Raw genomic sequence first — 71,034 nt, 5'->3', positions numbered from 1 at the left:
TTGCTTGAGCGTGTACCCGTAACATCTCCATTGTGAGACTTGTTGTTACTGTTTTTGGCATATCAGATACACCACAGGTAGCTTGCCAGGCTCTGCCAGGCGGGCGGGATACTCTCGGTAGCTTGCCAGGCTCTCTGAGAGGGACGGAGGAATCAAACCCGTGTTGGCTGTGTGCAAGGAAAAGGACCTACCCACTGTGCTATCGCTCCAGCCTTTTGTTGTAATTTTTAAAAATTTGATTTTGTATCTTTCTCATTTCCCTGGTGGATGTGGAGGTGTGAGTTGGGGATCACACACATTCTGTGGAGAAGCATGTAGTTCTCTGCGTGTGGGGTGGTGCTCAGGGTTTTCTGCAGGGCCTCACGCCTGCTCTGGCTTTGAGCCGTTGCTGGGGCCCATGTTGGCTATTTTATGTTGCATTTGCTCTTCTGTTTTCACGCACCTCATGCATTCTTATTTATTTAGTTTATTACCCTGGCTTTCCCTGGCAGAGTGTAGGCTATTTCCTCTTAATAGAAAAGGAAATATGGGGGCTGGAGCGATAGCACAGCGGGTAGGGCATTTGCCTTGCATGCAGCCGACCCGGGTTCGATCCCCAGCTTCTCATATGGTATCGAACACCACCAGGAGTAATTCCTGAGCACAGAGCTAGGAGTAACCCCTGTATGGATGTGACCCAAAAAGCAAAAAAAAAGATGAAAAAAGTAAAGGAAATGAGGCTTGCTGTGGAGCGCATTCCTCAGCCTGGTTTTCACCTCTCCCAGCAGAGCCCCTGCTGCCTGGCCCCATGGAACAATCATGAATGTGACATAGAAAAGCAAAGCCCAGACCTGCCCCACCTTCCCGCAAGGAGAAGCCCTCTGAGCTGTGAGGGCGAAACTGATGCCATGACAGGCTGCAGCTAACATTTAGTTTCAGCTAGGCCTCAGTTTCTGTTTCCCTGGAGCAGGACTGGCAGTTGCTGGTAAACTCCCGGTTGAGTAATTTGCCGAGATAAAGAATTGGGCAGTTGGGTCTGGCCGGTCATGAAGGGTCACTGCACCCTCCTTAGAAACTGTTGCTAACCATTGCCTAGTCGCTGACCACCATTGTAATAGGGCTGATGCTAAAAATAGACCAGTATCTAAATGGCTTCTTAACACTGAGCCCCATGTAAACTGCTTGTGATTTGGAGTCGGGGTCCTTGTCAAGACTCCACTGTGTTGGATGAGACTTGGACCCTAGCTTGGGCTAGTGCTGGCTCGGGCTAGCAATAAAGTTCCTTCGCTTTTGCATTATCATGTGTGGAACTGGGTCTCTCCCTGATTGGGGATCTGAAACTTGGGCACACACAGCCTGCCTTTGAGAGCCCTGTCTGTTTTCGACCCTGGCTCCTCTCCGCGCTGACATACTCTGCTTGGAACCGTGGCAGGAGACAAAATTGGAGGGAAACCCCCGTTTCTGAATGGAGACTTCTGATTGTGGTCTTGCACGAGTGATCATTCTGACGGCCCGGCTGAGATCAGAATGGGATCAGGTCATCTCCTCCCACTAGACGCGCCATCCCCCACCCCCCCAGCGAGGGCGCGCGCGCACACACACACACACGCACACACACACTCACTCAGGCACACACTGGTCTCCAGGTTTGTGCCCTAGGCAAATGCTGCAGTTTTCCCTACCCAGGTGCCCCCCCCACCCCCCATTGCCTGGGCAGCTCTGGAGGGCTCCCTCTGTCCTCTCCACGAGACCCGAATATTCCAGGGCATGAAAAGGCAAGTCAGAAAGGGAGCCCCTGTGGGCGAGCCAACAGGCACAGCTGCACACATCTGCTCAATGACGCACAGTGGATGTTCGCAGTGGGCACACATCTGTTTACTGGGGGAGTGGTGAAGGGCACACTTCTGGTCCGTGGTGGGCAGTGGGTGCTCAGAGCTGGCGCTCATCTGTTCAGTCAGGGGTAGCAGATGCATTCACAAACACACACACGCGTACTCTCACACACACTCAATGGGGCTTGGCCCACCCACAGAGAGGAGAAAGGGACTTTGGGTCTGAAACAACAGTCTCCCTAGCCAGAACGCCCCCACTCAGGGGCCCCGTGGAGCCGTTTGGGCCAAAAGGATCCTGCCGTCAACCACTTGCTTTCAGATCTCAGAACCATGCAGACTGTTTTATTGCAGTCCTTGTATGGGAACAGAGCTAAACAGTCTCTCTCAGTTCTGTGGGTCCAAACAAGAACCTGCTACAGGGATGGACAGGAGTAAGGAAAGGGTGGGGACCTCAGAGCGCAAAGTCCAGCAGGTGAGGAGGGGTCAGCGGTGACCCGCACCCACGAGGGCCGAGAGCCTCCACACTCTTCTGGGGTCCATAAAAAATTTTAGCAGCAAGACCGAACCTCAGGACTCTTAGCCCTGCTGCTGTGTCCTGAGAAAGAAGGCTGAAGGGAGGTGGGTGGCCCCGTGGCTGCAGACGCCCCTGTGGGCCCGCCACAGCCTGTGTGTGACGGTGCCTCCTGCCACTCGCATCCAGCACAGTGGGAGGGGAAGGGGAAGAGTGCTTCCGTGCTGGTGTTTCTTAAACTTAGCTCGTTTATTTAAGGGGTGGCCGGTATCTTCCAAGAGGTGCTCTAGAGACCCAGGGACACCTCCTGGCAATTCTCAGCCAGTTTGTTTGGTGGCATCTGCCACCCCAATTGAACAGATGCGCGCCAGCTCTGAGCAGCCACTGCCCACCAAATGAACAGATGTGTGCCAGCTGTGGGCATCCACCACCTGCCCCTGGACAGATGTGTGCCAGCTGTGGCATCCCCCTCCCCCACCCCCACTGAACTGACTCCGGCCAGCTGTGGGCTTCTGGACAGATTTGTGCTATCCACCATTCTCCAGTAAGCAAATGTGTGCCTGCTGTGGGCATCCACTGTGCATCATTGGACAGATGCGTGCAGCTGTTTGTGAACGTGTGTGTATGTATGAGTGTATGAATGTGGGTGTGTTTTAGAGTGTGAATATGTGAGGGTATTTGTAAGTGTGTATGTGTGTAAATGTATGAGTACATGTTAGTATGAGTGTGTATATGTGTGTCTAGGGGAATATGTAAGTGAATATGAGTATATGTGTGAGTATATCTGTGCGATTGGTCATATGTGTATGTGTGTGAATGCATGTAAGCAGGTGTGTGTGATTGTATGAGTGTGTATGTGTGACTGTGAGTATATGTGTATCTGTATGCATGTGTGTATGTGTGTGATTATGAGTGTGTATGTGTAACTGTGTGAGTATATGTGTGTATCTGTGAATGCACATATATGTATGTGTGTGATTATGAGTGTGTATGTGTGTCTGCGTGTGAGTATATAAGTGTGTTTCTGTGCATGCATGTGTAGGTATATGTGTGCATGTATATGTATGAGTGCATGTGTGTGCATGTGTGTGGACTTTGCTCTATGATGCTGAAGCAGTGCAGCTTGTATGACTTAGGCCGAGGGTGGGAGTGACTTTAAACAGTGAGAGTGTCACACCCACTTCACCCACCCACACCCACCCACCGAGCCTGCCTCCCACATCAGGGAATTGGGGGGCTGTGTTTCCAAGGACCCACTCTGTGGCCTGCTCACCCAGGGGTGCTAAGGGGCCAGTGTGTAGCCCTGGATTCTAGGGGTCCTGGGAGTCCTGAGGCCTAAGGGATTCATCCCTTCAGGGAAGCGCCCGCTGAGAGCACTGGCAGGAAACCCACCCAGTTCAGCCACAGGCAGAGGTTTCGGGCACTTTGGGGAGAAAGTGCTGTTGCCATCAGAAGGGACAGCTCCCAGAAGCCTCTACTAAGTTTTTGGATTTGGGGAGGGGGCTCAGGGTCCTCCAGAGCTTCCTGGCAATGCCCTGAAGCCCCCTCGGTGCCAGGGTCCGAGCCCGGGTTGGCTCCTGCTCTCTGCAGCGGAGCTCCTCGGAGGACTCGCAGCCCTCACCCGTGGGCGTCCGGATGGATGTTCCTCACAGCAGCACGGGTGCTCCTGCAGAGACAGACGGTTCCCAGCAGGGGCCTTCCCCATTCCACTCCCGGAAACAACCTAAGGGCCAGGGCTGGGGCTGAATCCACGCCCTGAGCCTGGACACTGTGGCTCCAGCTGGCTGCAGGACCTGTGCCCAGCTCCCCACCAGGCACTGCTGGACCCCAATGGGCGGGGGAGGGGGGAATCTGCACATCACAGAGAGCCCCGAGTGCCAGCAAGGAGCTAGGAGGTGTGGCAGTGGGGGAGGTTGGCCACTAGCAGCTCCAGGGAGTCCTGGGGAGAGGAGGGTGACCAGGGGGGCAGCTGCAAACACAAAGAGGGATGCAGTGAAGAGTGTTTGTTTCCGTAGAATCCAAACACACGGTGTCTTTCCCCTCCACCACACAACCTGGACTAGAGAAGGCAGAAGGCCGCAGGGGGGGTCATCCATGTCCCCCCACCCCCCAGCGCTGCCGCCTCTGAGAGCACCCACAGAGGGCTGGCTCCGAGGCGCCCCCACCCGAGCTCTCCCGGGGAAGGCTGAGCTGGCAGAGCGGGGGCCTGCTGTGACTCATGCTGCTTTCACAGGCACCCAAGGGTGGGGGCCCCACGTGCCAGCTTGATGGGAATATTAGGGGCTCCCTTCCCCACAAGAGGGGAAATAGAAAAAAAAATCTCCAAATATTACATTTCTTTTAAAACATAGAAAGTCACTCCAGCTCCTCCCGCTAATGCGTCTGGGAGCAACGCCTGGCAGGGTTTGCTGTGAGCCCAGCCCGGCTCAGAGCAGGGGAAGGAGAAGCACCTGAGGCTGGTGTTTGCAGGAGCCAGGGAAGCCTCCCCCTCCCCCCCACCACCTTTCTCTCTCCCTCTCCCTCCCCTCTCCTTCCCTCTCTCCTCTCTCCCTTTGTCTCTCTCTCCCCTCTCCCCTCCCTCTCTATCCCTCTCTCCCTCTCTCTTCCTCTCTCCCCTTCTCCTCTCCCTCGTGCTCCCTCTCTCCATCTCTCTCCCTCTCTCCCTGTCTCTCCCTCTCTCTTCCTCTCTCTCCCTCCCTGTCTCCCTTCTTCTCTCTCTCCCTCTATCCCTCTCTATTCCTCTCTCCCCATCTTTCTCTCTTTCTCTCTCCCCCTTTCCCCCATCTCCCCCTCTCCTCCCTCTCTCCCTCTCTCTCCCTCCCTGTCTCCCTCTCTCTCCCTCTTTGTCTTTTTCTCTCTCCCCCTCTCCTCTCTCTCTCCCCTTTCTCTTCTCTCTCCCGCCCCCTCTTCTCTGCTAGGACAATGGGGAAGGCACTTGCCTTGCATGCAGCCGATCCAGGTTCCATCCCCTAAGCCTCATATGGTCCCCATCAAGTTTCCCCGATCCCTGAGCACAGAACTAGGAGTGAGCTATGAGTGCCACTCAAAAACAAATGAACCTAGAGCCAGTGAGATGGTACAGCAGGGAGGCACTAGCCTTACAAATGCAACTGACCCGGGTTTGAGCCCTTTGCATCACATAGGGTTCCCTGAGCCCCACCAGGCGTGATCCCTGAGCACAGAGCCAAGAGTAATCCCTGAGCACCGCCAGGTATGACCCAACCCTCCCTCACTCCCCCTGCCTCCGGCCCAGGAAACTGGGACGCTGAGCCTTGGGAATGGTCACCTCTTGTGCTCTGTGAAGTGGCCTTTCTCCATCCGTCCAGTTTCCATCTATCCTGCGAGCAAACAGTGGCTCCCTGGCCTGATGAATGGGGCTTTTAATTGACCCTACCTCCATCCTGCCATTCCTGTGAGGATTAAAACAAACAAATTCACTTGCCCAAGCTTCCTGGGGGATAGGGGAGAGAGCAGCCAGTGGGCTGGAAGGAGCGCGCGCTCATGCTTTGCTGGAGGGGTCCGGTCTGATCACCAGAGCCCCGGGATGTATTTCTGAGCACTGCTGAATGTGGCCCCAGCCCCCAGCCAAACCTCCAACCCCCCAAATGCTTATTGGGGTCAATGGTAGAGCACGAAGCTCCGGGGTAGGAGGCGCCCATCTCCATCCCCAGCACCAAAATAAACAGATCAGACAGAAACAAAGAATGACAAGGGGTCTTCTCCAGGACTGGCCAGGGGACCGGCCCCTTCAAGCCATCGCAGGTGGGGGAGATGCTGTCCAGGCGGGATGCTTGCGTGTGTGCAAGGAAGTTCTGTCCGGTTCGTTTTTGGTCCAGAAGGCCGCCCTGGACGGGACGGACATGCCAGCACCCCAGAAGGTTTCTCTGGTTGGCCTGTGGGCACAAATGCATCTGTGCAGAGGCTGATTCTGTGCAGGCGCTCTGCTCCACACCGAGATGGGGCCGCAGAGACAGAAGGGTGGCCACCACTTGGAGGCTGGGGGTGCCCGCTTGTCTCCTGGCTCTCAGGCTTGGGGATGCCGGGGCTCTGGGGAGATGAGAGAGAACTGTGAGGGTATCCTTGACAGAGCAACTCTGTCCCAGGAGTCCCCAGGTGACAGCTACGGGAACCAAACGTCCTTTATGGAGCCATGTTCCAATGCTGCTGGGGGACCCCAGAGCCACACCATGATACTTGTGGCAGGGATTGAACTCAAGTCCTCACTTATACCAGGCATGTGACTATTGCTTTAACTATTTCCCTCGCCTAAAAAAATTCTTTTTTGAAGGCAGGGAGGCTCCCAAGCAGTGTTCATGGGAACACCTCTGGTGACACTGGGACAGATAGGCCAGATAGTTTTGTGCGTTGGCCTGGCCAGGCACCCCAGAGGTACACTTAGGGGTGTTCGGGGGGAGCATGGGATACTAGAGATAGAATTTGGGGCCTCACATTTAAAAGGAAAGCACTTGAGCCCTTGGTGCTAGTTCCCCAGCCCAAATAAAACATTTTATTTGTTTCTTTTAATTTAATATTTTTTGGGGGGGCACACCCAGCAGTGTTCAGGGCTGACTCCTGGCTCTGAGATCAGGGTTTATTCTTAGCAGGGCTCTGGAGACCTTCTGGGGTGCTGGGGATTGAACACAGCTTGGCCGCGTGCAAGGCAAATGTCCTACCCTGCTGTACTATTACTCTTTCCTCTAAAACAAACACTTTTAGGGGCTGGAGTGATAGCACAGCGGGTAGGGCATTTGCCTTGCATGCGGCCCACCCGGCTTCGATTCCCAGCATCCCATATGGTGCCCTGAGCACCGCCAGGAGTAATTCCTGAGTGCAGAGCCAGGAGTAACCCCTGTGCATTGCCGGGTGTGACCGCCCCCCCCCCCAAAAAAAAAAAAGCAAAAAAAAAATTTTAGATGTTGGAGCGATAGCACAGCTGGTAGGGTGTTTGTCTTGCATGTGGCCGACCCGGGCTCGATTCCCAGCGTTTCATATGGTCCCCCCGACCACCACCAGGAGTGATTCCTGAGTGCATGAGCCAGGAGTAACCCCTGTGCATCACTGGACGCAAAAAATAAATAAATAAAAAATTTTCAATGATGAAAATTGAAAAAGAGTTCCTCAGTTTCCCCTTGTCCACTTTAGGAGACACTTCATCCTGACCCCCCTTAACGGCTCCATCGCTCCTTCAAATCTGCAGGTAACGCTGCAGACAGTCATGAGATCATTTTCAATTTTTCCCAGGTCCTGGCAGGGAAAGAGTCAACAATCCTAGTGGGCAAAGACAGTGACAGCAACCATCAAAGCCCCTGGGCCTCTGAGCCTGCTTCCCACGTCTGAACTAGCAAAGTCTGCCCGGAGCCACACAGCCGACCAATGACATGTCAGATGCTTCTCTCAGAAATTCTACTTAGAGATCTCAGGGTTCCCTAACTCAGCTTGTCAACTGAGAGTAAAACAGCGGCGCCACTGGTCCTGGGCAGTGTGGCTCTGTGGTGAAGAGAACCTCTATGCCCTAGTTAGCTGTGGGTTTGCAGGGCTCTCTGGGCCCCCCTCCCATTCCTCCCTGCATCCTCAATAAACTTCTGCTGCTTTGCCGCTGTGGACCTTGCATCAGGCGGACAGCTTCCCAGGCCACGCTTCCATCTGCCTTTACCCTGCAACAGAACCCAAACAGCCTCTATGGAAAAGTCTTGCTACGCGGGAAGGCTGTGTCCGTTTTCGGGGCATCTTCCACTATCCCTCGAGCAAAGCAGTTTCTGAGTCCATGAGTAATTTCATTTTATAGGTGACACCAGGCAACCAGGTTCCCCTCATGCCAGGGCTGGAACATGACGAGGATGAGTTCGAGCGAAAACAATTGCCAGTAACGTTCTACGTCTGCAATTGCCAACAACATTTTATTGTCAGTTGTAGACAACAATTTGTTGTCTACAACTGACAACAACAACATTCTATGTCCTGGGTTTAAGGCCCACCCCCCGCCCCTTCCCCCACTGCATCCAGTCAGACCAAGCCCAGATGGACTTTCAAGCATGTCCACCCCAGGATCCTGCGTGGCCAGCTCCCCAGACACCAGACCTTTTCCTGGGTAATTTCCAGGAAGAGCTGCCTGGCCACCGCTCCTTCTCGCTGCCCTCTGTTGACTGACCTCAGGGAGGCCTGGTTTTCACTGAAGATGAGGCAATTACTTTTGTCTGGCCTGAAGACCAGCAGACAGCTCTGGGCGCCTCCTTTGCACACCGGCTCTCAGAGGAGCAGAGGACACTCTTCCTGGCATCCTCCTTCTCCACTCTCCCTCCGACCTCTCCAGTTAGGGCCACCAAGGCCAGTCCTAAAACGGAAGGCCGTTTTGTTCCTCATGTGTGTGTGTGTGTGTGTGTGTGTGTGTGTGTGTGTGTGTATGGCTGTATAGCTGTGTGGCTGTGTGTGTGTGTATGTATGTGCGCACGTGCATGTAGGGGGGATCTAACCCATGCCAAGCTTCCCCTCTCCCTCTCCCCAGGCGGCCACAATTCTGGTAATCAGCAGGAAGGCCTGGCAGATCTGAGACAGCACCCTGGAGTCACACTGATTGCATTCTTGAGTTATGAAGAGACTAGGAGACCTGGGGCCCAGAGTGATAGCACAGTGGGGAGGGAGGGCACTTGCCTTGCATGCAGCCACTCCAGGTTCATATCCCAGCAATTTATTCAGCACCCTGAGCCCACCAGGAGTGATTCCCTGAGCACAGAGCCAGGAGTGATCTCTGAGTAGAGAGAGCCAGGAGTGAACCCTGAACAATAACAGTTGTGGTCCAAAGATGGGGGGAAGGTGAGAGAGAGAAGATAGAAAACCTCATACATCTCATCCCAAGGGGGAAAAATGTTACTATTGTGTGGTGATAGCATTAAATTTGGTGTGAATATATTCACACCAAATTTAATGCTATCACCACACACACATACACACATAATATATATATATCCTGTGTCATTTTTCTCTTGGTAAAATGAGAACAATAGTTAGGAAAATAAATCTGTGTTTCCCCACGTTGCCTGGGATTTGCTCCGAGTAGGAAGCTAGCAGCTCTGCACAGGCAGATGAGGAAGATGGCCTGGCCCTGGAACAGTTGGCACCGCAGGTTAACTGATCCTGTGAAGAACAAACAAGGAAGTAGTTTCCTTCAGGGAAAGAATCTCAATGGTCTGGCAGGGTCTGTGCTCTCTGGCTCTTATTGAGAACCACAAAGAGTCCCAGAAAGTGTTTCCTCAATGCTCAAGGCTGTGGTCAGAGGTGAGGAGATTCCATCCCACGCCCTGATCTTGCGCCTCAGGGCTCCTGTGTAGAGACATGCGGTAGCTCTTCTGCCTCCCGGAACCTCCTCCCTCAGCTTCAGACCTTTTTGTCCCCGCTTACTTTCTAACAGGGGCTGCCTGTTCTCAACCTGCAGAGCATTCCAGAGGGTTAAAAAGCATCATAAGTGAAGAAGCAGCATATCAAATTCAACACCCAGAGAGTGTCCCACCCTTTCTGGGTGCTTCCACCATACTGGGACTCCGTGCCAGGCTGTTTTCACTTGGGACGCCCCAGAGGGGGGGCGGGTGAGAACCCTCCCTGCCCCAAGGGTCCCAGCCCCAGCATCTGACCTCCACTACCCAACCACTGCCACGCTCCAGGCCAATTTCCGGACACATTATCAAGACACTTCCTACCCATTTTCCATAATTACCACACCATATTTGATGGAGTTCAGACAGTAGGCAACAAATCATAGAGCAATATACATACACACACACACACACACACACACACACACACACACACACACACACACACACACACCTCTTGGAGAGCCCAGCAAGCTACGGAGAGTATCCCACCCGCATGGCAGAGCCTGGCAAGCTACCCGTGGCGTATTCAATATGCCTAAAACAGTAACAATAGGTCTCATTCCCCTTACCCTGAAAGAGCCTCTAATCATTCGGAAATATGAGTAAGGAGAGGTTGCTAAAATCTCAGGGCCGGGAGGAATAGAGAAGTTATTGGTGCCCGCTCGAGTAAATCGACGAACAACAGGATGACAGTGATACAGTGATATTATGGGCCCCCAGAGTCCCTCTCTGCAGCCCAGTTTCTTTTTTTTTAAATAATAATAATTGATAAAATTATATTATTTGTATACAGGTTTGTCTCCCCTAGGCTTCCTTAAGATAACTTGTTTAAAGAACCAAATGTTCAGTATTCCCCGTTGTAGGCATAACGCAGAGTTAATTCACTTTCATTCTGGTATACAATTATGTTTTTCACAATGGATACTTTGATGTTATAAGTTTGCAGCTGAAGAATTTTTAAAAAATCTCTTTTTTTATTTTCTTTTTATTTTTTAATTTTTAATTTTTCTTTTGATAAAGCAGTTCACTATATTTGATTACATTTAATATTTGAACACTAATTCCACCACCATTACACCTTCCCACCACTATATTTCGGGTGTTTCCATCCTGAACCCCAATCCCTGTCCCAAAGCAGAATGGAAATAATTTATTTTGTATTGCTTGTTGTGCAAAACTGCTGAAAATGCCACAAATGCCACAAAAAAAGTTTCCTTAGAGGAAAGGATGTGAAGATTGTTGTATTTCACCCAGCAATCATTAAGCCCTTCTATAAGAGATCACTAACATGTTAAAGGTTGAGACTTGTGTACTTATATATATATGTAAAAAATAATATTTCCCTCTAAGATTGGTTGACTCCTACTTTAACCCCATCAAACGTGGTGCAGTATTCTTGGAGTATGGGTGATGTGAGGTTTGAATTGTCCAGGAATAGATTCACTCATGGGTGAGGCTCAGCCCTAGTGTGTGGAGAGTGGCCGTTGAGTTCGGTAGGTTTTAGGCTGCCGGGGCTGGGTCCCTTGGGGCGGGGAGGGGCCTCTCCCCCTCCGCCCTCCGGGGTGCCCCAAATGAAACAGCCTGGCGCAGCATCTGGCAGCAGTGCAGTTCCTTAAATCCTCCTGCCCACTCAGGCCTTTGGGCACTGCCCCAGATTTCTCTCTCAGGCAGACCCAGCCAGGCAGAGCCACACCTGGGCAGCTGCTGCCTGTACACACCCCCCCCCCCCACCCCCTACACACACCTTCCACACTGGGTCTCCAGCCCGCCTTCCCTTCCTGTGCTCCAGGGACCCGGGCTCCAGGCCTTCTCTATATTGTAGAACACCCTGGCACCTCCCCAAAGGCAGGCTTGCTTCCTGTCTGGACTGTTCTTCTGGCACGAACCCCACTAAGTAGCTGCTTATGAAGACAGCAGGAAGTAGAGAGGCTGAGAAATTAAAGAAATATATTTTTTAATTGAATCACCATGAGATACAAGGTTTCAAAGTTGTTCATGATTGGGGTTCAATCATACAATGTTCCTTCATTAGTCTGTTTCCCAATACCAATGCTCCAAGTTTCCCTCCTGTCACCCTCCCACTCACTTGCCCCCACCCCCACCCCAACCTGAATCTATGGAGGCATCTCTGTCTCTTTGTGTCTCTCTCTGTGTGTCTGTCTGTCTGTCTCTCTCTCTCTCTCCCCCCCTCCCCCCTGGGCATTATGGTTTGCAATGCAGGTACTGAGAGATTATCCCGTATATACCTCTACCTGCTTACTGAGAATTTTTTTTTCTTTTTGGGTCAAACCCAGCAATGCACAGGGGTTACTCCTGGCTCTCCACTCAGAAATTACCCCTGGTGGTGTTCAGGGAACCATATGGGATGCTGGGAATCGAACCCGGGTTGGCCCGTGCAAGGCAAACACCCTCCCCGCTGTGCTATTGCTCCAGCCCCAATGTTGAGAAATTTTTTTAAAAATCCCAGACAGCAGATTTTTCTACAACCAAAATATTCAGAGACCTGAGGGGCCGGAGGCACAAAGCAGCCAAGTTCCAGTGGGCTGGGGAATGCTGGCTTCTATAGTCCTGCTGAATGGTCACCGCTCAGAGCTGCCACCAGGGTAAGGGGGTGCTGGGCCCTACTACGGGGCAGCCAGTGTCAAGGCAGGTTTCTGAGCTCCTTCGCTGGAGGGCTGTGTTTAACCGCAGACCTGGGGACTTCTAACAGCTCTGTGCTCAACTGGATCTTCTGTAGTGAGAGTCATAATCATTCAAGTGAATTGAATGATCACAAAAGGATACTTTATTATTCATTCTGGGGACATTTGTTGAAGGCCTGATCTTGGCTGGCATTGCCCTGGATTCAGCCTTTCTACCAGTGGCTGCAAATTAAATGTGCTAGACAAAGGCTAGCATTTCTGTGGGGGTACAATGAATAATCCAGACAGGGAACCTTCGCTTTTCCAAATTCCTTAGTACCTGCTTTCGTCACCTGAAAGAGAACAGGAGAGGATCTTCTCTTTTACAACACAAGGTGAAAAGGAGTGATGGCATTCAGGGCTTGGGTTTGCAGTCCCCCTCTGTGGGCAGCGGGTACCCCGAGCAGCAGGAGCAGCCCCTCAGCACCCCTTCCCCAGGGGCGACTCCCCCAGGAAGCCCTCCTCTGCTTCTGCTCTGCGAGTGGGATTTGGGGGTTTTATGACTCATTTGGGATGACTCGGTTATTTTGGGGTATCTGGGAGCCCTCACAAAATCTCCCATGTAAGTGGGTAGCAGCAAAAGCTTCTTTGCTCTCTGCCTTTTCGTCTTTAAGGAGGGTTTTGAACATGAGAGGATCAGTCCATTTTTGGAGAGCAGGGGAAATCTGTCTCCTGCAGACATTCAACAGGATGCGGCACCCTGTGTACACGAGATGATTGCGATAGTATATCATTTAAACATTTCTACAGGCAGTGTTTTACCATCAGGAGTGCTCAGTACAGGGACGGGAGAGGGTGTATAGTGGGTCGGGCACTTTGCCTTGCCCAAGGTTGACCTGAGTTCAATCCCCAGTACCCCATATGGTTCCCCTAACAACACCAAGAGTGACTCTTGAGCGCAAAGCCCTGAGCACTGCCAAGTGTGGCCCCAAACAGAGTATTCAGTACAGGGCGAATGGAAGAGAGCTGCGTAATCAGCACCGTGTTCTGGCAAACTGAGACTGGACAACCCCCCACCCCTGGGCGTTCTGCCCTCCCCTTTCCCAGCCCTCTACGGCCTTCTCAGACAGCCTTGGGGTCAACTTGGACCCCATGTTTGAGCTTCAGACAGAGCTGAGTATGCCAGAAAAAGGAAAAAACCAACGGGCTGGGTAGTAGATGGACCCCCAAGATACCAAAGCCCCCTGTGGGTTTGTCATATGCCCTGCTTACCCAACCCCTTCTGCTCTGCGAGTGGGATTTGGGGGTCAGACAATAAAGGTCAGGGAATCCTGAAATCCCAGACCGAGGAGAAAGGGCTTGAGGGTAGCCCAAGTCTCAGAACCCCACCCCGGGCCCCCACGACTGCCCAAATCAGCTCAGACAGACAGACAGAGGTGCCGACTGCCCACGGCCTCTGAGGTGGCTGGAGAGCCGGCTGGGCCCCCGGCCAAGCTCCGGGAAAGCAGGTAGCAGGAAAAACGGAGGGAGGGATGAGGAGGCAGAGGAGCGGGAAAGGAGGAAGGAAGGGAGGATGGAGTGAAGGGAGGAAGGAAGGAGAGAGGGAAGGGGGAGAGGGCAGGACGGAGGATGCAGGGATGCGTGGATGGAAGAGGAAACCCTGAATGGCGGTGGGGGTGGCCTGGTGGCTGCGCAGGACCGGGGCGTACCACCCGGCCCGCGCTCGGGGGCCGCCTTAGCTGTGCTCCGGGCGGGGCGCCGGGCGCGGGGCGCGGGGCGCGGGAGGGGCGCGGGAGGGGCTCGGGGCCGCGCCGGGCTGAGCCGGGCGGCCGGGCGGGAAGGACGATGGGTTGCGGGGGCAGCCGCGCCGATGCCATCGAGCCCCGCTACTACGAGAGCTGGACCCGGGAGACCGAGTCCACCTGGCTCACCTACACCGACTCGGACGCGCTGCCCAGCGCCGCCGCGCCCGACCCCGGCCCCGACGCGGGCGGCCTGCACGCGGGTGAGTGTCGGGGGGCGGGGGGGGGCAGCTCCGAGGGTCGTGGACACATCCCCCAAGGCTGAGCGAGTCCCCGAAACTGGGGCACCCCGACTTGTTTGCATGGGTGAGAGGTCAGGGCACCTGGCCGCAGCCCCCCTCCGGCCCGCCCCTTGGGTACCAAGCCGGGCCACCGGGCCACCCTGGGGTTCCCCGCGGCTCCCCCACCCCCACCGAATTCCTAAGCGGTGTCTGACCCAGTAGGTGGGGCAAGCCTGGCTTGTTCCCTGCTGGACAGGATTCTCCTTCCCACCCCCACCTCCCAACTCTGACCTCTGAGGACCCGATTCCCTGTGCAAGAAAAAACCGAAACCCCATCAATAGTTGGGCACTCAGGCTTACTTGGGGGGGGGGGGCTGCTGTTTCCTGGGGGAAAACAGTCTCCTGCTGAGCCCTGGCAGACTCTATATGTTGGGTGTGTGTGTGTGTGTGTGTGTGTGTGTATGTGTGTGTGTGTGTGTGTTGATGGGGGGGGTGTAGCTGAAATCCAGGGGAGAGAAGGAGTGGAGAAAGTTTTGGGCCCAGTTGCAGATGAGAATTTGGGGTGCAGATGCCAAGAGTTGTAGGTGGGAGAGAAGAACCGACCCCCACCCCACCCCTTAGCCTTCCTTCCAGGTGTTCAAAGGGAAGAAGTGTCCCCTGAGCATGAGGGCGGGAGTGGTCCAGACTGCCTCTCTATTGCTCTCTGTGCTCTCATCCTCCAGCCCTGTGGGGCTTTTGAATGAATGAAATCGGAAATAGGAAATGAGGTTGATTTCAAGCACAGTAGATTGTAAGGAGGAAGGAAAGGATCAATCATCCTGAATCAACCACCCACCCTCCACCCATGGAGCACTCACTCTCATCTTCAGAAGAGCCTTTCTGTCTTTTGGAACCAAAGTTGGATCCTTGTCCCTATGACCTGGTCATTTCTCTTGCTCTGAACCTTGTAATTCTCACACGAGGAGCCACGCCAGGCACCAGCCTGTCCTGCTCTGTAATTTCTCTGACTCCCAGTGGCGATCCTCACGATGATGCTGTGTGGCTGGCGCTTTGGGCAAGTTTCTAAATGATGTGTTGGCTAAATTCTGGAGATGGGAGTAGAGACAGGACAGAAGCCCTCAAAGGGAACCTGCAGGGTGCGGGCGAGGCCTGGAGGCCTGAGGCGGGCGCTTTCCCTGCAGGCTCAGCACCCTGACCTCCCCCAGCACAGCTGGGAGTAGCCCCCTCATCAAACCCCCCAAAACACCCAGCACCAAAAGGGGAACTGACACGTGTTGGTATGCTGCTTTCCCCGCGGAAACATGGTTCTCTCAGAAGACCCAAAGGCCGAACTCCACTCCAAGGAAATTTGGTTTCAAAGACTGAACAGGAAAAGAATAAATTATAGCCTCAGGGCATGGTTGCCTTGGTGACTGGGAGTATGTGGTGAGTGTGTGTGTGTGTGTGTGTGTGTGTACAGTGTGTGTGTGTGTGTGTGTGTGTGTGTGTGTGTGTGTGCTTGCAAGCCTGCGCATGGGTGTGACAGTTATTATGGGATGGCTAGAAGTATCCCTCTTTAGTCCTTTCTGCTGTTAATCAGTTTCCTCAGCAACCTGTCACTCCTTACCACGTTGGCTTCCTGCACAGGTGACAGCTGAGGGACTCTGTTCACCTCAGTGCGTCGTCAGCCCTGCCACCAAGTAGGACCCACCTCCACTGCCAGCATAGCACCCCAAAATGAGCAGGATTCATAGATGAACAGAATCATTTTAGGAGAGGGGTCATTCCTACAGGTCACATGGGCTATCCAGAGAGGAGAGGGGCTGGATTCAAGGGGCGTCCTTGTCATGGGCACTGGTCCTCTTGACTCGAGAATCATCCTAGCAAGCCTCGAATCTGGACTTCAGCCCCTGCTGAGGGTTAGCCAGGACCCTTTATTCTTTATTTCTCCCTGATCCCTCTGTCTGACCCCTCCCCCCAACATACACCTCCCCACACATACACCAGGGCCCACCTATGCATTCAGACACAGCCTCCTTGGGCGCAGCTGGTGGCCCCCACTTATGTGACAGCTCGGCAGCCACTTTTCCTGTTTATATCAATTTTTCTTGATTTTCGTCCCCACTCTTTCTCTTCCCTCTGTTGTTGAGGAATCGCTCCTGTGTTTGGTTGTGGTGTGCCCACGTTTAATTTAGGGGGTGCGTTTGTGCACACTGAGTAGAGTGCTCATGGAGGGTTGCTGTGGGGCTCACAGTGCTTGCACAACGCTGACTCTGCTGGGCCTGGAGATACCGCGAGGTGCTGGGAATCCAGTGAGCAGCAGCGCCAGGCACGGGCGCAGAACTTCCCCTTGGTGCTCCAGAGCAGCGGGGAAAGAACTTATGTCTCACATTGGCAAGGCAATGGCTTTGTCTCTGAACTGTCTCTCAGCCCCTTCCCCGGAGATACATACATGCACGCACGCACGCATGCCCAGAGATACATACGCGTGCGCGAGACACGCACGCACACACACACACACACACACGCACGCAGCTCTTGTTCAAGCAACAGAAAAGGTTGGATTTGGGTCTGTTGGAAAAAAACAACCAAAAATAGTTTCATTTTTGGTTAAATTACAGAGCTGGGAGGGTCTCTGAATGCCACCTGTCCAAGGCAGACAGGACTCAGCTCAATCCCTTCCCAGCTGGAATATTCTAGGTCCCCACTTTCATTCCCCATTCCCCTCTGCTCTTCCACTCTTCTATGACGTCCTCCTCATCTTCTCCCCGGTGCTCCTGCATTTCCTGCTGTCTGAGCCATGGCATCACTTTCAAAGATTCCCCCAGCTTTTCTCTCCTTTTTTGAGTCACAATGCCCTCTTTCTAGCCACCTCCCTCCCCCATTCTCAGGGCTGCGGAAACCCTTTGAGGATTACCTGCTGGTGAACGTTGCTCTCCTGTCTCCTGCTCCATTCTCTCATATTTTTCTGCCAGTCTCACCAAGAGTTTCCGGCTTCCTCCTGACCCCCAGAGGCCAGCTGAGCACTCTGCCTGGTTCCTGCGTTGGGAGCTCGTGGCCACGGGCTGGCAGAGTCACGAAGCCTTTAGGTTCTCTGTATGCATGGCTGGCATTCAACCCTTCACTGAAATCCCCAGTATCTGATATCTCCATGTGGTCTTGTGTCACTGAAGCCCGATTCTTGGCTACAGGACGATGTTCAATGGGGCTGGCATGAGGTCATGTACATAAAGCAGTTACCTGTCTGGTGGGAGGAACCTAAGGAGAAAGGGGACCTGTGAGCTGGCCAAGACCCCTCCTAGCTCAGCCCTTTGTGTCCAGTGCCCCTTCACCTCGCTTTAATCACGCCTTTGTGTGACAGCCTTAAGCACCCTACCTTGGACAGCTAATCCACCCCGCTTCTTAGCCCAATTTCTCAAAACAACAAAACATTTCAAATTCCTCACAAGTGCTTCTGCCTGCCAGATGTCAGTGGCTGTGATGGTCACTTTAATCAAGGCAGGACGGCAGAAGGTTCAAGGCAAAGCGAGTTTCCTAAGTGGAAAAGGACAAGGCGAAAAGAGAAGTTTGATGTCGCATGTGTTCCGCTGATTTCAAGGTCCCCGACATTGGGGTGTGTGTGTTAGTATCCTGATTGAAATCCACCTTGCGGGTGGAACACTTGGACTCGCCTGCTTTGATTCATCGTGATGCCACGGGGAAGGTCTTCCCAGGCTCCTCTGGGTCTGAGTCACAGGCTGGTAAGAGAATTGATCAGGAGAGCGAGAGGGTTTGGGGAAAAGCAAAGTCAGTTTATTAATAGCGAGTGGTCTGGTCAGCTGACACAGCGGAGGCCTCCGAAGAGAGACACCCACTTAGCACCATCTGGGGGAGTCTCTGACGGGTGTCTCGGCCACTGAGGGAGGAAGTTTCTGCTCTCAGTTGATGGGTTAATTCTGGGAGGTGCCGTGTGCAGACAAGAGTGAGAGCAGGTTCTGGAAAGACAGTGAGTCGTGTTTGCACAGAATGTTTTGAGCCCAACCCGAGCATGGAGTGAGATGCAGTGAAATTCATTTGAGCCAATCCTGGGAAGAGCGTGGCTGGGCTGATTCTAGGAACGCAGCCGCAGCGTGGCACGAGAGTGAGGCTGGTGTCTCCTGGACGTGTCCGTGCCTCGGGCACTTCAAATGCAGGAACTGTACTCAGCATCGTCCCAGGGGACTTAGACCAGACTTCTGCATCAAGCGTGGAGGGTCTAGCACAGAGATAGGACACTTCCTTGGCTCTCTGTCACTCGTTGGACACTGGCACAGAGCCAGCACATTGGTCTTTGATGCCAGGAAGTTGGTAGAGGGGAGACAGGCGTGGAGTGGGGGCTGCCTTCAGCTCTCCTGGGAAGGTGCCCAAGGGATGCAGGGAACTGGCCGTGTTGTCCTGAGAGGGGAGGCACAGGGTTAGACCTCTGAGGAACAATGCAGATCTAGAGAAGGTTCTAGATCCTTCCCTATGAGACTTCCTGATAGACTTGCCTCCAGCTCCTTCCTGTTCCATGGAATATTCTTCTCAAGGAGAATACTCAGGAAGGATTGGCCTTCCGTTATAGTTGCATTATCACCGTGGTAATCTATTTTTATCCTTCCTTGCTTCCTTGCTTGCTTGCTTGCTTCCTTCCTTCCTTCCCTCTCTCCCTCCCTCCTCCTTCCCTATGCTCAGGAAACATGTGGCGACACAGATTGAACCCTTCCTTCCTTCCTTCCTTCCTTCCTTCCTTCCTTCCTTCCTTCCTTCCTTCCTTCCTTCCTTCCTTCCTTCCTTCCTTCCTTCCTTCCTTCCTTCCTTCCTTCCTTCCTTCCTTCCTTCTTTCCTTCCTTCCCTCCCTCCCTCCCTCCCTCCCTCCCTCCCTCCATCCCTCCCTCCCTCCCTCCCTCCCTCCTCCTTCCCTATGCTCAGGAAACACATGTGGTGACACAGATTGAACTGTTAGGTCAGTGCATGTAAGGCAAATACCTTACCTGTCCTACTATCTGGCCCTATATTTTCTTCTCTTTTTCAGGGGATGGTGGTTTGGGTGATACCCGGTGATGTTCAGGGGCTACTCCTGGCTCTGCACTCAGAAATCACTCTGGCAGTGCTCAGGGGACTATATGGGATGCTAGGGATCAAACCTGGATCTTCTGTGTGCAAGGCAAATGCCCTACAGTACTATTGTTCTGGCCCCTGGTCCCATATTATTTTTGGGTAATATAATTATTTTTGGGCAATATAATTATTTTTGAGTAATTATTTTCTTTGGGGGAGGGGCACACCTGGTGATGCTCAGAGGTTATTCCTGGCTCTGCACTCAGGATACCTGGAGGTGCATCAGGTATGGGATGCCGGGGATCAAACCCAGGTTGGCTGCATGCAAAACAAGCATCTTATCCACTGCACTATCTCTCCATCCCCTCAAGTAATTAGTTCATAATTAATTTTTTTTATCAAGGTCACATTGATCTACAAGAGTTTAAATGTTACTCGCTTTAGGGGTACAGCATCATTACCCGTCCCCACCACCAGAGTGCCTGTATAGTACCTTCCAAGGCCCCCATGGTGCCCCCAGTTCTGCCCTCAGTGTCTCAGGGTTTTTCTTTGGGGGTAATTTTCCCCCTTGTTTTGTTTCTCTGAATACCACCCATTAGTGCGACCCCTTTGTATCTGTCTTCTTCATCTCTCTGTGCTCTGCTGCCTGGTTTCTGAAGGCTGAGTGTGCTTCACTGGGTGCCTCTGCTCGCCTTCCTCACCCCTATCTCTCGCACCTTCAGCCCCCGTGTTGTTTCTAATGACTGGCAGAGCTCCCCTGTAGGGTTAAAAGCCCCTTAGTCAAGTCTTTGACCATTTAAAAATTTATTATTATTATTATTATTATTATTATTATTATTATTATTTGGCTTTTTGAGTCACACCTGGCGATGCTCAGTGGTTATTCCTGGCTCTACACTTATGAATTACTCCTGGCAGTGTTCAGGGGATCATATGGGATGCCAGAGATTGAACACGGTTGGTCCTGTATAAGGCAAATGCCCTACAAGCTATACAGTTACAAAATTGTTCGTGATTGGGTTTCAGTAGTCCAGTGTTCTAACATCCCATTCCTTCTCCAGTTGCACATTTCTCACCACCACCTGCCAGTGCCCCTCCCCCTCCCCCTGCCCCACCCTTTGCCTACCTCTATAATAGGTATTTTTCTTATTCCTCTCTGTCCCACTCTCTCTCTTTCCTCTGGGTATGATGGTTTGCAAAACAGACACTGAAAGGTTAGTGCTTGTTTGTTTACCTACTCTCAGAACTCAGTTCTTGTCCAGAGGGATTGCTTCCAACTATCATTGTCTCACTGGTCCCTTTTCTACCTAACTATTGGCCCCCACCCTTCCACCTGTGGCAAGCTTTGACCACTTCTTGTTCCCTTTCTGTGTTTCTTGATATCCCCCCTATGAAGATCTCTCATCTGTAGTTTTTTATTGTGTAGGTGGTGGTTCCTACACACATAGAGATGATTACAGCTAAATTCCTGAAATTCCACAAAACTATAAATCAATTATATGTTGATGAAAATAATTTTTTAAGAACAGGGGTGGGGACTGGAGAAATAGTACAGCGGGAAAGGTGCTTACCCTGCTTGCATTTGACCAGGTTCGATCCTCAGCACCCCATATGATCCCTGAGCCACACCTAGAGTAATTACTGAGCTCAGAGCCAGGAGTTAACACTGATCACAGTTGGGTATGCCCCCCGCCCCCAATAAAACCAAGCCAAACATGCTTTGTTTGAACTCTTCAGGGTTGGAGAGATAGTGCAGTAGGCAGGGTGCTTGCCTTACATGCGGCTGAGCTGGGTTCAGCCCTTGCTACCCCATATACTCCCCAGAGCCCCATTAGGGGTGATCCTTGAGCACCACTGGGTGTGGCCCCCAAAACAAAACAACACCAAAGCAAAACAAAAGCCTGTATGTATCTTTCTTTTTACATGAATATATATTAAAAAATAATTGAACTATTCTACACGTATACATTTAAAGATTTGCATGAAGTAGACACATCTTTCATGTTATAAGTAAATCTATAAGTTAGTAAGAGTAAGGAGAGGAAAATCTAAGTAGACAAGTAAAAGTACAAAAGTGTGTTTTATTCTGAAAAGGCAGTCTCGGTTTTATGTTAGAAAATGTGATAGAGGGGCCGGAGCGATAGCACAGCGGGTAGGGCATTTGCCTTGCATGCAGCCAACCCGGGTTCAATCCCCGGCATCCCATATGGTCCCCCAGGCACTGCCAGGAGTAATTCCTGAGTGCAAAGCCAGGAGTAACCCCTGAGCATCGCTGGGTGTGACCCAAAAAGCAAAAAAAAAAGAAAAAAAAAAGAAAATGTGATAGAAACGCGTTTGTTGGACTTCTCGGCATGCCCTCCTGGTGTGCTGTGCTCCTGCAGTGTGGAGGGAGGCGCTCTGGAGCCAGCCCCTCTGGGGGGCCCTGAGGGATCCTCTGGGAATCACTCCTCACCTTCCTGCCTGTCTCCCCCAGCCCCAGGAGATGAAAGCGTGTGCAGCGTGACATGTGATGTGCTGAGCGGTCCAGTAGCCGAGTAGAGCATGGACAGCTCTGCGGTGCCACAAGTGGAATTATGGGAGTGAGGAGTGGATGGTGTCCTGGAGGATGGGGGGGTGGGCAGGGAGAGAGTCTGACGTGTTGAGCCAGGTCCAATGAGTGATGAAGGCCAGGTGTGGAGACTACCGGGATTGCAGAGGGCGGGGGTGGGGGGTGGGGGGGCGGGGAGAAGCCACTTCTGGTTCCAGAAACAGGTAGAGGGGCTGAGATGTGGAGGTGGGCTTGCCGAGACGCCATGCCACAGCTCTGGCATGGGTGGCAGTGATGTGGTGAAGCAGTAACTGTGTCTGTCAAAACCATACACACGGGGGCCAAAGAGATAGCACAGTAGTTAGGGCATTGACTGACCTTGGTCCAAATCCTTGGCATCACATATGGTCCCCCCGGTAGTGCCAGGGGTCACTCTTGAGCATAGAATTAGGGATAACCCCTGAGCACTGGCAGGTGTGGCTCAAAGCTGTCCCCTCTGGCTCCCTTTCCCGGGAGAGCCCCAGTAATTTCCCGACTTCCTGCCTACTGAGAGGTGAGGACACGGAGGGACACAGAGAAAGGTGGCCCTTCAGTAGGGGACACTCAGCCTTGGCCCTTTGCACCCACAGAGCCATGTGCGAATAAAGGTGAGGTCATTTGTCACCTGGCACCATGCTCCTCCCAAACCCAGCCTATCTTTGTTTTTTTTTTTTACCCTAAATCCAGTATTGTTTATTTTATTATTTTTATTTATCTATTTTTTGAAAATTTGAGGTACTATGAGTTACATAGAGCTATTAAGATATAGTTTCAGGCATGCAATATTCCAATACTAAACCCACTACCAGTCTGGCCTCCCTCACCAATCTCAAAAGACTCCCTTCTGCCTTGACCCTGATCCTCTCTTTTTAGCAAAATCATCTTTAAAATCAGTTGTTGAAGTTCGGGTCACAAGCTTAAAAAAGTGTTTGTTCTTACAATTTTGATGTACACTGTTAAGTACACAGTTACCTCACCGTTACACCACCAAAGTATCCATGACCCTCAACCAGTGTTCTTATGTTCTCTCCAGTCTGCCTCATCAGTAATCCCTGTTCTCCACCTGACACATAGATCCCTTTCACCTGCAGTTCAGAGCCTACCTTTGCTTCATGGAGAGTTGCCCCCACTTTGAGATTCCTTTAACTTCTTGTGGCAGAAGAACATCTGTTCTTTTTTTTTTTTTCTTTTTGGGTCACACCCGGCGATGCCCAGGGGTTACTCCTGGCTCTGCACTCAGGAATTACCCCTGGCGGTGCTTAGGGGACCATATGGGATGCTGGGAATTGAACCTGGGTCGGCCGCGTGCAAGGCAAACGCCCTACCTACTGTGCTATTGCGCCAGCCCCAGAACATCTGTTCTTGTGTGGTGACTGTCATGGGAAGCCCCTGGGAAGCAGAAGGTGCACCCACGAGTGACTGACACCCCCAGTGGCCTCACTGAGCAAATGAACCAGGCCCAGCTCCTGGGGTCCAAAGAGCTTGCAAATGCAGGCCACTCCCCTCCCCTTCCCGAGTCTCCCTCCCACCCCGACACCTCCCATACTGTCCTTCGCCCCAGCTACAGGGCATGCTGGCACTTCTTGCTGCCCCTTACCCTGATTTATTTGTTTGTGGGGCCAGAACCTGAACCCAGGGCTTCACATGTGTGAGGTCTGTGCTCTGACTGTGGGCTCACTTCTTTGCCCTTGCCCCCCACCCCCCAATCCTCTTTCTCATGCTGATCTTCATGGCCCATAGCCAGACTCAGCTGAGGACTTTGAGGTCACCTGCACCTTTGGAAATGGGTGTCAAGGGCAGAGGCTTTAATAGTTTGCCCTTCTCTTAACCCTGCTCCACCCCCTCCACCCCCTTGTAGGTAATATCATGCTCTCTCATCAGAGGCAGTTTCTGGGGGTGCTTCATAAGGGACAAGAACCCCTGTCAATAGGTTCATATGGGGGTTGGAGCGATAGTACAGTGGGGAGGGCATTTGCCTTATATGTGGCTGACCTGGATTGATCCCTAACACCCCATAGGGTCCCTCGAGCACCGCCAGGAATAATTCCTGAGTGTAGAGCCATGAGTAACCCCTGAGCACCACTTGGCAAACAAACAAAAACATTCTTATGTGTTTAAATATGTACTGTAGATCTTGGCTTTTGTGAATAGTGCTGCAATGAACATAGGAGTACAGATGGTGTTTCTGCTGTATGTTTTTGGGCCCCCAGAGCATATGCCCCAAAGTGGTATTGCTGGGTCAAATGGGAGCTCAATTTCTAGTTTTTTGAGAACATCCATATTGTTTTTCGAGAAGGCTGGACCAGTCGGCATTCCTACCCATGCCCTTTCTCCGCACATCCATGCCAACACTGGTTGCTTTTGTTCATCTTTGAAGATACCTTTAGCTTCAATGTCGTGGAGTGTTTTGCTGACCTTTTCTTCAACGTACCTTATGGATTCTGGTCTGATATTGAGGTCTTTAATCCTTTTTGATATGAATTTTGTGCATGGTGTTTGGTAGTGGTCTGAGACCTGCGTGCCCGAGAACAGATGAATGGATAAAGAAATTATGGCACATCTTCACAATGAAATACTATGCAGCTGTCAGGGAAAATGAAATCATGAATTTTACCTATAAATGGATGGACATGGAGAGTATCGTGCTGAGTGAAATGAGTCAGAAGAAAAGGGACAGATATAGAATGACTGCACCCATTTGTGGTATATACAAATATTTATAGTAGAAGACTAATATCCATGGCCAGGGAAAACAGGGGTTAGGAATAGTTGGAACTAACCACAAATGTGTGGGGGGCTGATGGTAGGTAAGATAGAGTAGAGACCGCTATGTCAATAATATCTGGGAATGATCACGCTGGACAAGATCTGAGGGTTAAAAGTTGGGTTAAAGATCTGAGGATAAGATCTGAGGGCTAAAAGATAGACTTTCTGTATCGATATTGCAAACCACCATGCCAGAAAGGAGGGAGAGAGAGAGAGAAGAAAAGTGCCTGCCACAGGAGCAGGTGGGGGAGGTGGGTGATGAGAGGGAACCTGGGGACACTGGTGCTGGGAAATGTACACAGATGAAGGGATGGGTGTTGGAATACTGTATGAGTGAAAGTCAACCATAAACAGATTTGTAAATATATATATATATACATAAAAATTAAAAAAAATAAGTGTGTACTCTATAGAGGGGGCTGTTAAGGTGCTGGTGCCAACTGTCAAGTTTCCAATCCAGTGGAAAATGAAAGTGTCTTTTCTCAGTACTAACATGGAAAATGATGGAAAAAGAGCTCAGCGGTATCCCTGTCTTTGTTTAGAAACTACAATTCTAAGAAGAAAAAAAAGTCTTTGTTGGGGTACCAGACAGATGATTCCCAGCCCCACCCCCACCCCTTAGCGGGATGTTCTAGAAGGCTGGGCCAGGTTGAACTTGGGAGGATTTCTGTTAGGAAGCTCTCAACTGCCAGTAACAGAAACCCCAGCTCAAACTAGTTGAAAGGTAAGGCAGTTTGTAATCTCATGTCATCCGGGGCTGGAGTTGGGAGAATGACTTAGTTATGTTCTACCCAGCCACTCTCAGCCAAGAGCCAGGTCCTCAGCCTGACAGTAGTAAACTCAGCATCCCCTGCTTTATGACTGTTCTGAGTAATACTCAGAGGAAGAAGATGGCCATCCCCAGTGCTCAGAAGAAGAAGATGGTCATCCCCAAAGATACTGATGGGGAGAAGATGACCACCCCCAATACCCAGAGGAAGAAGTTGGTCATTTCCAAAGACAAAACTCAGGGGAAGAAGCTGGCCATCCCCAGAGATCCTGATGGGGACAAGATGGTCACCCCCAATAATATCCAGGGAGAGAAGATGGTCATCCCCAGAGATACTGACAGGAAGAAGATGGCCACCCTCAATACCCAGGAGGAAAAGATGGCTGTCCCCAAAGCTGATATGGATGAGGAGAAGATGACCATCCCCATTAATACCCAGAGGAGGAAGGCAAATATCCCCCAAGATATCCAGGAGGCGATGGCCTCCCTGTTATTACTCCGGGAAAAATATAGTCAGCAGTACCCTGGGAAAGAAGATGGCTATCTCCTACCAGACCCAGAAGAGAAGGGAGCCATTCCCCAAAAAATGCAGAAGGGGAAGACAGCAGCCTCCCGTGATACACCAGGAGGGCAGTTGGCCATCCCTAACAGTATTCATAGGAAGAAAGTGTCCACTCCCAACAAAACCCAGAGAAAGAAGATGGTCATTCACCAAAACACCCAGGTGATAATGGCCTCTCTGACAGCACTCAGGGAAGATGGTCAAGAAAATCCTGGGGATAAGGTGGCCATCCCCCCAAAAAAGCATCAGAAGAAGGTGACCATCACTGTCAAACCCAAAAGGAAGAAGATGGTCATTCCCAAGGATACCCTGGGGGAGAAGATGGCTATCCCTGGAGATGCCCAGGATGGGAAAATGGCCACTCCCAGGAATACTCAGGAGGAGAAGATGGCTAACTCTAGAAACTCCCAGGAAGAGAAGATGGCCAGCCCGAGAAATTCCCAGGAGGAAAAGATGGCCACTTCCGGCTCTACCCAGGGGGAGAAGATGGCCACTCCCAGAAAAACCCCAAGAAAGAAGCTGATCATCTCCAACAATACCCTGGGTGAGAAGATGACCATTCCCAACGGTACTCAGAGGAAGAAGCTGACCATTTCCAGAAAAAAACAAAGAAAGAAGGGCACCATCTCCAACAGTACCTTTGGAAAAAGATGGTCATCTCTTCAACACCCAGGGGAGGAAGATGGCCATGCCCAAAATACCCAGCGGAAGAAGATGGCCATTCCCAGTAGTGCCCAACGGAAGAAGATAGCCATAGCCAGTAATGCCCAGTGGAAGAAGATGGCCATCCCCAGTAATGCCCACCAGAAGAAGATAGCTGTCTCCAGCAATGTCCAACGGAAAAAGATGACCGTCTCCAGCAATGCCCAGAAGGGATTGGTCATCTCTTAATAATTCCCCTGGGATGAAGAGAGACTACCTCCTTTGAGGGTTCCAAGAAAGTCAAGGAAATGTTTTCCCAGAACTCTGCTGCTCTCCAAAAAGATTTGCTCTGGACTTCTATGACCAAACTAATCACTGGTATTGGTGCGGTGGGAGATTCCTCTGATGGACAGATACACCCATGAGCCCGGGAATGGTGAATTATTCCTGCATAACATCTGGATTCTGGGAGGAGGCAGGAGTGGGGGTGGATTCAATGTTCTCATATCATCCCTCCTGGAGCATCTACTCAAAAGTTGATATTAAAATATGGACCCCACGTTTGTGGGTATTATAACCATGGTGTAAACGAAGACACATCTCTTCTGTGAGTTAGAAAAACTAGTTTTTCTATCATGAAGCTCCCTTGGGAAAATAGTGACACACTGGTGGGGGTGGCACTGTAGCATTAAGCAATAATATCAACACCATTATGAACCATGATGATTCAGGAGAAAAGATTTTTGGAACAAAAGGAAATTCAAAGACCCTGTTAGGGGAAAGAACATTGCTAGATTAGGTACCCAGGGCCTGCCTTTAGGAAATCAAGCCCACCAAAGAAATGTAGGTACCTTTATCAGAAAAGTGTTAGGTCAATTTTAGTAACTATTTTAGCACAGTTTTGAATGCAAGCATTGTTTTAAAGTGTTGAGAAATTTCAGTATTCAGGGTCAGAGCACACAATGATCTGGGTTTGATCCCTGGCATCGCACATGGTTCTGAAGTCCACTGAGCTCAGAGCTGGGAGTGAGCCCTGAGAACCACTGGGTGTGGCCACCAAAATAATGAAAATGCATTATTATTGCCACTGATAGTATTGTAAATCACAGTATATGAATAAAATAAGAATAAGATGTATACCACAGTTTTTAGGTTTGTTTTGTTTGGGGGCCACACCTTGTGATGCTTAGGGGTTACTCCTGGCTCTGCACTCAGGAATTACTCCTGGAAATGCTTAGGGGACCATATGGGATGCCAGGAATTGAACCTGGGTTGGCTGCATCCAGCCCCTATTTATGCCGTAGGAAGGAAGGAAGGAAGGAAGGAAGGAAGGAAGAAAGGAAGGAAGGAAGGAAGGAAGAAAGGAAGGAATGAAGGAAAAGGAAGGAAGGAAGGAAGGAAGGAAGGAAGGAAGGAAGGAAGGAAGGAAGGAAGGAGGGAGGGAGGGAAGGAAGGAAGGAAGAAAGGAAGGAATGAAGGAAAAGGAAGGAAGGAAGGAAGGAAGGAAGGAGGGAGGGAGGGAAGGAAGGAAGGAAGGAAGGAAGGAAGGAAGGAAGGAAGGAAGGAAGGAAGGAAGGAAGGAAGAAAAGAAGTGAAGGAAAGAAGGAAAGAAGGATGGAGGGAGGGAAGGAGAGAGGAAGGAAGGAAGAAGAAAGGAAGAAAGAAAGGAAGGAAGTTTGGTTTCCATATCTAATGTCCCAAATTTTCAGTGTTCAGTAATTGAGAAAAGTGGATTCAGTACAATTGTGTCCTGATTTTAGTGAATTTCCTCCTCTACTTTGGAAACAGTGAGTGTTACGTGAGATGGTACCCAATGAACCCTAGGCAATGCCTAAGACACTGAGTTTGCTGAGAGGCCATAATCCCCCCTGGGCCTCAGATCCCAAGTCTGGTGGACAGAGCAGAGGCAGTTTCCAATTTCAGATGGGTCCGCTGCAAGCGGGAAATAGAACCAGTGCCGAAGCCTTCCCGAATCATGGCAGCGTTGGCACGGCAAGGCCAGAATCAAGTGCCTCACCCGGCTCCCTGTGCTGTTCCCAGCCTGAGTACAGCGCAGCTACATTGGAAATGCTTGATGGTTGCTGAGTGAACGGAAAGCTTTGTTCACTTTAAGTCAGTTCTTTATTCCTGTAGCTTTTGTTTTATTTTGTTTTGAGGTCCCCTGCGGTGCTCAGGGCTTACTCCTGGTTCTACTGCTCAGGGGTCACTCATGGCAAGGTTCCGTGTGGGGACCATGTGGGATACTGGGAATCAAACCCAGGCTGACAGGGTACAAGGCAAGTAAGTGCCTTATCTGCTATACTCTCTCTCTGGACCAGTAACACTCTTTTCTTTTTCTTTTAAAAAATAAAATAGATTAATGCCAAGAAAGGTAAAGAGTCTGCAAGTACACACGCAGGTTGTGATATGGACAGTAAGAAACATGCTTCGTGTGACCTTTTTTTTTTCTTTTTCTCTTTTTGAGTCACACCCAGCGATGCTCAGGGGCTACTCCTGGCTCTGCACTCAGAATTACTCCTGGCGGTGCTTGGGGGACCATATGGGATGCTGGGGATTGAACCCAGGTCGGCCGTGTGGAAGGCAAATGCCTTACCCATTGTACTATCGCTCTGCCACCCTGTAACTTTCTTAATGCGGTGACACATCTGGTACTTTGGGTTTCTTTTTTGGAGGGAGCGACAAGAGAAAGACCCTCGCCTCCTGCTTATGTTCTAGGTTAGGCATCATCATTTAAAAACAAAGAAGCGGGGCTGAGAGATAATCCAGTGGGTAGGATGTTTGCCCTGCACGCAGCTGACCCTGGGCTCTATCCCTGGCACCCCACATGGCTCCGCTGAGCCTGCCAGGAATGATCTCTGAGCACAGAGCCAGGAAAAAGCTCTGAGTGCCACTGGGTATGGCCCCCAAAGCAATAAAGAAAGAAACAAAAGATATCAGGGGTTGGAGTGATAGCACATCAGGTAGGGTGTTTGCCTTGCATGTGGCCCACCCGGGTTCGAACCCTGAGCACCATCAGGAGTGATTCCTGAGTGCAGAGCCAGGAGTAACCCTTGTGCATCACCGGGTGTGACCCAAAAAGAAAAAAAAAAGAGATGGGGAGAAAGTATGGGGAATTAAGCGCTTGCCTTGGATGCAGCAATCTCTGTTCTATCCCCAGATCGTATATGATCCCCTGAGCCCCAGCAGAAGCGAACCCTGAACAGAGAGCCAGGAAGAAGTCCTGAGCACCACCCGGTGTGGCCCTTGATCCTCTATCACCTCAAAACTCTCAGGGTAAAGGCCGGGGGTGCCCTTGGTGCCTTGGCCTTGTGCTGGAGATGGAATGGCAGGGCCAGGTTGGTGGGTCTGCTGCCTTCTGTCCCCCCATTTGCTCCCTCTGTGGGCACAGGCAGTGTGCGTGCGTGCGTGTGTGTGTCTGTGTCTGTGTGTCTGTGTGTGTGTCTGTGTCTGTGTGTCTGTAGGGGGAGGGACACAAAGAAGTCACCCCGGAACACAAGGCCTGCCCCTTAAAATAGAGGAGAGCCGTCAGCAGATGGGGTGATTCATACTAGGGAGCCCGGGGGCAGCAGGGTGCCAGCTGGTGCCAGCTGGGGTGAGCCATCGGGGGAGAGAGCAGACTTGTACATCCCCCAATTCCTCCCCTCCCCAAGACCTAGGCCTGGGTGCTGAGTCCTGAATAACTGGGGTGAGGGAGGGGGGTCACAGTGACCAGGGCTGTGAGCTCCCCAGGCCCCTGGGCCTGCTCTTCCCCCCACCCCTCCCGTTTTCACTCATCAGCTTCTCCCCTACCGGCTGGCTCTCCTGCAAAACCACAATTCTGTTTGCTAAAAATAATGTGTTTGTTTTGGGCTTGCACACCTGGAAGTGCTCAAGGACAAATGCCAGCTGGGTGGGTGCTCTGAGAGTTGCTCCCAGGGGCTCCGGGGGTGGGGGGAATGGAGGCATTTGATGCCGGCTTCCAACCCGGGCCTCCTGCTTGCAAAGCCTCTGCTGCAGCCCCAAACGGGTTTTAACTGTTGGATCACCTCATTCCTTCTAGATCAGCTTCTCCTGTGCTCCCTTGGGCCCTCAGCCCCTCGCCTCCCCACGGGCCCTTTCTCTCGGGGTGCCCTGTACCTCCAAGTTATGCCAAGAAGGGAAGGTGTGAAATTCTTCTCATGTTTTCCACCCACCCGTCCTGCCCCCCCTTTAAGATTTTTTCCCCCCTGTTTTTTTTACCATCTCAGGTATTGTTTTCCCTGCTGGTTTTTGCCGTGCTAGTCCAGGGCTGGCCTGAGGTTGCATCTCACAGTTGATCAGAAAAACCACCACCCAAGATCCTCCACCCACACCCCCATGAGTTCTGTTCCCTCCTAGAAGCAAGACACTGATTCTTCAGAGGGGCCTGTGGGGCTCAGTGTACCTCGCCCCCATCTTCAGCAACCCCAGGGAACCCCTGACCAGAAATGACTCTGTGAATGGCCTGGGCAGCCATTGGCACAGGGCTGCAGCAGGGCGTGTCTGTGACACCCGTATCCTCCCTCCCAGAAGGCCCTTTTCCCTGGAGGGGTCGCTTCTGCCTGGGCTTCCTACCGGGGCCAACTTGCTCTCCCCCCAGGCTGCGCTGGCCTCTACCCAAATGGGCCTTGAGTCCACCCCACTCTGGAGGCTGGAAATTGGGGCCACGGGGCCCACAGCTCTTGGCTCCTCCCCGGGCTGTGAGGTCACTGCAGCCTCACTCTCACTCCTGTGGGGCTTTACTGTTGCTCTTTGGGGTTGGGGGCCACGCCTGGCTGTGCTCAGGGCTCACCCCTGGTGGTGCTGCGGTTGGTTGCGTGCAAGGCAAAGTGTCTTACTCGCCCCCTGTGCTCTTCCGCGGCCCAACCAAGCTACCTCGCCTTCTGAGTCTTCAGGAAGTGGTGGTGGTGGTGGTAACTGAGCAGGACTTCAGTGCCCACCAGAAGGGGCAGAGATGCCTGGGGGAGGAGTATATGTGCCTGACAAGATGCCAGGGTGTGTGTGTGGGGGTGTAGAGGGGGTAGAGCAGCACGGGCCTCGCTTCTGGATGGGAGATGGTGTGGCATCTCCAGGGGTGCCTGAGTGGAGCCAGCTGGGTTAGGAGTTGGTGTCGGCATTGAGATCAGAGCTTGGGAGGGGCTAGGAAGGGAAATGGACACTCATAGGATTCAGAGGTGATGAAGACTAGGGGGTGACTGGCCACCACAGCCACAGGGACGGGGACTGGAGTGAGGGTCGGGGCAGAGCCCCTGGGACAGAGTGTCCCACATGCCTTGTGAGATGACCAGGGGAAGTATTAGGTTGTCGTTGGGTCTGGAGACCTGTCGTCCCCTTGTCTCCTGAATCACTCCCTCTCCTCATCCTCCTCACTCCATCCTGATCATTGCCCCATGCATGCCCAGAGTCGACATCCCAGATCCCAGCCCCTCTTGCCTTCCATTCATGGACTCAGAGCTGGACCAGTTCTCCTTCCGGTGCATTCTCAGCCCATTCTTCGCTGAGTCTTTCCACGTTTCCACACCTGTAGTTCTGTGTTATCGATGGCTGACCTGAAGTTTGTCTTGGGTTCCTAAAGCATGGCAGTGGATTACGAATGGCGCTGCCTTTGCTCTTCTGCAAGAGCTGGTGAAGGGTCCAGATGGCCTCCCAATGGTGTGAGTGTTAAAGGCTGCTTCCCTATATAGCTGACATGCTTGTTCTGTTTTGGGGGTCACACCCAGTGTTACTCAGGGCTTACTCCTGGCTCTGCACTCAGGGACCACTCCTGGTGGGCCCGAGGGACCGTATGGGATGCTGGGGATTGAACCAGGTTGTCTGCATGCCAGGCAGGCACGCTCCCCTCTGTATGATGAATCCGGCCCACTGCTGGCCTTCTGGGTCTGCCCTGCCTGGCCGCTGCAATCATCTGTGGCAGCCTGAACAGTTTGAGATAGAATCTGGGGGCCAGGAAGAGAGCTCAAAGGATGCGCACATTTGCTTTGCATGCTGAAAACTTGGGTTCAGTCTCTGGCATTGCCTGGTTCCCTGAGCATGGCTGGGAGCTACTCCCAAACGGAGTCAGGATTAGCCTCTGAGCACTGCGGGGGGTGGCCAAAAAGAAAAGGAGGAAGGAGGGAGGGAAAGAAAGAAGGAAGAAATGAAGGAAGGAGAGAGAAAAAGAAGCAAAGAAAGAAGAAGGAAGGAAGGAAGGTAGGAAGGAAGGAAGGAAGGAAGGAAGGAAGGAAGGAAGGAAGGAAGGAAGGAAGGGAGGGAAGAAGGAAGGGAGGGAGGGAGGGGGAAGGAAGGATAGAAGAAGGAGGAAGAAGAAAGGAAGGAAGGAGGAAGAAGGAAGGAAGGACTGGAGGGAGGGAGGAGGAGAGAGAGGAAGGGAGGGAGGAAGAGAGAAGGAGGAGAGAGAGATCCATGCCTCTGGGGTAAGACAAGGTCATGCGTGTAGCTTATTGACTTTACGGATGATGTGTCCAAATCCTTCTGTGCGAAAGGCCTCCTCCTTCCATCAATATGTGCCTGAAAGCAGCCAACTGCACCTACTCCCAGAACCTTGCAGGGACTTGTTGAAAGGGGGTGGGGAGCATGAACTTGACTTCTCAGAAAAACATACACACAAAACAAATCCCCCACGTATCAGCCTGATTCCCGTGATGCCCAGGGAAAGCTGCAGAGACAGAAGTTCGGGATTTGAGTCCTTTGGTTGCATGTCAGAAACGTGAACTCAGAAATTCGAACTCCGCTCAGCCCCATGGGGGTTCTTCCTCGGACATCTCTCAGGGCCCCTGCCTTAGACACGGCTGCAGAAAGGATCTGGGCTACTACCAAGGACCTAGCAGGTCATTTTCAAATTTGATCCTGTTTCTTCTGGCATCTTTTTGAAACGGTTACTGAAAACCATTCTGTCTATACTGTGGTTACAAATAATTAGCTGAATGGATTTTCTCTCCTTTTCTTTCTAAACTATCCAATTGCACTTGTCCTATGTGTACTGGGGGCAAAAAAGCCATTGTCCTGAAAAGGCGAGAACTCTTTCTGCTCTTCTGAATGTGGTTTCCAGTGTTGTGAGTCCAGCTGAGAAGAAAACCACCACAGAAATACCCTCCCGAGAGCAGCGTGGGTAAGGCACTTGCCTTGCACGTTTCCCGTCTTATTTGATTCCCAGCACCTCTCTGGTTCCTGAGCACCCCCAGGAGTGATCCCTGAGTGCAGAGCCAGGAGTCAGCCCTGAGCACAGTCAGGTCTGGCTCCCACCCAAAACCAAAATCAAAAACACATTCAAGGGGCTGGAGAAATAGCTCTACAGGCTGATCACATGCTTTTCTTTTTTAAATTTTTGTATTGAAACAGTGAAATACACAGTTATGAAGTTGTTTTTTTTTTTTTTTTTTTTTGCTTTTTGGGTCACACCTGGCGATGCACAGGGGTTACTCCTGGCTCTGCACTCAGGAATTTCCCCTGGCCGTGCTCAGGGGACCATATGGGATGCTGGGATTTGAACCCGGGTCAGCCGCGTGCAAGGCAAATGCCCTACCCGCTATGCTATTGCTCCAGCCCCAGTTACGAAGTTTTTTATGATTGGATTTCAGTATACAATGTTCCAACACCTGTCCTTTCACCAGTGTGTGTTTTCTACCACCAATGTCCCCAGTTTCCCTCCTGTCACCCTCCCCATTCACTTGCCCCCACCCCTGTCCCAGCTTGCCTCTATGGAGGTATTCCTCTCTCTCTCTCTCTCTCTCTCTCTCTCTCTCTCTCTCTCTCTCTCTCACACACACACACACACACACATCACATGCTTTGCACACAGCAGGTTCAGTTTGATCCTGGCACGGCACGGTCCCCTGAGCGCTGTCAGGAGTCATCTCCAAGCACAGAGCCAGGAGGAGGTCCTGAGCACTACTGGGTGTGGCCTTAAAAAAATTCAGCGGCTGGGATGTGGCTCGATGTGTAGAGCACTTGCTTTGCATGTATGAAGTCCTGGGTTCGACTCCCAGCATGATGTGACCCCTGAACAATACCAGAGCAATTCCTGAGCACAGAGCATGGAGTGTGGCCCCAAAACAACACAAACGAAAACCATATTTTATTGCATAATCATCCCACTTTTTTTTTATATGAAATGTATCACCTGTGAAAAAGCTTATCATAACAGTCACACCCAACGTTTTGGCAAAAAGATTGGCATACAGAATCTGGAAAAAACCCGAATGCCCCAAAACGGATGACTGGTTGAGGAAACTTTGGTACATCTATACAATGGAATACTATGCAGCTGTTAGAAAAAAGGAAGTCAAGAATTTTGTAGTTAAGTGGATGGGCATGAAAAGTTTCATGCTGAGTGAAATGAGTCAGAAAGAGAGAGACAGACATAGAAAGACTGCACTCATCTATGGTATATAGAATATCAGAGTGGGAGACTAATACCCAAGAACCGTAGAAATAAGTACCAGGAGGTTGACCCCATGGCTTCGCGGCTGGCCTCACGTTCCGGGGAAAGGGCAACTCAGAGAAGCGATCACCAACTACATTGTAGTTGAAGGCCATGTGGGGGAAGGGAGTTGCGGGCTGAATGAGGGCTAGAGACTGAGCACAGCGGCCACTCAACACCTTTATTGCAAACCACAACAGCTAATTAGAGAGAGAGAACAGAAGGGAATGCCCTGCCACAGTGGCAGGGTGGGGTGGGGCGGAGATGGGAGTGGGGAGGGTGGGAGGGACGCCGGGTTTACGGGTGGTGGAGAATGGGCACTGGTGAAGGGATGGGTTCCCGAACTTTGTATGAGGGAAGTATAAGCACAAAAGTGTATAAATCTGTAACTGTACCCTCACGGTTATTCTCTAATTAAAAATAAATAAATTATAAAAAAAAAAGATTGGCATACAATCTGATGCAATTATATGGTAAAATATGAAACATTCAGATGACCGCAAGGTGATGAAGCGTCCCAAGGTGCCAGTCTCCCGCTGGATTCCCCAAGGCCGCGCTCGAGCTCTGGCTGTGGATCTGAGCGTATCCCAAGGCTGCTGTTCGCTCCCGAGCCCAGCCCATCTCCTTAAGCAGGTTCCTGCACCCTGTGGCTTGGTCTCCATGACTCTTGGGCCTGGTCCCTTCTTTGCCACCAGTGGTACCTCTGAGACATGGCTCTTCCCTGCCTGACTCCCTTCCCAAATCAGTTCCCAAGGGCCAGAACTAGGTTTCCCAAGTTCTCTGTGCCTCAAGTCCCAGAAGAGAGCGTGGGGGGGCTCAGAGAGGAGAAATTAGTGTTTGCAAGTGCCCCCCCACCCCTCCGCGCCCCATCCCTCTCCTAGACCCCTTGAGGTCAACCACTTCATCTGTTTTCTTTGGCTTCCTTTCCACCAGTTAATTCTCTGGATTCTCCAGCCTCAAAGCAAGTGAGTTGTTCTGGCTAAGAGAACAACCTTTGCTCTTCTGACAGTGTGGGAGATGGAACGCAGGTGTGTGCACGGGTCACCACCAACCCTGGCCTGTGAGGTTTGATCTTGGGCTTGACACATTCCAGGGTGTTTCCAGCATCTGTGGAAAGGAGGGAGCAATGAGGGGGTGGGTCTTCAGCATCTCTGTGGAACCCCAGCAGTGATGCTCTGCTCCCCAGCTCCGGGGTTACTGTGGTAGAGAGAAGGCGGGAAAGCGCAGAAGGATGGCTAAGCCCTGACTCCCAGTGGCGGGGCTCAGGGAGACCTTAAAACTATTGGGAAGTAGTTTTCCCAGAGGGCTGGGACATCCAAGATGCAGAGCTGCTGATCTACTTCCTGCAGCATAAAACACGTCCTTCACTCCAGAGAGCAAACAGGATCTGGGCAGATGGCAGGATGCCTTTGCCTGTTCCCCTGGGATGTAGCCCCCTCCCCCAGCCCCAAGGAGGGGTGACAGACACCCTTCACTGCTTATGTCAGCTCTTCCGGCCCCTCCACACTGCCAGGGACAGTCAGCACATGTCCCAGTTGCACGTGCTGCTTCTCCAACTGGACACAACGGGAGAAAACACCCCCCACACACACCCAATCCCTGCCTCTGATGAAGCGTCTTCCTGCGACAAGGGCATTAGCTCTGGCCGTCTGCTTGCAGGCTCTGTGGAGTGGACGGGGGCTTTTACACAGCCCCCAAACGTCCAGAGGACCCACCGGCAACTCTCCGCCCTCTGGGTTGTTGGTTTGATCTGAGGGCGTAGGGATGCAATGTTGCTTGGGCCCTGCAGTGCCAGGAATGTGGGTGCTGAGGGCTTTCATGGCCACACTGGTGGTGCTAGGAGGTGTCCAGGGCTGCATCCAGCAATTCCAGGAACTGAACCTGGGTTGGGTGCACGTTAGGCATATCCCCTAAGCCCTGTACTGTCTTCCCAGCCCCCCAAGAGACCCTCTACAGATACATCTCAGATGATACGCAAAGACCAGGCATGGAATAAGCCAGACATGGGGTTCCTTGTCTTCAGGGAGCCGGGCTAGGGACGGACAGGCACAAGAGAAACAATCCCAACTCTGATACAGGCTCCAGAGAGGAAATTAAGGGGTGTGTAGGGGGAACAGGAGAGTCCTGGGTGTCAGGGTCAGCATAGGGGGAAATGCATTGGCCTTGCATGTGGCTGCAGTGACTGCAATCCTGATTTAAATCCTGTGAGATCTGGGCTTCTGGACTGTGGAAGTCTCTGGAAGCTTGGTTCAGGCCCAGCTGTAGATATCGTCAGGGGTCAGGGATCTGTGAGGAGTCCTCAGTGGGTGAGAGAGGGTTGAACTTCACTCTCTCAGGCAGAACTTCACTCCCTCAGGGGTGAGAGATAGAAAATATATGCAGATAGTTTAAAGAAACACCGTTCTTGGGCTGGAGCGATAGTACAGCGGGGAGGGCATTTTGCTTGCATGCAGCTGACCCCAGTTTGATCCCCAGCATCTCGTATTGCCCCCTAAGCACCACCAAGAGTGATTTCTGAGTGCAGAGCCAGGAGTAATCTTTGAACTTCACTGGGTGTATGTCGGGGTTCTGGCCAGCCAACCCCAGAACACGAGTATATTTCTCCAGAGTCGCCAGACTTACTCCCTATAGAAGATCTGATGCAATTATATGGTATAATTGGGAGTGGACAGGAGAGAAGTCTCTGCCCTGGTCCTCCACGCACTGTGGACTCCAGTTGCCACCAAGAAAGAGGTACGCAGAGGGGGGAAAGCTGGTGGTTAGTCAGCAATCCTAGCTCTCACACAGGGGTTTTTATACATACATTTCAGGGGGCAATCCACGTGTATCACATTTACCTCATCAGGCTCAGTACAGATGTTAGTTAATGATTTGCATCTCCCACTCTCAGGGCCGGGTGTATCAGCTCAGGCAAATGGTAACTGTTACGTCCCTCATCTTCAACCAGAGTGCCTAGGTGTGTGGAGTGCTGGAGCAAGCCCGTGTGTAAACAGGGCCGGCTTTTGCTTTCAGGAGCAGGGGATAGGGGATTTGGTCCAAGTCTCAGGCTTGCTGCTGAGACCCAACAGGTGTGACCCCCAAAACCAAAAAATAAAAAGCCAACCCCCCAAAAAAAAGTTAAAAAAGAAAAGAAAAATACTGTTCTCCCTGCCTCTCTTAGTCATTTCCTAAACCGTGGGTCGTGGTCCCAGAGGAGTTGAGTAACTGAATGTCGGGGGAGGTGGGATGGGGGAAGCAGGTGGTGAGAAACGTTTGGTGACAGTAAAATGACTCCAAGCCCTCAGCAACCAAAAATTAATTCAAATTCAAACACATCTTGAATATGAGGCGTTTCTGGCACAGCTGACCTTGGTTGCTGGCAGAGCTGGCCCAGGTTGCATTTTTCGGGTGAAAACTGGTCCTGTGTGGGAAAGGTTAAAGCCTTGTGACCTGCTTGATCCTGCCAGCTGGTTACTTGGATTCTAAAACATCCTCAAAATCTGTTCTTCCCAGGAGGGGTAAGGCACTTGCCTTATGAATTAGCTCTAAAGCAAGCAAGTGACTTTCCTTTATTTAGCCGACGCTGCACCGCCTCCTGATTGCCTGGGTCTAGAGAGGGCGACTGTGATTCATTGTGTGTGTGTGTGTGTGTGTGTGTGTGTGTGTGTGTGTGTGTGTGTGCGTGTGTGTAATGATAGAGGAAAACAAAATGAATCTGGAAGCATAGATTTTGGAGCCTGGCTGTGGCTCCAGCTATTGGTCCTCAGGCTGGGAGCAGAACCTCTTCAACTTCAGTGTCCTCCACTGGGAAATCTTGTACAGGGGCTGGCAGAGGTGGTAAAGCCTCCTCGCGGGACTGCATGGCCCGAGGCAGAGCTGGGGTCCCAGACTGCTGTAACACGAGGCAGACCTGAGGCCCCGAACATTGGTCCTTCCTTGCAGAAAAGTCTTTGCATCTTTGTCCTTTGCGCTGAGCAGTGTGTCCCTAAATCCAATAAACTAAAGCAATCACTATAAAAGAAGTTTTGTTTTTCTCTATTTTTTTGGGGGGGTCATTTGTGGCGGTGTTCAGGGATTACTCCTGGCTCTGAACTCAGGAATTACCCCTGGCAGTGTTCAAGGGACCATATGAAATGCTGGGGATTGAACCTGGGTGGGTTACATGCAAGGCAAATGCCCTATCTGCTGTACTATCTCTCAGACCCCAGGAATCCATTCCTGTTACAGTCATTCTTTCTGCTTGTTTGTTTTATGGGGGAGGGGGAACACCTTATGATGCTCAGAGGATACTCCTGGCTTTGCACTCAGGAATCATTCCTGGTGCTGCTTGGAGGCCATATGGGATGCCGGAGATCAAACCTGGGTTGGCCATGTGCAAGGCAAGCTCCCTAACCACTGTACTATCTCTTTGGCCCTTAACAGTCATTCTTATTTGCCCCCAACAGCCTCAACCCTAGTCAAATAGGGTTTGGTAAAAGCCAATAATCTTCTTTTCTGTTCCTGGAGGTGTCTCTGGACATTGGTCTAAAATGGAAACAAACGACCCATGTTCTTCAATACCTGGCTTTTAAAAAAAAGCCTACATCTTGTTTTCAGGGTTCTCCGGATATTAGCCTGTTGTGGTAGTTTATTTTGCTTGTGGCATATGGTGCTGTACGGATGCACAGTGCTCGTCTCGTCTCTCCATCAGCTGATGGGCACAATGAGCAAGGAACCTGCATGTTGGCATCTTTGAGTATACAAAGGTTTTCAGCTCTTTGGGGGATGCAGCCATCAGAGTGGGGTGTCTCCATCCCAGCCTCTCACCAGGAGAGCTTGGGGGCACCGGCAAAGGGTCTGACCCAGCACTTGCAGTCCCAGCCAGCATGCAGGAGGCTCCGCCTTCTGTGCCCCCAAGGCCCTGCTCTCTGTCTTTTTCATTATTCCTTTCTCTGTGTGTCTGAAATGGCATCTCCTTGTAATTTTCTTTTCTTTTCTTGATAGCAAATGATATTAAACAACTTTTCGGGGGCCGGAGCAATAGTACAGCGGGTAGGGCGTTTGCCTTGCATGCGGCTGACCTGGGTTCCATCCTGGCTTCACATATGGTCCTCCAAGCACCAACCAGGAGTAATTTCTGAGTGCAGAGCCAGGAGTAACCTCTGAGCATCGCTGGGTGTGACCCAAAAAGCAAAAATAAATACATTAAAAAAATAAAAAAGCATCTTTTCATGGGCTTACTGGTAATTAATGTTTTTTTTTTTTGAGAGCTGTCTACTTTGATTCTTTGCCCATGTTTATCTGGATTATTTCTCTTTTTAAAATCATTATTTTGAGTTTTAAGAGTTATTTAAGGGGTTAGAATGATAGCACAACGGCAGGGCATTTGCCTTGCATACGGCTGACCCGAATTCCTTTTTCCTTCCCTGGCATCCCAATTGGTCCCCTGAGCACTGCCAGGAGTGATTCCTGATTAACCCCTGAGCATCACAGATATGACCCAAAAAGCCAAAAATAAAAAAGAGTTATTTTAGAGGCTTGTTCTTGAAGTCCGTGTGCGTCTCACCGGCTTGTCTGTCTCTTTGGTAGGTTTTTTTGCTCTGGAGAAGCCCATGTTTCCTCTAGAACACATTTTCTCTCTTTCTCTTTTCTCACGTCTTTCTAAACAGGTTTTGTTCAATAAGAACATCTTGCTTCACTGTAGAAAACTAAAAGAGTTTTTTAAGAGTGGGGTCCCTTATCAATATGATTTTGCAAAATCATTCTCTCATTTCTAAGAATTGTTTTTTTCCTTTCTTCCTTCATGTTCTTTGGAGAATGGATGTTTTGTATGTTGATAATTTCCAACCTATGCATCTTACTTGCTGTTGTTATTGTTACTTGTCCCATCAGGATCATTTTAAGAAAATGTTGCTAATTGAAAGACTGAAGATAATGCCTGTGTTTTCCTTTCTTTTTCCCTCTGACATCTACATCTTTATGTTGAGTTCTTTGTGTTCTGACCCAGCTTCATCCTTTTCCACGCAGATACCCCTTGTCCCACTTATTTAAAAAGAATCAGACTTTCCTTTCTTATTGCCCTGGCATCTTATTGCCTTGGCGTCTTTGTCCAAAATCATTTCCCTCTTGAATGGGTGACCTCCCCCCATCTCCCCCTTTCTTTCTGGTAGCTTGGCTGTCACATCCACAAGCTCCTGCTGGGGCCATATAATCTCATTAATCGCCATAATCCAGAGACTCAATATAAATCTCTCAGAAGAGAGCATAAAATGATATGCCATAGCCATGCTGCTGGACCCCGCTCCAGGCTGCTTAGTTTGGGGCAACCCAGAGAGGTGCGGGTGAGGGCCCTCCCTGCCCCAAGGGACCCAGCCCCAGCAGCTGAAAACCTCCAGAACTCAACCACCACCCTGCTCACGCCCGCTCTCCACATGCTCGGGCCAAGCATCACCCAAGAGTGAATCTATTCCTGGACCTGGACATCTCATACTTTACACCACTAATATATCAAGAGTATCACACCACATTTGATGGGGATTAAAGTAGAAGGCAACCAGTCTTAGCGGGAAATATATTCATATAGATATAGATATAAGCACAAAAAGCTCAAACTTTAACAACATGTTACTAGTGTCTTATAGAGGGGTTTAATGGATCCTGGGTGAAATATAACAATCTTTGCACACTTTCCTCTAAGAAACCTTTTTTGTCTCATTTTTAGTAGAGTATTCATAAGAATTTGTTTTGTATTTCATAAGCAATACAAAAACGAATTATTTTTGTTCTGCTTTGGGAGCAGGGTTTGGGGCTCAGGATGAAATATGATAGTGGAAAGGTGAAATGGTGGTGGGATTGGTGTTCAAATATTAAATATAATCAAATATTGTGAACAACTTTATAAAAGTAAAATAAAATAAAGCAATTCCCTCTAAATATAAGGGTTCCTTACCATTTTTTGGGGTGAAGAATTCCTCATCATTAAAAACAAAAACCTTAAAAATGTTTTAATTTGAGAGATAGAGGGGCCGGAGCGATAGCACAGCGGGTAGGGCGTTTGCCTTGCACGCGGTCGACCCGGGTTCGATCCCCGGCATCCCATATGGTCCCCCAAGCACTGCCAGGAGTAATTCCTGAGTGCAAAAACCAGGAGTAACCCCTGAGCATCGCTGGGTGTGACCCCAAAAAGCAAAAAAAAAAGAAAAAATTTGAGAGACAGAGCCTGGCAAGCTACCCGTAGCGTATTTGATCTGCTAAAAACAGTAACAACAAATCTCACAATAGAGACATTACTGGTGCCCGCTCAAGCAAATCGATGAACAATGGAACGACAGTGCTACAGTGCTACCATGGTTTTACAACACTAATAATGATAGTTTCTTTCATGCATGCAGTGTTCCAACACCACCCTTTGCCATAGTATCCGCCTCCCTTCATCATCACCTCCGTGTCCACCACCACCTACCTGCTCCTGCCCCTCCCCCAGCTCTCAGGGCCCATCCATTGCCTTTGGCATTTCCTTACTGTGTTTCTTTATATCCCACACATGTGAGAGATCATTCGGCATAGGTCCCTCTCCTGACTGGCTTCACTCAGCATGACAGTCTCCAGAGTCAGCCAGAGGGTGGCAAATTGCATAATGTTGTCTTCTCTTATAGCCAAGTAGTATCCTAGTCTGTAAAAAACTAAGGCTCGCCGAGGGGCGAGTGCACTCCCAGGCTCTCTAGGCGGCTCTGTCTCACCGCCCACGTTCGGTGCCCTGGAACCACGGTGTATGGGCTGGATTGGGACGGCCGGTGGTCAAGGACAGGCGAAGGAACGAGGACCAAGCTAGTTGCTGATTAGTTACCGTTTATTCAATCTTCCATCTTTCTCATCTCCCGCACTCCCAGCTCCGGCCTCTCTCTGGATCTACTGCCACCTCTTTCTCTGTCTTCTCTGTCTCTCCTCCTTCTCTCTCCCACCTTGCCTTCTAGCCTACACCCAGCCAGGTAGCAAAATCAACATAAGAAAGCCCTTCCTGAGGGCAGGGCATTCCAAAGCCCTTCCTCACTCTTAAGGTTTTTTTCTTTTCCTTAGTCCAGGAACTTATTAACATCTTAATACTAGTTATTTTTGTATGGACATAGCAAGGGATACATTGAGGCTTGCAAGGCAGCTCTCCTGGCAACATCTTGCCACAGGCTCAGACCACAGCACTAAGGCCAGATTAATCATTCCTCACCCTAGCAGGGTCCAAATCTAGTTATCACTGTTTGGATCATGACAACATTTGTCCATGATCAAGCTCTTAACTTATAATTAAGCATTAGGCACTTTGGCCAGGCCAATCTCGATGCCAGGGTAGCACACAACTCACCGCATGCCCTGGGTCCTTCTTGTCCCACGTTGTCGGGACCCTGCTTTGGGGATGCTAGGAAGTAAGGGCAGCTGAGGCTTAGGTCAAGAGAACAGATGCCCTGGAGGAAAATATCATGTAGAGTCAAATGACTCCCAGGTTACAAAAGCATAACATTTGTTAAGTCTTCCTGTGTCCATACAAAAAGGACTTGCTCTGAATAAACTATGCAAAGGACTGAAGGAGAAGAGAAAAACATTATTTACAAGTCAACAGAACACTAAGAAAGAAGCTACAAATAAACAAAGAGGAATAGGAGCACTGTAACGGGAGTAACCCAATAAACCTAAACTACTGAGGCTATGTTATCCTACACTAGTGTATATACATACCATTCTTTCTTTGTTTACTCTTCTGTACCTGGACAGTTGGGTTGTTCCCAGATCTTGGCTATTGAGAATAGTGCTGCAACAAGCATAGAAAACAAATATCTTTTCAGAATAGCGTTTTGGGGCCCTTGGGGTATATGTTAAGTCGTGGGATTTCTGGGTCATATAGAAATTCAATTATTAGTTTCTTGAAAAATGTCTGCATTGTTTTCCAAAACTATTGAGCCAGCTGACATTCCCACCAGCAGTGAATGAGGGTTCCCTTTCCCCCACATCCACACCAGCACTGATGGTTTTGGTTTTTGATGTGTGCTCACCTCACTGGTGTCCCTCGCTATTTTTAAAGGGGTTTCTCACACCAAACAAAAGTCACATAGAAGCCACTTGCATGCAGTCTATGCTCAAAAATTACTTATCAGGTAGAAAAAATGGCAGACACCCCTCCACCCCAGTTCTTTCTGAAAATGAGACGGCAGATTCTCTGTGAGTTCTCTGTGAGCGGCTGAGTCATTGCAGTCTATTTAATTTATACCTCTGCTCTGACAAAACGATCATCAGCCATGTGTTCCGTCCCAGAGCCCAGACAGTGTTTCATCTGGTGGGACTCTCGGAGATTCTTTCTCATGGGGATGCTGCTGTCTTAGCCTTCAATTCTCAGCCACCCCAGGGAAGGACTTGCCAGTAGTTCCGATGACTTTGAAGAGACTTTGCGACCGTCTTCTTCTAGGGAAGCCAGATGCTTGGGTGCAGGCAGAGCTTCCCCTTGGTGTACTGTCCCCGTGGCTTCCAGCTACCATTTTTACTGCCGAAGCTCTGCCCCCCTCAGTGCCCTCACCCCCACCCCCCGCCAGCTCTCTTTCCAAAATAGCAAGACACATGGGCAAGAAGCCACGGGCTGTAATTCCTCAGCAAGCGTTGGTCACTGCTGGGCCCCATCTTTTGGCAAAGGCAGCACTTCGGCTTGTCTTTTAGAGGGAATGAAAATTTTGTGAAGGGCATCCACCAATGAAGTTATACCCTAAAATGAAGTCTGGAATTTGCTTGTACATGGACGGATGCGGGGAATATCATGTTGCATGAAATAAGTCAGAGGGAGAGGGACAGACATAGAATGATTGCATTCATTTGTGGGAATTTGTTCGAGCAGGCACCAGTAACGTCTCCATTGTGAGACTTGTTACTGTTTTTGGCATGTCGAATACATCACGGATAGCTTATTTGTGGGATATAAAAATAAAAAACATAGTATGAGACTAATACCTGACGACAGTAGATACAAGGGCCAGGAGGACTGGTCCGCTGTTGGAAGCTTGGCGCTAAGGTTGAAGAAGTGATGTGAGTGCAGTTAGGAGAGAGAGGGACCACTGTGACAGTGATAGTTGGAAATGGTCATTATGGACAAGAACTGAACGTGGAAAGTAGGTAAAGGATGTACATGATAACCTTTCAGTATTAAAAACCATAATACCCAAAAGGAGAGGGGGGGGGAGGGAGGCAGAGAGAAGAGAGAGAGCGAGTGAAGGAGAAAATAAATGTGTCTGCCATAGAGGCAGACTGGGGGAAGGTGGCGGAAGGGAAACTGGGGACATTGGTGGTGGGCAATGTACACTGGTGAAGGGATGGGTGTTGGAACATTGTATGACTGAAACCCAATTATGAACAACTTTGTAATTGTGTACCTCATGGTGATTCAATAAATAAGAAGTCATACCCTGAGGCACACACATGTTCTGGGGAAAGAGCTCCCAGTGGGTGTTTTGCAGACCACCCTTTTGGCCCATCAGTGTCCCTCCCCACCAGGAGTCCGTTGAAGGGGCAAGATGCAGATTCCTGACCTCAGCAGGGCGGGGGGAACTTGCTGAAGTGTGTGCAGGGTCCTGGGCCCCTCTGAGTCTAATGCTCTGGGATGTGGATTGGTGAGACCTGCCTTTGAACAGAAACCACAGGTGGAGACCCTGTGCGTCCTAGGATCGTCCTTCTGGAAGCGTTTTTGGAAAGAAGTGGGAATGCTTGCAAGCACCACCAGCACCACCAGCTCTGGAAACACACAGAACCTGGGTTCAGTTGTCTCTCACCCTCCTGTGAAATTACAGTCACTCTCTTACCTCTAGGCAGGGGTGACATGGTGCTACGAAAGAGGCTTCAGGTTTCTTGGTGTAAACTTTTTAATTTTATTTTTTTTCCAAAAATAATCTCACGAGTTATAAAGTTGTTCATGATTGAGTTTCAGGGGTACAGTGTTCCAGTGCACCAATCCCCGCACTAGTATCCACTTCCCTCCTCCAATGCCTGCTGTAACCTTCAGTGCATCCTCTCTCCCCCTGTCCAGTATCCTTGGTGTCCAGTAGGGTCAGGAGATAAAATTAACGGTGCCCATGAAATTTCAGTTTCCAAAGAACGACCATGAGTTCTGAGTCTTATATCTCCTAGTTCAGGGGCAGGGCTGTGAGCTGTCACTGGGGCCCAGGGGTTGGTCGGACAAGCAACATAGAGGGAATTGGGGTTCTTTGATAGAGAACATTTGTGATTCAACCTTCATGCCACCCCGTGAGAAAGACTCACGGGCACCATAAATTCATTTAATCATTGTATTTCTTCTTTAAGCCTCTGGCATCTGTTTCTGCTGCTGGCAGCTGGTCTCATGCAATATGTCCCTTCCCAGTCACTGGCATCTGGCCCCAAAGCCACCAGGAGCCCCCTGAGTACAGCCCTCTCAGGCTTTGCTTGGTTCTGTTTCTCCTAGTGAGAGGGTGGGGAGCAGATTGGAGGATACCCCGGGCACCCTTGCAGGGAGGGAACTAGGGAAATGGAGCCTGGTGCGCAACCAACATGCCAGCCTGCTGTAGCTAGTAGCACCCATTGGCAAGCCCAACTAAAAGCCAGTGGGCATGAAAGTTAGCCCACCAGAATGGTCATTTGGGCCAGTGTCAGGGCTGGGGCCAGGTGAGAGTAAGCACAGATGTGCTATGAGAGGATCAGAGCTCGAGATGCGTGTCTATACATTATTCAGCGCTCGGTTTTCTAGAAGCAGAGCCAGAGGTGGGATTTGGTGCCAGTAATTCCTAGAGACATACCTGAAGGAGGGTCACACGAGGGAGGGAATGGGGGATACGGAAGGAGAGAGGAGGGCAAGAGCTGGGCAGAGATGTGGGTCAGCTCAATATAGCCTCAGGCTCACTCACGAAGGAAGAGTTTGTTCCTCTCAAGGGAGATTTTCTTTTTCCTCCCTCCTTCCCTCCCTCCCTCTCTGTCTCTGTCTCTGTCTCTGTCTCTGTCTCTGTCTCTGTCTCTCTCTCTCTCTCTCATCCATCATTGACTATGGGCTGCCCTTAATCCATCTATCCAAGCTTTTCAGATCACAGCAAGCCTCAGGGGAAGCAGGTAGGAGCCAACAGCCAACAGTGACCACAATGCCTTGTAACTGGGGGCTGGATGGGGCTCAGAAGGTGGGCCTGGGCTGGCCTGGACGCTTCCAGAAGGATGCAGACTTCTAGGAGAAATCTCTGGGAGATGAGCTGAAATCATTTCTCCTTTGTGCTTGTCAGCGTTTACCAGCATGCTCAGACATGTGTAGGAGACGGTGTGTTGGCTGCTTTTTGGTGGAGGGTAGAGGGAACTGGGTGGTCTTTCTGGTGCTAGGAGGCAGAGAGGAAGCAAAGAGGGGAGATTGCAGCTCAGTGAGTGGTGGGGGGTGGATGGGAGAGGGGGTACAAAGAGTTGGAACCAGCCCAGCTGAAGAAGTGCATTCCTCAGTACACCTGGCGCCTGGCCTCAACTTCCCAGAACTCTGATCAAGGAAGCTTTGGACCAGGTGTTCTAAACATGACTTGCCATGTTTAGACTCTGGCTTCTAGTCCATCACCACCATTGCCTCTGGGAACTGAGCAGAGCCAGTGGCTGGCGTGGCTGGCATGTGGATTTGTGCTCCATTTGGATAATTGCCCCCTGAGCTGTGTTGGGGTTGTAGCCTCATCGGCTGTGCTTCTCAGATACCCAGCACCTCTCTTAGCACATGCTCCGTGCCTCCAATAGCTGCTTTATGGCAACTCCAGGAAAGGATTTTGTTTGTTTTCCTCAAGTTTGATCAAAAGCAAACCCAGGCAAACCTTATAAAGGAAAGATCAGCAAATGAAAACACACACACACACAACACAAACAAAATTAACCAATACTATAAATCAAGAGGTGATAAATCTGGTCAAAGAAAAACTGGAAAATCAAGAAATACCAATGCAATCTTGGCATACTTTATTTTGACATTTTAATTGGCACAGATAACAAAAAAGAAATTAGAGTAACAGAAGAAAGATTTATAGAGGTAAATGAGACCATCTGCTGTAATTTACTTAAAAATGTGCACATCCTTTGAGAACTGGAAAATCTTGTATTCTTCAAGAACTTGAAGATCTTGTCAGCAATCCATCAGCTGCTGGTGAAAGGTCTGATTATTGATCTCATCCTTGAGATTTTTCTGCTTTTGGAGCTTCTCTGGTCATCGGGCATGTGCTGACATTTCTCTAAGATCGCCCTAGGTTGGGGTTTTTCCCTTTTATTCAACCACATGTCTGGGAATACAATTTCAATCTGAGGCTTCACATCTTTCTTAAGTTCTGAGAAATACTAGTATCTATGATTGTGACTTGCCCTCATTTTTCTTGACTCCTCCCTCATGGAGGTCCTGATGGATCACTGTTGTCATTTCTAGTCCATATTCCCTATGTTTGTCATGGTTCCCTTTGCCCCTGGTGCTTTCTTCCAGAATTCTTCTGCTGGCTTTTCAGTTCACTAAATTTCTTTTCATCTGTATCTAAATGTCTCTAGCCTCTTGCTCTTCAGTGTCTCTACTTGACCCTTTATAATTTATTTCAATACTTGCAATTATTACTTCAAAGGTCTCTAATTTAACTTTTGGCCCCTTTTTGTCCTTGTACTGTTCCCTTATGTCTCTGAGCAGATGAATCAAGCATATTTAAAATCCTCCACCACACCCCACATAAACTCTGTGTCTAGCACTCTACTTCCAGCTCTCTAACAGAGTGGTCGCTTGTGGAGGGTGCTGACTTTCCCCAATATTTGTTTATACTTGTTTTTGCAATAATTATTATACCTGATGTTTCTGTCACAATAGCAACTTCTTCTTCCTCTTCTTCCTCTTCCTCCTCTTCCTCCTCCTCTTCTTCTTCATCTTCTTCTTCTTCTTCTTCTTCTTCTTCTTCTTCTTCTTCTTCTTCTTCCTCTTCTTCCTCTTCCTCCTCTTCCTCTTCTTCTTCTTCTTCTTCTTCTTCTTCTTCTTCTTCTTCTTCTTCTTCTTCTTCTTCTTCTTCTTCTTCTTCTTCTTCTCTTCTTCTTCCTCTTCCTCCTCCTGCTCCTCATTCTTCTTCTTCTTCTTCATCTACTTCTTCTCCTTCATCTCCTTCTTCTTCTCTTCCTCCTCCTCCTCCTTCTTCTACTTCTTCTTCATCTACTTCTTCTCCTCCTTCATCTCGTTCTTTTCCTTCTTCTCCTTCTTCTTCTCTTCCTCCTCCTCTTTCCTCTTCCTCCTTCTCCACCTCTTTTTCCTTATTCCTCTTCCTCCTCCTCCCCCACCTTTTCCTCCTTCTTCCTCTTCCTCCTCCTCCTCCTCCACCTCCACCCCCCCTTCTTCCTCCTCCTCCTCCTTCTCCTCTTCCTCTTCCTCTTCCTCCTCCTCCTCCTCCTCCTCCTCCTCCTCCTCCTCCTCTTCCCCCCCTTCTTTTTTATGATGCATACTTGGAAGGCAGGAAACTAAAACTGGCCTTACTCTTGACATTGTTTTCAGTAGCCCAGCGGGAATTTTCTCCTCCTCTTAGGTGTCAGGAACCCCCACAATCATTGCCCTTCCCTTTGAGCCAAGTCCTTCCTTTTGCCATTTCTACTCACAACTCTTCTGATACCAAAGGTCAAGTGTTCTCCTTGTCTCCAGACACCACCTGGGTGTCGTCCTACAGTTAAGTTACCTTTGAGCCCTAATCACCCAGACTTAGCACAGACTCTCCCTGGCCCTCACCCCCACCCCGACCCCTTCAGAGTCCTGCTACAAGTTCCATTTTGCCCCCCTGAACTTCTATTATATTATTATTATTACATAATAGAATTAACTAACTAATTAATTAACTAACTTCTATTATTATTCTATTAATAAAAGCAGCTATTAATGGGGGTTCCTATCCCTCACTTTGCAAGCTCAGTAATTTGTAAGAGTGGAGGGGTTTTTGTTACAAATATAGAAGTAACTTAGATAAGTGTTTTTTCGAACTTTGGATTGTAATGATTAGAGGTTGTGAACTCATTTTAAGGCACTGTGACCAAAAATTAAACAAAAAGTGAAAAATTCTATGAGCATTATTGTAGTCAATTAAATTGTTCCATTTATGCGCACTGGATTATGATGTTAATTGCCTTTTATATCGTAGGTTGAGATCACAGTAACTTGGGAATAAATGATTCAGCGTATTGATAGCTAGGACTGGGAATGTGACTCAGTGGCAGAGCACATGTCACATGTTTGTGAGATCCTACGTTTGGTTCCTGGCACCAGAAAAACAAAACAAAACAAACAAATAAAAAAGAGTGGAGGGGCTTTATGGAGGCATCGTGTAGGCATACTCACGCATCAGTTCAGCCCCCAATCCTCCCTCCTTCCACACCTCCATCAGAGACCGGCTTCTCTGTTGACCTGATCCCATCCTGATGCTCCCTACGGGCCCACCACAAGTTGCCTCCTTAGAACAAAAGATCACCCCTAGGTCGAAGAGCTAGAACAGTGTGTTCGGGCACTGGCCTTTCATATAGCCCCCTCGGGAACAATCCCTGGCTCCGTGTAAGGTCCCCAGAGCTTGCCAGGAGTGATCCCTGAGCACAGAGCCAGGAGGAAACCCTGAGCACTGCTGGGTGTGGCTCCCAAGCCGTACATAAACAAATAAATTGATAGATAAATAAAATCTTACCATGGACAGGCAAGTGTGGAGGAGCTCTGTGGCTAGAACTAGGGACACAGGTAAATACAATTTTTTTTTTCTTATATCACAATATTCCCACTTCAGAGATTGCTTCATCACCACTCACTGGCCTGGCTTGACAGAGGAGCCCAAGGCTCAGCCTGCCTAGCTGCCCCCACTTCCTGTGGCTCTTCCCACAGCGCCCCCGCCACTTCCTGTCCCCACCCCACCAGCACCTTTGCATTTCAAATCAGATACACTGTATCTATCACCTCTTCACCATGACCTCCAGTTGCTACTTATTATTTCATTTGTGTCTTTATTCATATTTTCAGTTTATGCAACACTTGCAGGCAGGGTGTCAGGCAGTAAATGTTTCAGCTCCAAACCCACCACCAGGGTCAGCATCCCTCCACCAATGACCCAAGGTTGGCCTCCCTCTTCTAGCAAACACATTAAAAAAATTTTATTTGCTATAGTTTGGATCACATGCTTACACTATTGTTGACTCTTATGGGTTTGTTTGTTTGTTTATTTTTGTTGTCATGTTACTTTCTCTTCTTTTTTTCAGATTGTTTATTGAAAAACCGGGATTTACAAAATTGTTCATAAGAGAGTTGTTTAAGTCATACAATATTCCAACACCAATTCCACCACCAATGTCCCTCTCCCTCCACCAATATCCCCAATTCTCTTCCTCCCTTGGCAGGAATATAACAAATCTATTTTGTATTACTTGGTCTGACAAAACTTACACAAATGGCAAATAGAATTATCAGAAAATAAAGTAAAAGTCAATTTGTTATGATTAATTGCTATATGTTTTTAACGTTTTTAATCTAGTTGAGGACAACCATAAGCACCATTAGTGAATGCCATACTCAGTGCCACATGTTGGGAAGTTTCTCCTGTCCCCAAAGGGGCTCTTTTAACTCTTCTTGGAAAAGGAGTTTCAAGGCAATAAATTCCCTAAGCAGTTGCCTGCACATGAAGCTCTGTATAGTTCCTTCAAATCTAAATGATAATTTGACTGGATAGAGCATTCTTGGTGAGGTGTTAATGTTGTTGAGTTTTTGTACTATATCCTTCCATATTCTTCTGGCTTGTAGAGTTTCAGTTGACAGATCCCCGGTATATCTTATGGGCTTTTCTTTGCATATAAGTTTTTTTTTTATCTTTTGCATTCAATATTCTGTCTCTCTCTCTTTGAATTTTGTCATTTTTGAGTATAATGTATTTTAGAGTTTTCCTAATTGGGTCTATTTTCCCTTCGATGTCCTTGAATCTTGGTGCCTGTAATCCTCAACTCTGGAAAGTTCTTATAGATTATTTCTGTAACTACTGTTTTATCATCATGTTTGCCTTCATGTTATTCAGGGACTCCGATGATTCTTATAATGTTCCTCTTGAACTCATCTCATAGTTCTCTGGTGTACTATTCATTTCTCTTTAGACTATTTCCCACCTTCTGCTGTTTGTTAGCAGCTTCCTCCTTCTCACCCTAGAACTCCTTGATCTTTGGCTCAGCTTCTGTTATTCTGTGTTCAGAGCTTCTATTGACTTTTTAAAAATATATTACCTACCATGTTCTTCATTTCTGACTGCAGTGGTTTTTTATTTTTTCCATTTTGACTCTCATACCTCTTTCTTTTTTCTTTTTGGGTCACATCCAGTGATGCACAGGGGTTACTCCTGGCTTTGTACTCAAGAATCACTCCTGGCGGTGCTCAGAGGACCATGTGGGATGCTGGGAATCAAACCCAGGTTGGCTGCGTGCAAGGCAAACGCCCTACCCACTGTGCTATTGCTCCAGCCCCTTTCATACTTTCTTGTGCTTTGCTGACTACCTGTGCTATTGTTTCTTTGAGCTTATTAAACACCCTCCTCATAGTGTCGCTAAAGATGGCGAGGATTTCCTGGTGTTGCTGATGTCTTCGGTCATATTGTTTTCACTCATTGCACTTGGTTGGGCTTTTACATGTTCCACCCATCAGTTTTCTAGTGTTCTTGATGTGCTGGGAGGTAAGTCTTTGTAATTTACTCCCCAGAAGATGCTGAGGGATTAAACTGAAGATTTATTTATCTTCTCTGCTCCTCTTGGGATGCTGGAGCAGCAAGCAGAAGCTGGCTGCTGTGGAGGCAGGACCTGTGGCATGGGCCCTTAATATGGTGCAGATTAGGTGTGGAAGATGTTGGAATCCACCCAATTGGGGAGAGGGGGAAGGGTGGCTCTGCCTTCAGTTTCAGAATAGGCCTAGTGGGATCTAGAAGCAAGACTGACCTGGGATGCTGGAGCAACAAGCAGGTTTGACTCTGATAGTTTTGATTAGGTACATAGAGTTACCTAACCTCCAGTCCATCTAAATGACCAAGGCTCTTGATCAATGTCCTTATACTCTCACCTGTCCCCTCGTTTCCTCCTTCCATGACTTTCTCATTTCTGTAACCCAGGTCCAGGCGTTTGCCACCATGTAGTGCCTCCCATTCCCTTGCTTAGTCTTTCTGTATCTCACAGGCTTGTGAGAACAGCTGGTATTTATCCGTGTCCCTCTGACTTCACATGATACTCAAATGAGACCATTCAGGCACATTAATTCTATTGTGTCTTGGTATTTGTTATGGGAGGGACATAGGCTTGGTGGAATGTCTTTGCGTGGAATTATGTAAGGGAAACTCTGTAGAACCCTCAAACCTACTTCTATATATTTAGATGTGAGAAGTAGTCTCACTCACTTCAAGGACGTTTTCCTAAGGAGGCAATTAAGAATAAGATCTGAATCCCAAGGAGTTGCATGACAATCACACTTATTATGAAAAGGTGAAAACAAAACATTCAGTTTCAGGGGATCAGGTGAATAGATGGTGACATCCCCAGTGTCCATGCAGTGCCAGATCCTGAGTGATGCATAACAGGGTGTCATGGTCTGGGAACATGCCAGTGATGGATCATTGAGTGAAAGTCACAGGTTACCAAAAAAGTTTTGAGGTTACTTAAATTTTTTTCTTTTTTGTTTTTTTGGGGCACATCAAGCACTACTCAGAGATCATTCCTGGCAATGCTCGGAGGGCCCTCGGTGGTGTTGGGGATAGATAGAACTTGGGTTGGCGGGGTGCAAGGCACATGCCTTACACATCCTGTCTCTCTGACCCCTAAATATTGTCTTTTGTTTGTTTTTTTGGGGGGCAGTACCCGGTGATGCTCAGGGGTTACTCCAGGCTCTGCACTTAGTAATCACTCCCAGCAGTGCTTGGGGGACTTTCTGGGGTGCCGGGTTTTGAATCTATTGAACCTGGGTTGACTGTGCAGAGCAACCACCCTATGTGCTGGACTATTGCTCTGACTTCGTAACAGTATATTTTTTATTAAAAATTTTTTTAAAAATTCCTACAGCTGTTCTTAGAGGAAAGAGTGGAGTAGCTCTGCAGTCCATCGTACGGACTTTCCTTTACATATAAGTTTATTTTTTGACCCGCTACATTCAGTACTCTGTCTCTGTCTTTGAGTATAATGTATTTTGGAGTTTTCCTAATTGGTCTGTTATCACTCATGGGGTTTTGTGATTTATATTCCTTCTTGCCCCACCCCCCTGCTCTGGGGGTTCTTGGGCAAGGCTGCAGCAACACCCCCTCTTTTCCCTCCCCCAGGTGCGCTGGAAGATGGACTGGCCTCCAGCGGCGCGCCCCGCTCTGCAGCCCCCGGGGCCATCTCCGGCTCAGAGAAGAGGATGAGCTGTGGAACACAGTGCCCGCACCCGCAGGGCCTCGGCCCCGGCCTCCGCTCCGCAGAGGTAGGGCACAGCCACAGAACCCACCCAGGTGGGCGGGCGCGGGTGATGCTGGCTCCAGCTAAGGACAATCACTGCAGACAAAACAGCAGGTTCCTCGCCCCCACCTCCCGCTCCCCAGCCCTACTGCAAGCCCTGGCTCGGGAGGTGCTGGTTGGTCTACAGCGTGGTCCTGGGTATCGCCCAAGAGTCCTGTCTTGCTCCAGGACCGGCCTTTCTGGCGCTGCGCTCACCTTCTGGGCCACAAGGCTTGGACAGGTTATAGGAAGCAGCCCGGGGCTGGGGCTCCTTTGGCCATCCTTTGGGGGCTGCCAGGCATGGAGAAAGCAGACTGGTATGACCAGAGGGGCTGGAGCGATAGTCCAGTGGGGAGGGCAAAGCCAACCTGATTCCAACCCTGGAGCCCCACAGGGTCCCCTGAGCACTGCCAGAAGTGATCCCTGAGTGCAGAGCCGTGGGTCAGCATAAGCACTGCCAGATGGGGCTTTATGCCCTCACCCCCGTGGCCCATATTACTGATCCTGACTCTCTTTGGAGAGGGGGGTGGGTTGGGGCTGTTCCTGGTTCTGGATGCCAGGATCTCTCAGGATGTGACAGTGAGCACACACACCTGGTGAGTGAGTCTAGAGCCTGACACTGAGCACACATCCCTGCCCAATGACCCCTCAGTCCTGGCTGATGACCCACACACCCCTGCTCAGTGACCCCTCAAACCTGGCCAATGACCCACATGTCCACCAGTGACCGGAGAGACATGACCAGCCATCATCCACACCTGACTGAGGAGCAGACACACCTAAGCAAGCCCTTTGCACCCCTGTCCCGTGCAGCACCGTGATGCCCTATGAGCTTCCCTGCCACACTTGGCCTGCACTGTTGGGAGAACCGTAGCTGTGCGGTAACTTTCCAAAGTTAGATCTGGCAGCCGCTGAGTGCACTCCTGGGCTGCACACAGTTCCGTAGATGTTTCCCTGGTCTCTGCATCCTGAAACCCCCCTCCCCAACCTCCATACCTGTCTCCAGCCACCAGAGGGTCTGAGACCCTCAAGGACCATGACAAAGGTTCTCTGAACCAAGTGACAACTTTTCAGGAAAGTTTGCCTCTAATGGATGCATCCATCAGCAGAGCCATCTCCGGCAATGCTACTCGCCCTGAGAAGACCGTTTCTAGGGGCAGGGAATGGCTTAAAGGGTGGGGAGCAACTTCCTGGCAACCCCAGCACCTCTCCTCCCATCTTCCTATTTGAGATTTTATTTTTCTTCATTGGTTTTGGGACTACACCCCACAGTGCTCAGGGCTTGCTCCTGGCTCCATGCTCAGAGATCACTCCTAGCAGGGCTTGGGGGACCGTATGCGGTGCTGGGGATCAAACCAGAGCCATCCACGTGCAAGGCAAGAGACTTCACCCCTGCACTATCTCTCCAGCTTGCTTCTCTGCTTCCTTTGCTCTGCCAGGATGACCTGGTTGCACCTCGCAGCATTCCCCTAGAAGTCTCAGGTCATCTGGGTGAGCTATTTTTAAAATGTTCCTTTTCTGGAAGAGCCTGCTTTCGTGCATTCTCCCCGGCCCCCAAAGCTTTTCCACATAGTCACAAACTCGTGTCCTTGGCCAGGCCAGGACAATCTCCTCATCTGCTCCCCGCTGCGCTCTTGGGCTCCATCCATCCAACACCCCTGAGCCCGGTGAGGTGCCCGCAGGAGTGCCAAGGATCCCACAGCGGAGAGTGCACACCTGTCCTTCACTCGGAAGCAGCTGCCAATGTGAAGGGTGTAGAGGAGGACAGTCAGATAGCAGGGAACCAATGAACAGTTTGTTCATAGGCTTGGAACAGGCGGAGAAAGACATTAGAAGGGCCGTTAAGATTTGGGGCCACCTGCTGTTTATCAGACACACCTTGACCCCAGTCCGATGGCCCTAGGAAGGTCCACGAGAGTCTCTAGTGTTGTTAGAGCAGCCACATGTCCTCCGGTGCTCGAGTTGCAGCAAACCCACCTCGCTTCCTTCCCATGACTCCTCCAGGCCAGTCTCACTGCCCACGTTCATAGGTACCACCTGGCAAAAGAATGTGGCTGCCATAATCTTTCACACATTGGAGCCTAGTGGCTTGCTGGGCAAGCTCTGTCTCTGTCTCTTATTTTGCCCCTTGACTTCTAGCCCCTGCATGCTTTCAGTTGCGCAGCACCCGGTAAGCTGCTATTGCCCTGGCCTGCTCCTCAGCTCCACAACCTGCCCCGTCCTGGGTTCTATCCCCAACATCCACCCCCAGCTCCTTCCTGGTGCTCCTCAAGGCCCAGGGCCAGCCTGTTCTGGCTGCTTGTCTTCTGCGAATGACCTGGGTGAGCTGTGGGCAGCCTCAGGGTCGCTCTCCTACCCACACAGGCATTCCTCAAGCTCTCAATGCTGGTTCTCTCTCCCCCAGGCAGCCCCTCGTCCCCAGAAATGTCCGTAGCTGTGCTACCCAGCAGACTGAGTTCCTGGCTGGAGGCTGACCTCATCAGCAACTGTTGTGTGTCCAGAAACTCCAGAAACCCCGCCTCCTCCAGGGGCCTGTGGTTCTTTTTGTTTGTTTGGGGGCCACACTTGCCAGCATTCAGGATTACTTCTGGTTCTATTCAGGATCACTTCTGGCAGACTCAGGGGTCCATATGGGGTACCAGGGATGGAACCCGGGTCAGTGGCATGCAAGGCAAACAGTACTGTGCTTCACTGTACTATTGCTCTGGCCCTGGCCTTGTGGATTTTCTTTTTCTTTTTGCCACATGCAGCTATGCTTAGGGGTTACTCCTAGTTCTGCACTCAGGAATCACTCATGAGTGCTCAGGGGAACATATGGTATGCTGGTGATGGAACCCGGGTCTGCTGCGTGCAAGGTAAGCACCCTGCCAGCTGTCCTCTCTCCCTTTCTCTCTGCTCCTGGCCTTGTGTTTTCTTTCTTTCTCTCTCTCTTTCTCTCTCTCTTTCTTTCTTTCTTTCTTTCTTTCTTTCTTTCTTTCTTTCTTTCTTTCTTTCTTTCTTTCTTTCTTTCTTTCTTTCTTTCTTTCTTTCTTTCTTTCCTTCCTTCCTTCCTTCCTTCCTTGCTTTCTTGCTTTCTCGCTTCCTCGATTTCTTGCTTTCTTGCTTTTTGCATCACACCCAGCGATGCACAGGGATTACTCCTGGCTCTGCACTCAGGAATTACTCTTGGCAGTGCTCAGGGGACCATATGGGATACTGGGAATCAAACCCGAATTGGCCGCATGCAAGGCAAACTCCCTACCCGCTGTGCTATCGCTCCAGCCCTTGGCCTTGTGTTCTTGACCAGCCTAAGGCTCTGGCATGCCTTCCGATCTTTCTCCCTCCTGGGGGCCCTTCAGTGCCCCCTCTTCAAGCTTGATGACTAGTCTGAGGGAGGCTGGAAGCTCATCCCTGAGCAAGTTCCGATGACCTTCTGAAGCGCAGGGTGAAAGGGACCTGGGACTGTGTGGAAAACCCCTGGCGGAGCCCCCTGCCTGCGCATTGTGGCTGTGGGCTGTGTGGAGGCGGTTTTGAGAGTTTCTCATGGTCTGATCCTCGCCTTTAGGAGCGAGCATGCGGGCCTCTGGTAGAACTGCTAAGACCAAACATGTCTTAACTGATCTCCAGTGATGATATGAAAATTCCTGAGGGGGCAGCAAATGAATTCATGGTATTTGTGGACAGTCAAAGGGTTGTTACCTACTGAAAGGAGGGAAGTATCTTGGGGGCAGTGGCCACACCTGGCTGTCTGGAGTCTTTTGGAAAGGAGGGGAGAACTGAAAAGTCTAGTTCCTGTGAGCCAGACACCCTCTATGGCACAATCTTGAGCCCCTGGTAACGATCCCCTCCTGGTCAACAGGCTTTGGCGGGAAGCAGGGATTTGGTCAGCGGACACACAGGAAGTGGTCACAGGGTTGCATGGGCTGTTGTACCTGGTGGGCTAACTGCCCAACTGCAACTCTTCCTTCCCAGAGCTGAAACAGAATGACAAAGAGTTTACATGGAGTGTGGGCTGGACTCACCACTACAGAACAACTTTAATTTGGGGTTGGAGAGATAGTACAATGGGTAGAACATAGTGAACCTGCCTTGCACACAGCAGACCTGGGTTTGATCCCCAGCATGCTGTAATGGTCTCCCAACTTATTCTAGAAGTGATCTCTGAGCACAGAGCTAGGAGTAAGCCATGAGCACAACTAGGTGTGGCCTCCAAAACTAAAGATTTTTTAATTAAAAAAAAAGCTATACATGCACATAAAAATGTTTTGAGTTATAAAAAATAAGTTGCATGAAAAGCAAGCCTTCTACTCATTTCTTTTCCTAATATATATGTATACATATACATATATATCTCACATACACACACTAGGATCCCATGAACCCAAATGTCCCTTCCACTCTGTGCCCCATATCACCCTCAAATCACAGTTCTATTTGGGATCACATCCTAGTTCTCCTTAACTACTCATATTGACTTTGTTCTTAAGCAAATTGCATTATCTTGTTCAGGCGCTTGCTGCTTAAGTGCCAGTTATTGGAGAGAGAAGAGTTGATGGGGTGTTGGGGGACAGGAAGGTACCAGCAACCTGAGAAGAAGGGGACTTGTGCCCAAGTCAATCATGCTCTCCACTTACAGTGAAAGGGTCCTAGGGGACTGATGGGAGAAAATTGTCGGTCAGAGGCCAGGGTGGAAAGGAGTATTTCTTTTTTTTCTTTTTTTTCGGGGGTGGTTTGGGGCCTCACCTGGCAATGCTCAGGGGCTATTCCTGGTTCTACATGCAGAAATCACTCTTGGCAGGGCTCAGGGGACCATATAGGATAATGAGGATCAAACCTGGGTGGGCCGCATGCTAGGGAAACACCCTCCCTGCCGTATAGGGTTCTGACCCTGGGAAGGAGCCTTGGTAGGTTTCTTATCAGAGATTCCTGGGGTTTGCTTTCCCCTCCCCCATTGATACTGGACCGGTTTTTCATCAAACACACAGTGTGTGAGAACATCATTCAGGGCTGGGAGGCGTGGGGCAGGGCCACTGACAAGTGAGAGGCTTCAGGAAGTGCCTGTATGAGGCATCTAATGCTTCCTCGATCAACGCCTGCGTGCCCAGTCATCTCAGGCAGGAGGCAATGCCACTCCTCGATGTCTGTCAGGTGGGGCGGGGGGTGGGAAGGGGAAACGTATTGGGAACAATCCATGGGGAGCAGAATTGAAACCAGGCAGGAATGCCAAGACTCTGAGGTCAGCAACGCCAACAGTTTCTGTTCCCAGGGAATTTCACTCACTCTGATGGTGTTGTTCCGTGTGGATTGTTGTAATCCTGACTCGCCAGGATCCCAGCTGGCCACTCTGCGTTGCTGTAGATGAAACCCAGGACGCTCCCCCCACCCCCTACAAAACCTGTGCTCAGGCCGCCATGCTGCCCTTCACCCAGCCATTCACAGGGTAGTTCCTGTGTGACCAACACTGCTGTGACCCTGGGGGTGCTCCAGTCAGCACACTGGGTCACACCTTCATGACTTACTCTGTTGGGGATGAAGAAAATAAAGAAGCAAATACATATCCAATCCTGATCGGAAATTGTGTTGTCTCCAGCTCCCCATGGGAGATAGTGACGCACGGCAGGAGAGAGAGGCAGATGGCCAGACTCTTGGATCTGCTTAGGATGGGCGACAAGTACCGAGACTAGGAGCAGAGAGCAGAGAGCAGAGAGCAGTGGTCCCTCTGGGGAGCAAGTCTCGCCTGGAGAAACAGAAACTTCCTACAGGGCCCTTTTCTATGGTTTGAATTTCTTTCTTTCTTTTTTTTTTTTTTTTTGCTTTTTTTGGTCATACCTGGCGATGCACAGGGGTTACTCCTGGCTCTGCACTCAGAAATTACTCCTGGCGGTGCTCAGGGAACCATATGGGATGCTGGGAATCTAATCTGGGTCGGCCACGTGCAGGGCAAACACCCTACCTGCTATGCTATTTCTCCAGCCCCATATGATTTGAATTTCTTACCAAACTGCATACTGACTTACTGATTTCTTTGTAAGAGGGGACCTTCCCAGCAGTGTTGGGGGCCCCCAGTGTTATACCCTGTGACACTTGGCAGGCCATGAGGTGCCAGGAATTTAACCTGGAGTCTTGTGTGTGCCAGACCAGTGCTCCGGCCCACTGTGCTCTCTCCCCAGCCCTGCACTGCCTTGACCGTTTACAACAAACAAGCAAATTAGGCAACTAGATCTACAGAAAATGGGGCTGTTCTAAGGGATCTTGGGAGCTGTGTTTTTCTTCAGTGTGTGCAAGGGACTAGAAAAGGGACCAGCGCTAGGTAGAGATAGAGTAGAGGGGACAAAATAAAACAGAGAACATTTCTTTCTACTTGGGGAGCAGGGCGGGGAGGGAGTGAATTTGCTGAGCTGTATCTTGTATTTATTTGGGGGGCACACCTGGTGGTGCTTAGGGATTACTCCTGGCTCCTGGCAGGGCTCAGGGGACCATATGCGGTAATGAGGATTGAACCCATTTTGGCCACGCACAAGGTAAGCACCCTCCTTGCTGTACTATGGCTCCAGCCCCTGTAACTTATATTCTTGAGTTCAGACCTCCCTGAGCAATGGGTGGACTCAGAGAGACACATGCCCGGGGACCTCAGGCGGGTTCACAGGCGAGCAAGCAGCTGCCCTGGAGAACCGGTAGCCGAGATGTGACTTTTCCTCCCAGAATCCGCATCAAGAAGACTGAGACAGTGCCACTTCTGGGAATAGACTCTGGGGCCCAAAAATACACACCAGAAGCACCATCTGGACTCCTATGTTCATTGCAGCACTATTCACCATAGCCAGAATCTGGAAACAACCCTGAGTACCCAAAAACAGATGAATGGATAAAGAAACTATGGCACATTTACACAATGGCTAAGCCGCTATTAGGAAAAATAAAGTCATGAAATTTGCCTATAAATGGATGGACATGGAGAGTATCATGCTGAGTGAAGTGAAATGAGCCAGAAGGAGAGGGACAGATATAGAATGACTGCATTCATTTGTGGTATATAAAAATATATATATATAGTAGAAGAGGATTGGAGCGATTGCAGTGGGTAGGGCATTTGCCTTTCATGCGGCCGACCTGGGTTTGATTTCTCTGTCCCACTCAGAGAGCCCGGCAAGCTACCGAGAGTATCCCGCCAGGAAGACAAGCCTGGCAAGCTACCTGTGGTGTATTTGATATGCCAAAAACAGTAACAACAAATCTCACAATGGAGACATTACTGGTGCCCACTCAAGCATATCAATGAAAAAGTGGGACAAGTGTGCTATAGTGCATAGTAGAAGAATAATATCCATGGCTAGGGAAAACAGGGGTTTGGAAGACTGGTCAATAGTTGGAACTAACCACAAGTGTGTTGGGGGCTGAAGGTAGATGAGATAGAGAAGAGACCACTATGACAATAAAAGCTGGGAATGATCACGTTGGACAAGACCTGAGTGTTAAAAGTAGGCAAGGGATATTCTTGATAACCTTTCAGTATCAATATTGCAAACCACAATGCCCAAAAGGAGAGAGAGATTGAGAGAGAGATTGAGAGAGAGAGAGAGAAAAGCTCCTGCCATAGAGGCAAGCAGGGGCTGGGGGGTGGGGGTGATAGGAGGGAACCTGGGGACACTGGTGCTGGGAAATGTACACTGATGGTGGGATAGATGTTGGAACATTGTATGACTGAAATCCAATCATGAACAGCTTTGTAAAAAAATTTTTTTATAAAAGAAAGCGGAGACAGATGATTCATGGGGGGTGAGATCCGAGGTAGTGAAAGAGGCGCGTGGAACGCAGCAAACTTGGGTGAGATTCTTGCCCATTAGCAAGAACTGAGGGTGACCCAATGCCCAGTTCACAGCAGTGGGGGAGGACTGAATTTATACACAGCCACCACAGCCACATAGAGGTGCCAAAGGGACCTTCGCTCATCGCTGAGCCAGGGATCAGGGATTCCTTCCTCTGTCTTCAGTCATTTGAAGAGGGGCATGTTTTCTTCTTGTCACTCAAGAAAGCGGGCAAGAGAGGTACAGATGGGTTCAAAGCCCCACCCAACAGGAAGAGCTGTGTGACCCACAGGGTCTTGGGGAGGTGCCTGAGATGCCAACCCCCTGCCACAAGAGACTGATGCCCTGAGGAGATGATGGACCCTGTCTCTGCAGTGCTTTTTCTCCTCGAGGCCAACCCAATGCATGTCTGGAAGCTTCTAGAGAAATTGCCTGCCATTGTCCTGCCCTGTCCCTCTCAGCAGGGGTGAAACTCAGCTGTGAGGCCTAGATCCTCCACCCTGTTCTGGCAGACATACCTCCCCATGGACCTCAGCTTCGAAGGTTTCTCCTTTGTAAAATGCTCCCAAGAGCACCCCTGTTCCAGTTCTGCTTGCTCTGTGGAATACACTGTAATGGCAGAAAGCAGATGCATTTCGTTTGATTTGGGGTGGATGTTGTTTTGGATTTTTTGCGGGGGGCAGAAGAGGGGGTTCAGGGCTTCCTCCTGGCTCTATACTCAGGGATCATTCCTGGTAGTACTCAGGGGACCATATGCAGTGCTGGGGATGGAAATAGGATAGGTTGCATGCAAGGCAAGTGCCATGCCTACTGTTCTATCATTCTGGCTTGGGAATGCATTTGTTTACTTTGTGGAAACTTCTGTGTCTGATGGCTTATAGACTCTTGGTTTGCCTTTTCTTTTTCTTTTTCTTTTCTTTTCTTTTCTTTTCTTTTCTTTTCTTTCTCTTTCTTTTGTTTTTGGCTTTTTTTGGGTCACACCTGGCAATACTCAGGGGTTACTCCTGGCTCTGCACTCAGGAATTACTCCAAGAGGTGCTTGGGGGCACCTCATGGGCCCAAGTAACACGGTGGGCCCCCAACACTGCTGGGAAGGTCCTCCCCTTACAAAAAAATCAATAAGTCAGTATGCAATTTGGTAAGAAATTCAAATCGTAGAAAAGGACCCTGTAGGAAGTTTCTGTTTCTCCAGGCGAGACTTGCTCCCCAGAGGGACCACTGCTCTCTGCTCTCTGCTCTCTGCTCCTAGTCTCAGTACTTGTCGCCCATCCTAAGCAGATCCAAGAGTCTGGCCATCTGCCTCTCTCTCTTGCCGTGCGTCACTCTCTCCCATGGGGAGCTGGAGACAGCATAATTTCCGATCAGGATTGGATATATATTTGCTTCGGGGGACCATATGGGATTCCAGGGGTCAAACCAGGTCAGCCACGTACAAGACAAACACCCTACCCACAGTACTATTATTCTGGCCCCTTGACTTGCTTTTATCCAGAAGCTCATCTTGCCCATCGCTTGTTCCCTGGAAGCAGGGGTGCTGATAGGCATCGGCTTGGGAGAGTGAGAAGGTTGTCCATTTAAATTGGGTGTTTTGACTGGCACTTGTCATTTTGCAAATAGCATTGCTCTCAGCAGATATAATGGGGGTGATGTCCCTGGAATGTGGTTGGTCTGGGGGCTAGGGAGCGAGCTCAATAAATGGAGTACTGCCCTGAGTTTAGTCCCCAGCACTGCAGGCCCCTGAGTACTGCTGACTATAGCTCTGATGGCCCCCAGCTCCTCCAGGTGTGTCCAGGATAAAAGTATAAAATAAAAAGGGCTGAAGAAATAGTACTGTGGAGAGGGTGCTTGCATTGCTCGTGGTTAACTTGGGTTCGATTCCCAGCACCTCATATCACCCCCTATGCCCCACCAAGAGTGATCCCTGAGCACTAATTTATTTCTTTATTTAGGGGTGGGGGGATAGTGGGCATACCATGTGGTGCTCAGGGGCTACTACTGGCTCTGTACCCAGGAGTGACCCCTCGTAGTTTTCAAGGGACCACATATGGTGCCAGGGATTCAAACCTAGGTGGGTCATATGCAAGGCAAGGGCCTTCTCCCTTCCACTATCTCTTTGGCCCCTATTATTGTCCATTTTCCAGACGATAAATGTTAGGATTCAGAGGTCATAAAATAACTAATTTTTTAGTTAGTTCCAGTGAGTGAAGTTCTGGGAGCTTTGGAACCAAAGTTTGAGTCCAAAGCTCACAGCTTTAACTGCTGGAGCCAAACTGACTGTGAACCTTTTCACACCATTCTCCAGGGATGGCCTTAGTGGACCCATTCATTCATTCATTCATTCAGCAGTGTGATGGGGCCTTCCCAGCAGCATCTGTGTTCGGTTGGTATTAGAGATTCAACAGTGTCACCTGTGAGAAAGTGCGTGCATGAGTGTGTGTGCGTGCATGCATATTTGTGTGTGTGTGTACGCACATGTGTGTGTTCATATGTACATACATATGTGTATTCTTGTAGGCCTTTCTTCCTACCTCCAGATGTGCATCCATTTGTTTTACTTTCAAGAGATTAATGTACATTGAGAGGCCTTTGACCATCTCCCAGTAACTCTATGCCCCGTGTTCGACTTTTCCACAGGTTAAAAGAGACGCTAAGCGAACACCCACAGAAGAAGCCGCCGTTAATGTATCCACCAGCATCCGACCGACAGACAGGAGTCTCAAGCTCACCAATAACTGTGTCGACTAGCAGGTGTTGGTTGAGAAACACAGACAGACCGGGGTGCCCCTCACAGACTAAAGTGCATCAAGGAATCGCCAAGAGCTGGGGGACTCTTCTGCTGCCAGAGGGTCTTCTTCCCCTGGCAGCCCAGAGTGGCCTATACTGAGGGGTCGCCTCAGCCCCCCACACACCACATAAATGCACAGGCACAGCCCTCACTTCGGGTCTCAGGCTGCAGAGGGTCCACGCATTAGCCTCTTTGCAGCTCCTGCGCCGTGTCCTGGGTGGAGTAGGGCTCAAGGCACAGGCCAGTTTAGGAGCAGCAGGAGAGGAGTTCTTGGGTGCAGGATTCACACATCAGTTATCAGTCCTTGCAGCCAAATAGGGAGCACAATTCGGGCCTGGTCGTCCTTCTTGTTGTTTCTCATTGAAAAATCCCCAACACAGACTTGACTGTTCACCCAACTTTCAGGTGTAGGAGAAAAATCAGGACATGGGGTGGTTCCCTTGTATTCTCATTTACTTGGTTCAGTAGGAGACAGTGTTCGACCCAAGTTAACACAAAAAACATCCTACCCACACCCTTCATGCGTCCTTGAAGCGGGGGGCAAGGACCAGTCACATGATGGGACTGGAGCAGTAGGACAGCAGGGAGGGTGTTTGCCTTGCACACTGCTGACCCGGGTTCAATCCCTGGCATCTCATATGGTCCCCTCAACACTCCAGGAGTAGTTCTCAAGTGCAGAGCCAGGACTAACCCCTGAGCATCGCTGGGTGTGACCCAAAAAGCAAAAATTAAAAAATATTATCAGTCACATGCATTTCTCATCTGCCTCGATGTTGTTACCATCCCTGCCCCCCATGCTTGCGTTCCCCAGGTCACACACTGAGCCATCACACTAGGGTCCCTTGTGGTCACCATACCTACCCCAGAATACCCCTTGGGAGGCTCAAGCAGATATTGCTTTCTTGTTCTGTGTCCATGGCTTTGCGGCTTCATATACTGTGTCCTTGAATGTTTTCTCTGGTCAATCTGTCATTTATAACTGTTTCTCAAAAACTGACCACTGCCCGCAAGAGGGAGGCCATCCAGCATCCACGGGGCTGTTCCTGGCTTCTCTGTACAAAGCCTGGGAACTCAGGAATCCTGAGAGAGTCCCTAGTTTCTCCTGAGATTCACGTGCTCCCTGCGTGACATGTGGTGGCAACTGTTTTGTTGGGAAGATGACAATTTTCTAACATTGCTTTGAACCATGAAGGCAGAAGTACCTCCCTCCGAAGTCATGTGGCATGATTATGTTTACATTTTTCTAAATGTTAACATGCCTGCAATTGGGAAGGGTATCTGGCTTCTGTTGTACAATTGATGTCAATAAAGTTGGTGTTGAACAGAATGAGGAAGCCTGCTCATGTGTGTTTCTATGGCTCCCATAGTTGACATATGTGGGTTCATATGCAGGGACCTGGGGTCTTTGAAAGCTCTTTGCTTCTGAGTCCACAGCCCTGTGATTCTGCTTTAATTGGCCCTGGGGACAATCTGTTCATCAATGTGTTTCCAAACTCCCTACAGTTTTCCTGTGCACAGCCAGGACAATGGGCTAAGCCGATCACAAGCAGAATTAGTGGATCCAAAACTCTGTGAGGGGGTCTCAAGGCAGATGCACAGGTTGGAATCCCAGTATCATCATGCATCAGCCTAGTGAGCTTGGGTAAATTACCTCTCCCTTTCATACTTATGAAGTGGGGTATCTAAAGGCAGCTCAGTGTCTGTAGGGTTTCTCCTTTATATATATCATGCACTCAATAAGCTTCCAACATAGGAACAAAAACACAGTATTGTTGACCTGAAGTCCAAGTCTGGAATTTCCAGAGCATGGGCAAGACCAGCATAGAAAATTCAGCTTTCTAGGGTAAGTGTACCCAAGAACTGGTTCCTTACTTAAACACAATAACTCCTTACTATAAGTTGAAATTGATATGGTTAATGAAACTAATTTGATCAGAAGTTAATTATATAAATAATAGTTAAGTTTCTATATCATATTTATGGTCACAGAACATCACCAAACTTCTAAAGACCCCAAATATTCTAATAGTAAACAATAACCTGTATCTATCCATCCTACCATTCTTCCTCCCATCCATCATGCATCTATCATTCATCCATCTATCCATCAATCCATCCCAGCATCCACCCATCCATAAATCCATCCATTCATGCATCCACCAGTCCATTTATCCACTCATCCACCCATCCATCCATTCACCTATCCACTCAGTCCATCCACCCATGCATTCATCCATTCAACCATCCACCCACCCACCCACCCACCCATCCATTCATTCATCCATTTATTTTCCAACCAGCTTATTCCAGCTCAGAATTGAAGGTAGCTGGAGCCTTGCATGGCCACCTGGGGTGCAAGATGGAAGCTGGCTTCAGACAAGACTTCATACACACCCACAACTCACTCACACTGGCACATTTAAGACACACCAGGTACACATCTCTGGGATACGGGAAGATATTGGTGCTCCAAGACAAAATCTACACAGACATGAGGAGAAGGTGCCAAGCCCACACAAACAGAGGCCCCAGTCCAGAATACACTTTTGTTTTCTCATCAACAGTATCTCCTTAACAACACCATTTGAGTACCTGCTATAATGTTTCTTTTCATGCACCAACTTGTACCCTTGTCCAAGACAAGCACTTGCAGGGGCTTAGGGGGCCATACAGTGACAGGAATGGTGGTCTCACACATGCGGGATTAATGCTATACCACTTGAGCCCATCCCTGGACTAAATAAGGCACAACTTACTCAGTACAAAATGTTCTGTGAGTGCCCCAGGGCTGAGGAGGTGCAGCCATCTTCAGGCAATCTTGCTGATAAGCATGTCCTCAGCTCTTACATCAGCCAAGCAAGAGTTTTCTTTCCCTTTCATTTTATTTAAAAATGTTAATTCATCTTGCCTCTTTATTTTAGCACCATGGTTTACAAAGTTGTTCATGATGATTTGTTACAGGCATTCAATATTCCAACACCAACCCCACCACCACTGTCACCTTCCCTCCACCATTGGCTCCATTTTTCCCAACCACCCCTCAAACCTTCACGCATAGCAGGCCCACAATAATTTATTTTTATATTGCTTGTTACCAATAAATGGCTAATGAAATGGTCAACAAATACTTTAGTAAGAAAATTGTGAAAATTGTTACAGCTCATCATGGGAACATTAAGTCCTGTCTGAGGGTTTACTAAGCTATTTTTGCAAGTTCAGCCTTCTGTGTTAAAATGTTTTTGTTAGTCAAGATTAGTTGGTTTCTACTTTACATTCCCATCCAATCTGGTGTCCTCCTACTGGGATATTAGTATCGTAGAGTTTGAGGTTGTTGTGTGGCCACAAATGTGGCCCGAACCTCAGAAAATCCATAATATTTAACTGGGCAGTCTGGCTGGAGGCGTGGGGGCAGCTGTTGGGGTGAATGTGGCTGCCAGGGCCTTGCAGGGCGGGAACTTGGCTCCAGACTCTGTGGAGATCTCCCCAGAGAGATCAGTGGGACCAGATATCTGAGAATTTTTTGTGGTTAGTTAATCTCCTTAAAGATTTGTTTTTGAGTCTCTGGAACAGGGCTAATAGATGCTTACAAGGTGGCATTGGTATGGGACATGGGTGTGGCTGCCAAGGCTTCCAGAAGTACGGGCAGGTGTTGGTGGATGTCGCCCATCCTGACTCTGAGAAGGCCCAGAGTTTTTAGCCAAAAAAGAAAAAAAAAACCATATACTTGAGATTTTTGGCAGCTTAACATTTCTGCTGGGCTCAGTCATAGGTGGTGGAGTCCAGCCAAAAGCGGTTCCCCTTTTATTCTTTTTTGTTTTTTTTTCTTTTTCTTTTTGGGTCACACCTGGCGATGCACAGGGGTTACTCCTAGCTCTGCACTCAGGAATTACTCCTGGCAGTGCTCAGGGGACCATATGGGATGCTGGGAATTGAACCCAGGTTGGCCGCTTGCAAGGCAACCGCCCTACCCACTGTGTTATTGCTCCAGCCCCTCCCCTTTTATTCTTAAAGGGAAAGAGAAAACTCTTGCTTGGCTGGTTTGGGGTTCCAGAACTTTCAGCTGCCCCTTTGAAATGTGGTGTTTTCATTTGCAAGCTCTTTCAATTGGATAACTAGAAAATGAACCATGGACCGAGTCCCATGGGTGGAAGATGTGGTTGTCAACTTGGGCTTTGCACATTTTTTTTTTTTTGGTACTGATAATTGCCCAGGCCCTGGTCCCAGTATGTGCAGCTCTTCCTGGGAAAGAGAAGTCCATCCTGGCCTGTTCGAAGGATGTGGTGCAGGTTCCTGTGGCTCAGGGCTGGCTGATTTATTGCAGCTTTCTCCCTGGCTGGCAAAGCCAGCAAAGACCCCCATTGAATCTGTATTTCAAACGCCTACGCAATTGGGCACTGACAGTTGAATCCTTTGAAATTCAGAAGAGAGAACCAGGAAGGTGGCCCAGGGCTGGCACACTTGTCTTGTATGTGGGAGGTCCTGAGTTCAATCCCTAGCACCGCAGGAAAAAAAAAAGGGAAAATTTAAAATCCAGAAGCGACTTTATTTGAGATCCTGAAAGAGTATGAAGAGGGGCAGCTTTCCCACGGCTCTCAGCAAAGCCAAGGCCACGTTTCCTCTCTGGGGAAGCTGGTGGGTGAGACTGATCACTCTGGCATGGCTGTTGGTGCTTGTGTCGCATTTTCAGCCTCAGAACCTCACCTCCCATGCACACACACTAAGGGAACCTCTGAGGCGGCAATCGGTCACACAGGTAGAATGACAAATAAGAAGCTGTGTATATCCTTTCCCATTCTGTAGACTGTCTTTGTACTTTGGTCACTGTTTGTTTTGAGGTGCAGAAGCTTCTTGGTGGGGGTTGGGGTGGGGGTGGTAGGAGGGATACTGGGAACGTTGGTGGAGGAGAATGGGCACTGGTGGAAGGATGTAAATGAAATGCAAACATGAAAGTTCATAAGTTTGTAACTGTACCTCACGGTGATTCACTAATAAAAATTAAAAAGAAATAAAATAAAATGGAAAAAGAAAAAGAAGCTGTGTGTAAAGAGAATTACAAAACTGTAATGAGAACTTAGCAAATGTAACGGGGTCTGGGAAACTGAAACTGACCCCCAGGTTAAACAAGAGAAGGGAGGGAGAAACATTCTTTTTATGACCCCAATCAGTGGAATTAAGGGCCCACCAGCCCACCAGATTGGTGGGCGCGCACAGGAGGCGGCAACTGAAGGCCGCACCAGATGGGCAGGATACACTGACACTCACTGTTTTCCTTTCGGGTGCCTGAAGGCTCTGCCATGTGGGTAAGATGCACTGATTGTTTTTCTTTTTGTTCTGTCTCCCCTGATTCACCAGTGAGAATCTACGTAAATGGTAGCCCTCTTTTAGAAGATAAAAGAGAGACCCTCTCAGCGAACGGGGCTCCAAGTCTCTTTCTCTTCTAACTTGGGGTCCTCAGCGCTGAGCCTCTAAGGAATCACCATCCTATGCTGAGCGCTCGCTCTCTCTCTCTCTTTCTCCCTCTCTCTCCCTCTCTCTCTCCCTTTCTCTCTCCCTCTCTCTCTCTCCCTCTCTCTCTCCCTCTCTCTCTGCAGCAGCAGACAGCACAGAGAGTGAAGCAGGTCCTTGGGCAGGGTGACTGGGAGCCTTCTCGTTTGGTCTCTGTCCCTTTAAAATGCACCGCACCCCCATGTGAAGGTGTCTTTTCTTCACCTCTCCAGCAACCCTAGGGTTTTTTTCTGAGCATTCTTGGGTCCTCAGAAGCCCCCCAGCACCTAGAAGCACAAACCTTGTCTCCTTCAAAAACAGGAAAGCAAGTGCAGGAGTGGATCCGCACCTCCTCTTGCTCCTGTCCCGCTTCCCTCCCTGGGCTGGCCTGCAGGGAGCGGGTGTGACCCGCTCACAACCCTTTGCTTGTCCCTTCCTCTCCTTTCC

General features: G+C 49.8%; 1 protein-coding gene across 1 annotated transcript; it reads left to right on the top strand.

Annotated features, from left to right (window-relative positions):
- Window positions 1-13,913: 13,913 nt before the first annotated feature.
- Window positions 13,914-66,430, top strand: BAALC (BAALC binder of MAP3K1 and KLF4). Its single transcript, XM_004607781.2, has 3 exons — window positions 13,914-14,318; window positions 54,378-54,520; window positions 64,953-66,430. The coding sequence occupies exons 1-3, from the start codon at window positions 13,943-13,945 to the stop codon at window positions 65,061-65,063; spliced, it is 630 nt and encodes a 209-aa protein (XP_004607838.2). The 5' UTR covers window positions 13,914-13,942; the 3' UTR covers window positions 65,064-66,430.
- Window positions 66,431-71,034: the final 4,604 nt, after the last annotated feature.

This window comes from Sorex araneus, chromosome 2 (assembly GCF_027595985.1).
Source record: "Sorex araneus isolate mSorAra2 chromosome 2, mSorAra2.pri, whole genome shotgun sequence".
Taxonomy (NCBI): domain Eukaryota; kingdom Metazoa; phylum Chordata; class Mammalia; order Eulipotyphla; family Soricidae; genus Sorex; species Sorex araneus.
The sequence above is the reverse complement of the archived record's forward strand: the minus strand, read 5'-3'. Positions and strand labels throughout refer to the sequence as shown.

What these genes read in the sequence shown, in the direction of transcription:
- BAALC (XM_004607781.2), top strand. Translation starts at nt 13,943, where the DNA reads ATGCAGGGATGCGTGGATGGAAGAGGAAACCCTGAATGGCGGTGGGGG. An exon ending in CGCGGGCGGCCTGCACGCGG is followed by an intron (nt 14,319 to 54,377) that starts GTGAGTGTCGGG and finishes TCCCTCCCCCAG; the next exon opens with GTGCGCTGGAAGATGGACTG. An exon ending in CCGGCCTCCGCTCCGCAGAG is followed by an intron (nt 54,521 to 64,952) that starts GTAGGGCACAGC and finishes ACTTTTCCACAG; the next exon opens with GTTAAAAGAGACGCTAAGCG.